The sequence below is a fragment of the Pungitius pungitius genome, chromosome 6 (genome assembly GCF_949316345.1).
Source record: "Pungitius pungitius chromosome 6, fPunPun2.1, whole genome shotgun sequence".
Lineage (NCBI taxonomy): Eukaryota > Metazoa > Chordata > Actinopteri > Perciformes > Gasterosteidae > Pungitius > Pungitius pungitius.
In genome coordinates, this window is record NC_084905.1 from 2,756,043 (window position 1) to 2,828,131 (window position 72,089).

General features: G+C 46.8%; 2 protein-coding genes across 2 annotated transcripts in view; one reads left to right on the forward strand and one right to left on the reverse strand.

Moving 5' to 3' along the window:
- Window positions 1-6,639, forward strand: part of LOC119196729 (zinc finger protein 516-like) — a gene marked incomplete at its 5' end in the record, with an annotated part of 14,020 nt that extends 7,381 nt beyond the window's left edge. Inside the window, 2 exons of the mRNA XM_037452685.2 lie at window positions 1-465; window positions 6,166-6,639. The exon at window positions 1-465 is cut by the window's left edge and continues 483 nt beyond it. Coding sequence (XP_037308582.2) covers window positions 1-465; window positions 6,166-6,404 — 704 coding nt within the window. The remainder of the gene's footprint in view (window positions 466-6,165) is intronic.
- Window positions 6,640-26,980: 20,341 nt separating this feature from the next.
- tshz3a (teashirt zinc finger homeobox 3a) lies at window positions 26,981-43,250 on the reverse strand. Its single transcript, XM_037452154.2, has 2 exons — window positions 42,942-43,250; window positions 26,981-30,824 (listed from the first exon to the last, which is right to left on the reverse strand). Exons 1-2 carry the CDS (start codon window positions 42,979-42,981, stop codon window positions 27,508-27,510), a joined length of 3,357 nt encoding a protein of 1,118 aa, XP_037308051.2. The 5' UTR covers window positions 42,982-43,250; the 3' UTR covers window positions 26,981-27,507.
- Between the last annotated feature and the right edge of the window lie 28,839 nt (window positions 43,251-72,089).

Here is a 72,089-nt window from a genome sequence, read left to right on the forward strand (position 1 = left end):
AGAGTTACTCCAACGCTGCCGCTGAACCCGGCGTGAAACCCGCGCGTCAGTGTGACCTTTTGGCGCAGGGGACAAGGGAAGAGGTGAACGCGCACGACGCCGGCTCCACCGGTCACGGCGGTGAGGGTGAGTTGGAGAAGGCGGAGCTAGCGAGGGCCGACGAAAGTGACGCCAAGCGGAAGGTGCTGAAAAACGACACCCTGGGGCCAGTGGAGCCGAGGCAGGCCGAGTTCCAGAGTCCCGGCGAGAAGAAGCACGACAGGCCCAGGCTTTGGGGGAGAGCCGCGGGCGAATCTCCCATCGCCTCTCTGGAGAACTTGACCCCGGGACAGGCGGATCGGGTCCAATACCAGGGCGGCCTGCTCTCCTTCTTCAGATCCCAGGGGAACCTGAGCGGCACGCCCACGAGCGCTCTCGCGGCCGGTCCGACCGACGGTGGCGACGTGGACAAAGACGTCGCATCAGGTGAGCATCTCCGTCGTGCGTGTTAAATGCGGCTGTCACCGTTTATCGGACGAGGCCCCGGGTCGGCCTTGGGTTTGAAGGTATCTACTGCCACCTAGTGGACACAAGCTAGTCCTTGCTCTCGTTATCTCCTTCCAGATGCTTTGTACAAAACCCACATGAATGTGATGGGCGGCTGCAGATGGCCACACAACAATGTGACAGTTTGCTTAAATAATTCTAAATATAAGTAGCCCACCAGCATACATGGCATCGTCGAACCCTGGGGGATACTGCCACAGAAATAAAAAAAGATGTTTTTGACACTATCGCCCTCATCATCACCTGACAGAGGAAGTGTAGAGAGTGTTTGTGAGTGTGTGAATAATTCAAGCCAATTACTAACAACACACCTCCTCCATGCTTATAGCACTTCGGCTTTTTTTATATTCTTTTTTTTTATTTAAAAAAAAATCTCTGATCTGAAATGAGGGCTAAAGAAGACACAGGTGTGTGGCACTGATTACCCTACACTTTAAAGGATGATATAATCTCCTCATGTGATAGGTTACAAATCACCCAAACCAATGGAAGCCCACTGATGGAGAGGCTTAAACTCTTGTGTGCTAGTGTGATATGCTCACTGAGTGCAGATTTAATAATGCTGTCTCTCAAGAGAGGGAATCCAACAGCTGGGGTCTTTGATATGCATGTATTATGAGTGCAACACGATACACCTTCCCTCTGATCCCCCTCTTATTCAGAAATTCAATATGTTCCTGTGAAAGACAGGAAAGTGCCTGTCTACTCCATTTGGGATTAACATCTGTTCCTTTTCTTTTTGAATCTAACAGCAAGATGTGGTTTTCTATTTGATTGTACAGATGGTTATAATAACATGCCGAAATTGTCCCCTCTCCTTCAACTCCTGTCATGGCCATCGCAGCGCTCATGTGTCTTTCTGGCTTTTATCACGTATAAAGTTGCTTGAATTACAAAAGAAAGATGGGGATTTAGAAAAGCTGGCCGCGTGGAGCCGTCGTTTTTTACACGTTTTTCATTTTTTCCTTCCTTCCTTGAAAAATCTAGCAGCGATTGACATTTTTAAACCATGTTTATGTTATTCCAAGCATCCTTTGCCTTTTTCCGTGCTACAGATGTATCCTCCATATTTTTCTTTCTCTCCGAGGAGGAGGATGTCATAGACACAATAAACACCTGTCAGTCAACCAGGACACTGAGATGAGTAACTGACATTGAGAGCCTATCGAGTGTCCTCTAAAACTGAACTAAGCAGGTGGCCCGGCAGGCTGTCCTGTCTGCAGTGTTGACCAGGTGGCTCTGTCACGGGGCTGTCTCCTGTTGCCCCCATCCTCTCCATACTGTATACCACGTCGAGTGGCATGGTGACATATTGCCGGGCAGTTTGGACATGGAGTGATGTGTTTGTGATGACAGTTCGGGTCGGCTCCAATGTGCCAGCAGTGGTAATTGGCCAGATGGTGACCTCTGGTTGAACCTGTCTGCATGCTCATTAGTCTCACTGAGCCCCTCCCTCGCGTGTTAAACGGAAACTCTCTTCGATGCACCGCTTTGATCGAACCACTAGATGGCGACATTTACCACTCTAACAGTGGAGCTGTGGTGAAACGTCTAAATGTTTTGGAGCAGGTATTACGGCATGCTTTAATTTTTCACAGGCATAATTTTTGACAACACAGTCATGTTGCCCCCGAACGGTGCCTAAAGGCTCTCCAACTTCAAACCAGTTAACCAGTAAACTAAAGCAGCCGTGTCTTTTGCGACACAGGCCTCTCAGACGCATGAGAACAAGTGAATATGAGAAGATCGATAAAGAAAGGATTAAAAATGAACACACAACAGAGGACAGGGGGGGAAGAAAAGGCCCTGATTTGAAAGGTTGAAAGGGGTGAGTCATTATCTCATTGTCTGACCTCTGCATACCCTCCGCGGAGAGGGCGACAGAGAGCGAGAGAAGAAGGAGAGAGAAAAAGGAGCGAGAAAGATCACCATAGATGGAGATAGATGGAGCGACAGCGAGGTGAAAGAGGAGCGGCAGTGCGGCTGTCTCCATGAGCAGATGTCGTTTGAGGGCAGCGAGAGGGCAGCGCGGCCTGCCTTTGTGCCGCGCTTCTCCCCATAGAGATAATGAAGGGTGGAGCACTGGGAAGGATGTGCAGTCATCACTCACTGTCTGTGCGCCATCAGAGCTCAGGCCTGTGTCATCCGTCACCATTCAGCTCCTCTGGCCCCCGTCGGCCCCACCACTGTCATCATGGTCATTATCTCAGCCTGTGACACACAACCCACTCTCACCGCACGCACGCACACACACTCACAAACACAAACACACACGCAAACACGCAGGAATTCATGTGTACAGGTGCGAACAAATACATGTTTACAAACTGACGCTAATATGCACCAAAGTAAGGCGTGGTATGGTATTACATTTTTTACATAGTGACTATAGAATATTTACCAAACTAGAGAAGTCTAACATTTGCAATCAGTAAATATCTTTAAAGCAAAGGTTCAAAGGCTTTAGAAGTTGAGCCAGTATTGCTCAACTTCCGGATGCCAATGGGATCATAATTATGTTATTTGATCACATAAAAACTCAACAATGGAGTAAAGATACTGCTGAAGAACATTGCATTTATTTCTCAGATAAATTCCCTAAAACCACTGGATACCGAAACTATATCTTTGACCAAATCACAAACTTTCTATGTGATCCTATGACAACTAATGTAATAGCTAATGTGATTTATTTTTTCTCCCTTCAATTTACTAAAATTGAACATCTGATTTTTTTTGATAATGCAACTGCCACCGCGCTACCGATATATATTCGTTTAGTTCCACGGTATTTTGAGTTCAGTCACGGCCCGATGAATCACAACAGAAGGCTGCGAACTTGTATACGAAGGAAAAGTTAAACATTTTTAGCTCTCTCGCTTCGTTCAATAGAAAGACACCGCCATGACATTTGCATATCAAATATAAAGCTACAGAAGCTACCACGAAGGCTTCCATAGCTGGCATAAATGCTGAAAACAGGACACATGGCTCAGTTAAACAAATCTGCCTGAGCACCTATTAGGCCCGGTAAAAACAAAAAGAGGTCTGAGGAGGCAAGAAACACAAGTGGTCAAATGGTTATACGTTCTCCGAAGGTTAGCCTCTGTTTTTGACGGAATAAGGAAAACGATAGAATTACAAAGCAAACTGTCTGTTGTAAACATTTGTCCCAGTTAATGACTTCCTGGTTAATCTTTGACTTTGCATACGTGCTACAGTTGTGCAAGTTTCCTGTGATTTTCCTCAGGTAATCTGGCTGTACTGTTAGCTTGTCTACCATCTGTAATCTGACTGTCTGACTGCTCGTGTTTCTTGTCTGACTTCGTTATAGTGATGTTGCCGTGTTCCCAGATCTCAGCAAAAACTCTGGTGAGTATAATGTTATCATAACAGATACAAGTGATGGCCAAAGTTACATAAGACCCAAGTTGTAATAAACCAGAAAGTGTCATTTAATACGGTCCAATGTCAGTGTTACACAGTCAAAGTCAGTAATCACTCATTCTGCTCCTCTTACTTCACTATTTCTGTCAATACCAAACAATTCCACCCTCTCATTTCCTGTCCAGTACACTTTGTGCATCTGTGTGTGTGTGTGTGCGTGTGTGTGTGTGTGTGTGGCTGGGCTGGAGCCGTGGCTTCGAGCAGTGTATGAATGGAGGATCATGTGGTGAAGAGATGGATGGCTCCGAGCCCACTGCTGTCTCCTCTAATTGTAAAATATTAGTTACATTAGACTGTGGCCTGTGATTAATGGAACTTATTTGGAGGTTGCCCTCTCCTGGACCTCCCCTCTCCTCTGGTTGGGAGGGAAGAAGGAACAGCAGACCCAGGGAGACGATGGGGGAGAGAAAGAAAGGCGAGAGAGTGGGTGGTGGGGGGGGGGGGGGGGGGGGGGGACAGGCGACTGATGCAAACGCGAGACCTTTTGGCTCATTATTAACTGACGTTAGGAAAGTGTAACGAGCTACACGGACTGTTCACAGGGTCTCTGTGAATTTACAATATTTGAACAAGATTGGCGTGAATCTGTTCTTGGTTGCGAAAGTGGGATTTTGGTTTTCCCTCCTTTTCATGACGGCAATTTAATAAATACGATTAAAAAGATGCACAGAATCAAAAATGTTCATTTCTGCTCTTTACTCCCGTTTCGTGTTCTTCCCTCAAGCCGACAGTTGAGTTTAACGCCACAAACTGTTTTCTACCTGAGTTTGACAAAGCTTTCCTTTTACAATTGTTCCTCTCAGACAGCCTCCCCCCCCCCCCCCCCCCCTTCCTGCATCTAAAAGACTACGCCTCCCTACACACACACACACACACACACACAGTGTGTGTCATCCTAATGATATGCAGATGTGTCAGGCCTTATCCTCTCTCTGAGTGGTGTGTAAATGCTTGTGTGTGTGTGTGTGTGTGTGTCCTTTTACGGCCATCAGGTTATTATACACCAACAGATGGAGCATTACCTTTCATTGCTCTCACCGTCTGTGAGCTTCCCCACTTTTCTGCACAGAAACACCTTTTTTTATGTAGATGTAGAGAGCGAGTTTTCAGCTGCGTGCAGCTGTCTCTGCTCCGATGAGGACCGTGATGGAGCGGGGAAGAGGCGAAGGCGGGGTGAAAAGGCTGAGACAGCCCTCAGCTTTTGGGAAGTGATGTTAAATGACATCAGCACATAATGGTTTACTGTAACCATGAATCACGGAGGAACGCGTTAAAGCGTTAGACAGAGGGGAAGAGAGAAAGTCGTTAAAACGAAGTAACATCTCAGGAATAGCAGGACACGTGGAGGCAGAGAGGTAAATGTTTTTTTTGTTTTGATCTCAGCTACACCTCGGGGGGGGGGGGGGGGGCTTAGGTGTCACACTGGTGTTTTTTATCGAGGTCACGTAAACGCCTGGGACCTATTAGCCCGCGCGCTGCGTCGTCTGTACGTGGAAGGTACACTCTGTGCCTTTGTCACGCAGATTCACGTTTTCTTTTTGTAGCCGAGCGACGTTGCGGGCGCTAAAGAGGGGGGGGGGGGGGGGGGGGGCAGGCAGGAAGTTCTGGCACGCCTTGCCTCCCAGCTGCAGACGTCTGTCATTCCTCAACTCAACACTTGTGTGTGTTTATTTGTCTGTGTGTGTGTGTGTGTGTGTGTGTGTGTGTGTGTGAGTGTGTGTTGTGAGCAGGAAATATGTTACAATGACTTAGAACTCGCTGGCCCTTTTATGAAAACACGTCAGCCCATGAAGTGTCACAGTGTTAGAAAGAGCAAGTTTTTATTATGAGTACAAGTGTGTTATTTTGTTTTCTCCCAAACCAAAGTGACTCTTTTAACTAATAGGGGGACTTGTTTGAGTCCCGTTGAACATTCAATGTGCGTATATGGCTTTCTTTTCTTCCCTGATGTTTCAGAGGCTCAGTCAAAAACACCTGCCAACATCTGGTTTGGAATACTGGAAACATGACTTTACGATTTAACGTCCGGAATCGTAAACGCACATTTCTTAGCCACAAAACTCTCTTTTCCTCGATCCGCGCCCCGGTGTTAAAGCAAAGCTGTTTCTATTCGAACCCGGCTAGGACAAAGCACTGGTCTCAAGTCTTGTTCTTTTCCATGATTTCTTCCAGCTCGGAAGCCGTTCCAGTGCAGGTACTGCCCCTACAGCGCCACCCAGAAGGGCAACCTGAAGACCCACGTCCTCTGCGTCCACCGCAAGCCCTTTGACAACAGCCTCTACCCCGACCGCCGCCTGCGGCGCTCGCACGCCCCCCAGAGGCCCCCCGGATTGCCCCAGAGCCTCGCGGCAGACGACCTCGCGCCGGGGCGGGACCGCGTCGGCGTCGAGACGTCGCTCTGCGGGACCTAATGTTGTCACGACGACCCCGCGGCCACAGACAGCCATGGTTATTGTTTTAGCTTCACCCGAAAGGAGGTTAGGATGATTGAAATTGTAAAAAGAAAAAAAAAAAAAAGAACGTAACAGTCAACAGCCGACCTTGATGTACATTCCGGTGTTTACTTGAAGAGCCACAGTACGTATTTATCTGTAGCAAATGAGCTGCCTGTAATAATAATAAAGTCCGTTGTGATGTGAAAGTGTAGCGAGGCTATTTAGCGCCGTTCATTTTTGTCAGAATTGTGCGAGTGATTTACTTGTGTTTACACGCATCTATCAGCTCAACACTTGTCCAATAGGGAGAATGTACCATGCCGGCCCAAAGCACTTGTTCTTTCATCCGGTAAATATCCTGTGTTACATTTTTGTAAATATCGCTCGATTTCCCTTCCAGTCCTAACGGCTCGTCTATCTGTCAGGATGCGGGGCCAGATGTTCGGGCTTTAATCGCGGCAGATGTAATGAAGTAGAATGTTGCACATCGGAGCTTCCATTTGTTCTGGATTCCTCTCCAGGGAGAAAGCCTCTCTCACATATAATTATTGCCCATTAACTCCTATGCTTCATGCCCCCGTGCTGGAACAATGCTCAATTAAGGGGAACCAAGGAAATGGAAAAAGTGCAGAGATGCATCGACAGTACACTCAAATCCCGTTTTTTTTGTATATTGAGTGGAACCAGCCGTGTGCGTATGCACCCCGATCTGCCCACTAGTATGAAACGGGCCCAATCCACACGGCCTCTGTGTGTCTGCCACCGCCATGTATGGTAATTTTAGCATGATCTGAGCTGCCTCAGCCTGCCTCCTGTGCCAAAAGCCCGCCTGTACACCCAGAGATCACCTTGGGCAGCTGTGTGCCTGTTCAGCCGAGGCCTTGTAGCCACAGCGATGTGACTTTGACTGACAGTCGGCCTGACAACTCCATTCATGCGCCACCTGCTAGCTGTCAATCAGGGTGGCCATCCCGGGGCTATTGACGGAGCTGTCAGCCCGCGTGAGATGTGTCTGTCAAAGCCCACCCACTCTGCCACTCTGTCTCCCTGCACTGACATTCGTTTACTGTCCCCTTTTCCATCCTGTCCATCTCTCTTCCCTCGTCCCAGTCCGTTCGTCTCTTCCCCCGATGCCAGCCCCCTAATCCCCAAACCCAATCACAGGTTCTTTGGGTACACTTTGTCCTTTGTTTTCTAATGGACTGCTTCACAAACACTTCAGCAGGTGACTCAGGCCCGTGACTCAGGCCCGGTGCACATGCCGTTTTGTTGTTGCCTCCTCTATTTGTGTGCACCCCGTCACACGCCACTACCGCCAAACAATCCTTTTCTCTGCTCTCTTTTTCCCCTCAACTTCTCCCCCCCCCCCCCCCTCCCCCGCCGCCTTCATCCTCCTCCTCCTCCTCCTCACCTGCTCACTCGACCCCTTCATCTCTCTGGCTGACAGGTGACACGGTCCGGGCCTCCAGCTGACTGGCTAATCGGAGACCTGTCATACCTGTCAATAGTTTTTCAGAGCCATGCCAAGCCAGATCAGGCCGGGCCAGGCCAGCTTGTGATCTGACCAAGGGCACACAGAGTTTTAAGGCGAATTGCAAGAAATGCCCCAGAAACTGGCAGCGATGTGGAATTTCTGTCACTTGTACCCCTCCAGCAGGCCTCCGGATATGGATCATCCCCAAGGCCTCATCCTGTCAAACCTCCTAATTAAGCGCAGTTTCCCTTAAAGCGGGAGCGTTAATTAATGCAGGGGAAGTTTGTTAATTACTCCTAACGCTGATGAATGTTTCAGTTAACGCCTCACAACCGTAGTCAATGTCATACTCTGCGAGGGCTCATCTTCCAAGCGCACGGCCTGTTCCTGTTTTATTTTTATCGCTCCCAGTGTTGGTTTACCTTTGAACTCAAGGACTCATTGTGTCATCGGTTTATCTAAAAAAGTCCGTTTGCATGTTATCAGGTCCTGTCAGGCCCCCCCAGAAGCCTGATTGGCTTGACAGACAAGTGAAGTACACAGATGCCAAATTCCTGTGTTATATCCACCGGAGCTTTGGCTAACCTTGACCTTTTGCGGGGGAATGACATCCTGTTTACCTGCAGTAAATCAATCCTCATTCTCAGACACCTATAAATAACCCTTCTCTAGAGAGAAGGCAGACGTGCCATCTCAAAGTGTTTCTGATGGTGCGGGTTTAAGTCTTTTCTGTTCATTCTTGCCTTTTTTTTCCGTTGTGAAAAATATGACCATAATCCTTTGTTTTCTTTTTGTGTCCCTGATCTTCATGCCGCTGATCGTTATCCCTCTCACCGTTGTTCCGTTTTTAAATTTGCTTTTGTGAAGACCGTGTTTGAGGTCTCTTTCCCAACCTCAATGAGAGAGGCAGGCCATGTACAGCTAATCAGCCTGAATAAGTAAAGGAAACACTTTGACAGGCCAGGTAATGAGAAGTAATGAATCACTAATCACAGTCTCTTACAACCCTCGGAGCACAGATGAAAAATTAAAGGTAATTAGCTTGCACAGTTGTGAAAACAATATTTAAGACTGTTGGCATCACATGGCACAGACTTAACAGATTTTCAAACGCCGACAACATACATCAACGCAGCGTTGAAGTCTTAATATCAAGCTGTTATTGGAAAAGCTTTCTCGGTGTAATTTTAGTGACTGATCTAATGAGGGTATACAAGTCCCCGTTTTTTTTTTTCTCCCTCTCTCACAGGCAATCTGGCCAAAACGTGAACGTGACAAATGTTTCACTTAGTTTTTCTCCCGTGCAATTTTCTCCACTAAAGAAAAGAGGGATTCGTGCCAGCGACATGCTTCTGAGACTCAGCTTTGGTTAAAGTAACACTTGGGAAGAGAGCGGGAGTGTGTGATGATATTCGTTCTTTATACTGCACACACACACACACATGGAGGGTATCAGGCAATCCAGAGACATATGGTCGGAGCCGTGAACCCTTGCAGCTCTCTGCGTGGTGCCCGTGCCTGACAGCAGAGTGAGGGATGCTTCGACAGGGTCCGTGTTCGACAGGTCTGCGCCAGACTCAAAGTACAGGATCCGGACGCGGGCTGTCAGTCAAAGCCTGTCCCGGCTGAGATGTGCCAGTTTAGTCACAGTTACAAAGGAACTAATATGCGTCAACTGGAGCAAGGCACACGTACGGGCCTGATAGAGCCCCGTGTCCCCGGGGGCCCGGGATTGAATGTATGCCAAAGAGCGTAGGCCCGAGATATAAAAAGAATTACAAGGGGACAAATAAAACACGGGGATTATGTCAGTGTGAGAAATGGAGGCGTCGTAATTCTGCATGTGTGCCGGCTCGCCTCTCCCGTTTCAGCATCCAGGGCCTGCAGCCTGTCGCCCCGCGGTCCTGCACCTGTGCTCCGCAGATCCAGGAGCTTTAGAGACAGAATGGAGAGGAGGTTGTTAAACTGTACCTGTCGGGGGGGGGGGAGGGAGAGAGAGAGAGAGAGAGAGGGCTCAGGCCCTGGAAATGCTGTATCGGCCACATCCGATGCCGGCGACCATGTTTTGAGTATTAGGCATCCATGGAGGGGAGTAATGGGCCCTCGTAGCGTACAATACACACGTTGAGTTCAATGCTCACAGGAAGTGAGTAGATCTGAGGCCACAAAGTTCATTTGAGTTTCAAGCCTCCTCTCTCTCTCTCTCTCTCTCTGTTTCCGTAGTCTCGCTCCATCTGCTCAAACGAGCCGTCTCACACTGCAAACAATTTCACCAAACTCCATTAAAATCACTTCATGGGGATGTGATAGTGCCTCAAGTTAAAAGCTGTAATTGAAAAGCGTTTGACAAACCACGCACCGCAAGGTGACAATAGACAAGCCGTGATTCTGTTGAGTTATTCAGTGGAAATGATTATCATCGTTTCAATTCGGTGCCCCGCGCAACTTGCTTGAACGGTACGTCTCTAAAACAGCGATTCTTGGATTTGTTCACGCTAACGATCTTCAGATGGATGGACACCCCGATAATCATTTTCTTTTTCATCACACGAGTCAACACACAACGGCCTGTGGAATCCAAACTTCTAATGAATTGAAAGCTAAAATGAACTACTGTCTGAGATTATTTTTTTTTTTCTTCTCTGATGACACATAAGCGGGGCTTGAGTGAGTGCCGCTTTGATGGCTTACTGTTCTCCGACCTGCAGTCAGGCGCAGCGTAACCAGTCAAACTAAGAAGTGGAAAGTCGCCCTGGGAAGATGCTCCCGTCCATTGATTTGAAGTGACAGCCACATCCTTGACAAACACACCTGTCAGTGTTCAAGTCACATCACATTTTCAGTTTCATAGACAGAAGACAGCATAGGTGTGCACGTGTGTGTGTGTCCGTGTGCGTGTGCACATGGGAGCTTGAGTCCCCGTAAAAAAAGTTTCTTTATCCCGTTTTTTTTTTTGGTGGATATATACCTCCACTCTGCTCCAGCGGTTGTTCATGAACACAGACAGATTATTTCATTGGCTTCTTCAGCCGATGTTTACGAAACAAGACGTCTGGTGCATTTATTTTCAAACAGGCGTCAGAAGTGGATTTAATGTGCCCCCAACCTGCCGACCAGCGCTCTGCGTGTGCACGTCAGTGTCTCTGAGCTGGTCAGACAATCCGTGTGTCTCTGCAGTGGCGTGGCCAGTTTTTGTCAGGGGAGGGGCTTGTTATGGGGACTGAGGGAGAGGAGGGTGGGGGGGGGGGGGGGGGGGGGGAGTGGCATGGCAATGAGCTGCTGCAATAATAAGCAGATTTTAATGATTTACTATAAATCAGCAGCCGAGGCCTCTGCTTGGGGAGACTGAGGGGGATGACAGCTCCTGACTCACACACCTCGCAAATGCCTTGCTGATGATGTGTGTGCGCTTCAGATCATCAATCACCGAGCACACAAACACACACACACACACACACACACAGAGAAAGGCACACGCAGACATCCCACTTTCACAAAAAACATGCTTTTCAACACATGTAGACAGACGCACACACACCCACACACACATGTTCAGCCACACACACATGTTCCTTGTCTCTAATGTCTCCTCTGCTGTGGCAGGGGACAAATCAATCACGGGTACAGAAGTTCAAGGGGGTAAGAGATTGTCTGGTCCGTTTTTTCCCCTAACGCTATTGATCCCATTTTACTGGCATCCTCGCCGAGCTGTCTCGCAAACCCCGGGACGGCGATGGATTGGAAGTGGATGATTGAGAGAGGAGGTAGGGTGACATTCACTGTAATCTCAGCGCCGCAACCCCCGCACACCCTGCCCCCCAAACGCCGCCCTTCTGCTCAGCCGCAGACAAATGCGATGACATCGAAATTTAGCATCACACCGGGGTGTTGTTAGGTGGCAGATATAATCGGGGCCTGCTTGAATCGCCCAGTGAAGGAAAACACACTTTGCAAAGATGAACAGTTTTTTTTTTTGTCTTCGCATTTGTGAGTCTGAGGTGTTGGGCCGTGTCCCGTTCCGTGAATTCCCTTGAGACACCTCATGACCTCACGGGCGCAGACCTGGCGTGTGGGAGACGCAAAAAGGGTGACAGAAGACGCCTCCAAAATTTCAAAATGAGGCTCATGTGGAAAATACACGCTCCATTTCTTCACAAGTACCGGCACTGTATTCGTATCACTTCTGTATGAACAAATGAGGGGTATTTTTCCCAGTAAATGGTGGAGATTTTGCAGTGAAAGCAACACTGTTGAATGTGTACAAAGGATCACAAGACAAACACGTTGCAAACGGATTTTCAAAGATATGATTTCTGCAGAATCCCGGCGAGACATTATGACACTGTTTCATGACACAGTCAGATGACTGGAAACATTAAAAAAAATACCCAAGACCTGATGACCAGATATTTGACTTCATGTAAGATACTGTACCTTCCAAAGAATTGAGAACATGTTTACTGTATTAAATATTCATAGGAGCTGTTTCCATGGGTTTCCTCTAGAATGCTCATAACATGTTGATAATCACAATCATCCAATCTGACACTCTAATTTATGTACCAATTTGTATCCATCAGCGCAAAGTTTCACAATGTAAACCCATGATGCCAATATAGCTCAAACTATTTTCTTTCAGTATTACGATGTAATTCTCAGGCGAGGATGAAGCTCAGATAATTCACTGCACTATTAGTATCAGTATATCACCGTCAGGCTGTTTATCACATTATATCTACATTATGATGATGCACAGGTTTAATTACAGATAGATGGATGCTTCATTCGTCTTTCCTGTTGCCGACGTCTTGATTAAAAATGTTTAAAGGATTATCTACGGGACTCTTATTTGTGTCCTTGTGTTTGTCTTTTCAACTTTCATCCACTCGCCTGATTTATTCCCCTTGTCTATAAATAAGTAGACAGGGTGCATGTGATGGATTAGTCTGTTGACATTGTACCGACTGCAGGTAAACAATTACTATTCATGCTTCATCGTCGTGGAATCTATACCAGGATACTGCCACTTAGTAAGGGACAAAAGGTTAGGTTTGCGAGCTATTGTTCCGCTTTTGGTCAAATGTCATTCATTTTTAATCTTCTGCAAATAACGGAAAATATGAAATTTCAGGAGGTGTGAAGAATCGCGCTGATGCATTCTGGGACTGAAAGGCCTTCATAGGAAAACACTAAACAGCCCGTCTTTTTTTGGAATCAGAGAAGGCCTGGTATTAAATCAGTGCAGCACGGTCACTGTCTGTGGACTATGAGTATCCTTTTACATTGTGAAACGCACACTAGTGTACGGCCACATCCAGCCCCTCCTCGCACGTCATTCATTGTTTATTCAAAGCGCAGTGTTGCTCCAACCCTCAGCCCCTGTGGGCCGGATCAGTCTGCGGTCGTTATGCTGATATGAGCACTGAGTCACTGGGAAAAGAAAGAGGTTAAATCTGTGCGCGTGTGTGCGTGTGTGTGCGTGTGTGTGTGTGTGTGTGATTGCATGTAGTAGGCCTACATCTGTCAGAGTGTGATTACAGTGTTAGGAGTTTATGAAACAGCATCTGTATCAACAATTATTTACGTCCCTTAGGCCACAGAGTGAAAGGCCTTTTTCAGACTAGACTGTGGAAAAGAGGATTAAGCGGAATACCACGACGATGTGTGGCAGAGGAAAACAGGGTGTACAATGCCGGCATTCAAATGCTATTCAGCGGATATTTTCTCTCCAACATGATTTGTTTGCTCAATCGGATTCAACAAGATTGCTTTTGTTTGCTCATGTTTTAGCTGCGAAAATCAATAGAATTGGTTGTAGTTCATGGTGAAGCGAAAGCCAATGACAAAGTCAAAAGTCTGTTAAAGATGGGCTATATTTGTTTGTATTCTTACACTGGCTGTGTGTGTGTGCGTGTGATTTTTTTCCACAACAACGTAGCAAATTCTCCGTAACACTCACCAACACCCAATTTCTTTAGAAACCGAAGCAAGCAGAAACAAACCTGGGCCTGTAACGGCGCAGAAGAAGCAGAGGCAGTGGCGCGGGAACGGCAGGTGTTTTATGCGGAGACGCGTTTAACCGGCAGTGACAGCGGCAGGCTGCTGTTTGGACTCAGCTGCGATGGAGGGACGAAAGCTGCGGCCCCGTGGTTCATCGGCGGAGACGTTACTGGGCCATTTCTGTCTGAGGTGGCATGAGGTGCACTCGTCACCTGACGCTGGGCTGCTTTGACAAGCTGCTGCACCTCGGCTGAAGTGTTCCGAGGAGGTCGGGCACGCACCACGCCATTGGTTTCATGGTTTCTCACCGACCCCGGCCTCACGTGCAGCGCGTCGCTGCGTCTTCCATTTTCTTTGACTTATTGAGTCTTGATAAATTACACTAATGACGCTTGAGAAAAACAAAACAATTGATAAACTTAAATCGACATCTTAATAAAACAACACAAGATTTAGTTTAACTTTATTGTTCTACAGAAACCTCTGACTAACTACCTTTAGGAAAATTAGAACCATATTATTACCTCAACTCGACAACACAACATTTGCATTGGTACAGTATCAGTGTTGCTCAGTTAATGGATCGGATGTTAACAGCCAGACTTGTGAAAGGTGAAAAAGAAATTCCACTCACCAGCTCCTCTGAATACATCACATGTTTGGTTCATTTGCACTGAAGCCGAGATACCAGGAAGTCGCTGTTCAAGTCAGGCAATCTGCCAGTTCACAGTCGCTAGTCGCTATGCTATGCTAACTCTTGAGAGATCAGATATTAAGACTATACGGCAGAGCATGGATCAGATCCTTTGAACTGTTTAAAACAGTGTTCACCGTTGTAAAACCTCAACGTGACTCTTTGGATTCCCAAAACAAGTCAGGGATCAGTTGGTGAGAATCTCTTCTTCACTGTACAGAAGGACAAGAAACACGAAAGGTCAGAAAAAGCATTTGGGAGACAGCTGCTTGTGTTGTAACTATTGATTGAACTGTAGTAGGCCATAGGGAAAACACGCCAAAAGTGAGCTGTAGACCCCTTTAAACATTAACCTGTGACTGCCTGCAGCAGGCATGCAGCTTGGTGCTTCCAGGTATTGTGCCTCTGTTTCCTTTCTTGACAAAAGATGAATTGCAAGACTTACTATGAATCCTTTGTGGCATTCTGTGAGCAAATGAATTCTCAGAATCACTCCGATTGCGTGTGTGTGTGTGTGTTTGTGCGTATTGACACTTATCTATCCTGTCTATAAAAACAATACATTGTCTGGTAAATCTCAGGGGGGGGGGGGATCGTTTTCATGTCCCCTCCTCTTCCTCCTCCTCTAGCCCTGAGGAATGGAAGACATTTCTTGTGAGAACAAACCTTTAATTGTCTTCCCTTTCGAGATGTAAGGGAAGTGATGCGTTATATTATATCATCACTCTCCCAGACGCCCCCTGAATGAACCCAGGAATCAACGATTCAGCTAAATGGACCTATTGTTGCTCATTTTAATCTTAACCTTTCAGCCATCTGATGAAATGTGTATGTGACTTAAAAGGAACTCCTCCACTCCTAAGGGCCCGTGGTCGATGGAGAACATCCACCACCCTGTTAGAGCCTTAAACTCTGTTCTTGTTCCCTCTTTGCGGGCAGCACCGGAGGGGAAGAGCCGAAGAGGGACCGGCAACGCTGACTGAATTACCCTCCCCCCCCCCCCCCCCGTGAGGGTGCAAGTTTGGGTCAGTTGCTATCGACGAGCTTCTGCCCGAGCTCCGGAGTTGGTGGAGGAGAAGGAGGGAGGCATTGTTGCGGTGCTGTCACTAGAGTAGATGTTTCCGCAGTTAAGCAAAACGTGCACAACTACAACTCAGAGCCAAGGAAAGTAAAGTCAGCTTACAAATCTCCCCAAACACAATGTCTACGTTGGGCTATTCTCTGGTGGCGGTGGGGGGGTGCACACATTCCTTCCAGTGACTGACAACTAAATAAGCCGTGGAATTACAATGCTATTCCTCCCTTTGTACACGTTGCCTTAAACAAGCAGGGCCCGTATTGGATAACTAATTAGGCAAAGAAAAGTAAAGTGTGAAATCCTGTATCGCTGAAAGGTCTGAGAGGGGGAAAGCGGCAATGCATTCTCAGACAAGCGACTGTTTGGTGGACCTTATTGATTCCGAGGCAGAGGCAGAGATCAATGAAAAGAAACAGACTGAGACAAAGAGTGGCATTTAAGGGTGGAAAGAGCTGACATTTTCTCCATCACTGTCACGGCCGCGGCCATAAAGCAGCGGAAAATATTAAAACATTTATCATCTGCGCGGGAGTATTGGCAGCAGAAATTGTTTTCTCCGCGGTGTGTGATACTCGGGCTGAACTCCCGGTACAATCCCCGGGGACTGCAGATTGGTGCCGGTGACATATCGGCACCAGCATTTACACACACCTGCCACTCACTCCCAAACAGCCCAGCAGCGGGGCTGCGGAGGGCAGATAGCGGCACGAAGGAAGCTGCCGCTTGGACTGCTGTCAAGGTGGGTAGGTGTGGTGGAATTCATCACCGATAACGCTCTTATGTTTGCGGGCCGCAGAGAGGGCTCCTATTAGTCAGCAAGGCCCGCCGCGCATGTGTAATGAACACACGCGTGTGTGTGTGTGTGTGTGTGTGTGTGCGTGAATGGCGTCTCTTATCTGCATCTGTGTGCACACGCTGATGCAGAACCATTTGTGCGCAGCACAGGCACGTGTGTAAGACCCAGTGCTCATTAATGCGTGTGCTGTAACCACATGGTGTGCAATTATGAGTGTGTCTCCCATCCTTCAGGTGCACTTCCAGAATCCTGAACCCCGAGTGACAGGGCACTCCAGGGTCAAACGTCTATTTGTGGGATAAATTATATTATGCTACACTAAGGGAATTACAAAGAGGATGTCCCTTGGAGTCCCTGGGTTTTGTGATCAGTCAGAGTTACTTTGCGTGTCTCTTGAGCCCCTCCATCTGTACTCATCCGCTGGTCTGGAACGGGTGTTTAATGGATGCAAGACCACATCCCGTCATTATGAGCTTAGGATTTGAGACTTATGACTGAGAGAGAGGGAGAGAGGGAACAACGCTGAGTAAAAGATTGCCGACTGAACACAGCACGTATTTTTCTGCGACTTTCTTTTTCAACCCCTCAATTTGCAGGATCACACATCCCTTCCTCGTCCTGACCCGTCATCTGTTTGTGTCATCTCGTTCCCTCCCTTTCCCTTTCTCTAATCAACCTGCTCTCCCTCCCTGTCTGGATCGCAACTTTGGCTCCGCCTCCCTCTCTCCCTTGCTCCTTCCTCCCCTTCTTTGCTCTCCCTTGGTGGTATTTGATAGCAGTAAAGCAGGAAGCAGGAGCGCAAACAGCAGGTGAACCCACTCTAATACTCTGCCGTGCCATCTGCTGCGGTCACATGACTGAGCTGCAGACCCGCTCTAACACCATGATGCCCCATCATACCTGACACGCCGATCAATCACTACCAAAGAGCAAAAGAGAGACAGAGCGCGCGAGGGTGCGAGAGAGGAAGAGTCACAGTGAAACAGAAACCATGGGAACATTAGCCGCTGTGTGAATGAAACCCAGCGAGTTATGACCCAATCATTTTGCATCTGGACTACAGAGTATGATTAAAAAAGATTGTATCTGCAGAGTTAAATTGCATAATCGCAAAATGCTGTGAAAAGCATCATCCGTCTTTTCTGAAAAGAAGGAAACAATACATTTTCCATCCTGTACATCAACTGTACACATCACATAATATAAAAAATAAATCAAAAATCGATCACTAAATTCAGTACATGCAACAAACTGAAAACAATCAGACATAAACAACGACAATCAAAACCTTAAGAAGGAGAAAACCCACAGGGTTCGATTGGTTGTCAACAACACATTCAATTACAGCAACGGTGGCCACAGGAAGTGATTTCAGTCCAAACTGTTCCTACCACAATTAAGATGTGTTAATTATGTATTTCATTAAGTAAGTGGATTAGAAGCAGTGCTGATGAAATCGTCACGTGGGCTCGCTGGAGGCCAGGCTGATATCTCTCCCTCTTACTTACACTGTTATACTCTGAAATAACCCCATAAATACTTTATACACCGGCCTATCTGGGCTGCCTTCATTCGCAGACAATCACCTGGTCTCTGTATCTGCATACCTTCTTTGTGGAGGATCATACCGTGTAATTGTGCCATAGATACTGTTGACATCCACTTGCTGTTTGCAAGTCCTTCCGGAAACCATGAAGTCTTTCCATTTCGTCTGAGCCGTTTCATTACCATTCAGGTGCAAAAAGGAGATAAAGCGAAATGCAGATCGCTCTTCCTGTCTCCCCCTCTTTTCACAGCCGCACTCTCTCACTCACTCTCGTGCACTCTTTCATTCTATCTCTCTCTCCCGTTCTCTGTGTTCTCTGATGTTTTATTTGATATCCCACAATAAAGCCTCTCTTTGAACTGCCATCAATTCTGTATGGATTTTTCCTCTGAGGAGAAACAGAGAGCTGTCTGAAAGGGCTCCAGTCCCGCAGGCTGCCTTCATATTGATGCAGAGGAGTATTGCCATCTTCATTGCTGGATCAATCACTCACGTCACTGTTGTTTTATGGCCGGGGCCACTTCACAGAAAGAATCCTGACAACATCACCGCAGAGGTTTGCAAAACGATACAGCTCTGATGTGAGATGGGAGGAAAGGGGTGGAGGTGCTGCAGGAGGCTTTCGAAGGCGTGAAGGGCTGAATTTTGATTCTGCTACTGTCGCAGACGTGCACCAGCATGTATCTCTCTCCTCTACAGCTGTGGGAGCCTCTGCTTTACCACCTGGTGTGGATGAGTAAAACAGAAAGCATTAAGATGACCGCAAGGACGTCGTCAAAGGCTGCTGCTGGGGATCTAAGTCACTATTTGGATTCAAATCTTTGCGATGTCCCTCCACTTCCGCTTCCTGTTTTCTACGTTTGATTTAAAAGTGTTTATAACTACCGGAATTCAAAGATTCCTCTTGTTCTTTTTTAACATATTCAAATAAAAATCAAATACAGACTACAAAGAAATTTGCAGCATCATGAAAAACGCCATTCTATTATGCCTGATTATTGCAAAGCCTGATTGGAGGTCAATACATAAAGCGATCCCTTGCGGTTCTAGCAAACTGCACTTCATACACTACCTGCTGCACTTTGTCTCCCGGCTCCCAGCAGTAGATTTTGGATTGAGGCGTCTTGGTTAATTTCTAGTGACTAACCACAAGCGGAGTCTCACTTTAGACTTGCATTGGATCGTTACAGCATCATGGGGTACATTACCTGCCTTGTTTGTCATTTTAAAACTAGCAGGCACAATCCATCCTTCAAGGATTTCTTGTTCAAGGATGCACACGAGTAAAATGGAAAGAGATTAACAGCCCAACGCTCATATAAACAGACGGCCGTCCGCACATGAAGAGCAGGCAAGTGAGATGGCATGTTGCCCAGGAAAGATATCCTGGCAGGAGTTCATGCAAAGCACAGTATGCTGTAAGTCTTTATAATAAAAGTAAAAATCAGCTGGGTTAGCTCCGTCATGCATCTTCTGTTTGGCTACCAGCTGACTAGTTACATCCAATCCGATTGCTTGACTGAGGTTCAGGCCCGGCTGTCCTTGCTCTGGTTCCCGGCCCGGCTCGGCCTGTTCGCAGTCAGCTGGTCTTTGAGGTGCAGCAGCAGACACCAGAGTCCATCAAAGGCCGTCAGTCACCACTCTGACTCTGAACTCGAAGTGACCTTCCCCTCTGCTATGGAAGGCGAGTTGGCTGTGTGCACTCTGGCATCTCCGTGCTCAACTTAAAGAGACAGAACATGCTTCCCTTTTTCCTGAATGAACCCTGATGGGACGTTTCCTCTTTCAGCACCTATTAGGTATCACGGCTGACCTAAAATCAGTAATAGTAGCGAGAGAGGGAATGGACAAGACCTGGGTGGATAGAAGTGGAAGTCTTCATGTCTGGTGAATGGCCCTTTAATTCCCTCTCCTGACAGAAGGGAATGGCAGCCTGGAGGAGGGTCAGGACACCAGTTGGCATGAATAGACACATTTTTGTCTCGTCTCCAACTTTCTCTGCTCCATGACTCCACTGACTGTAACATCTCATTTTTCCCCCCAAAGCTGTAAGCCTCAACAGCCATTCTCTTGTCACTGGAAGGCGGGCGGGCAGCTCTCTGTCTCCTCACTCACAGATGAATAGAAAACATTGTGCCAAAAGCTCTGGAGTCACCAAGCTGTATTTGATTGCATATAAAACACAGAATTTGAGAACATGTTTGAAAATGACAGGCTGATTGGCTGTAGTCATTTCAGGCTGTGTGGCCTTCATTTTTTCCTGTGTTTCATCAGTGGGTTCATTCATCCATTCAGGATAGATTGAAGCAGTAGCCTTTAATAAAGTCACTAGGCTTGAAAATATATATGAATAAAATGACAGCCACTGCCTTGGATGGATCAAATTGACTTATCCTGGTAATAGCCCGAGGATAATGTGTGCGTGTGAATGAGCGTGTGCCTGTGCGGAGCGAAATCGAAAAAAAAAAAAAAAAAAAGAAGCTGTACGGAGAAAAGAGCAGAAACAAAGATGGATATGCTGGTAAGACAAAGGCAAGAAAGACAAGAATATCAGAGAAATAAAACACACTTGACCTAAGGGGACAAAATTCAATGAAAACCTGGAGCTGGACACTTGACTTTGAATCTTATTTGTGCCGGTGAAAGTGACCCGTCTGAGGCAAAAGCATTATTAGTGGTGCTGGGAAGGAGGAAAACAAAGCCATTAATGGTGAGAGAAGAAGAGGGAGAGTGACAAACTTGATCCTAACAAAGTTAAAAGGTTATTCAGCACAAAACATCAGAATTATGAGTCCAATTTCTCCAATTCCACGGCAATTTGATCGTGCCGAGCCACTGAGGACTACCAAATTGAATGATACTCCAGAGGGGGCATGAAGAGTTGATAAAAAAGAACCAATGATGACAAGAAAAGTTTTATATTTCAGTCAATTACAAGAAAAGAACACACACAAACTCACGTCTTGACCCATTACGCCGCTTTCCTTTCACTTCCACCCCCTTTTTGTACCGTCTTTGTTTTGCAGAGGGGTGTTGGACCGGGACGTTGATGGAGTGGTCGTGAACCACAATAATGACAGTCAGAAGCGATGCGGTACAAGGAGACACATGTCTGTTCTCTGTTCTTCAAACGTCCAGCTTAAAACTCCTGCTATGTGTGAATAAAGAGGACAGGAAGTGGCAGTTTGGCAGCTCCAACCAGGAGTGTCACTCTCAATTGCGTCCCCTGCCAGCTCTAGACACGTCGCACGGCCCGAAGAGGTCACGGCTCTGACTCCTCTATTTTCCCCCCCCCTCTCTCTCTCTCTCTCTCTCCCCCTCTCTCTCTCTCTTTCGCCCTCTTTGTCCTTCTCTTTCCTTCTCTCCCTCTTTCGTCGGTTTTTACAGGACATTCAATGCCACCTACGCAATGCATAACAGTCAAGGAGAAGACAGAATGATGTACGGAAGACACGAACCAGAGCGACGGCGGCACATTTTTTGAAAGCTCTGATAAAACATGAGGCTTGTCTTGTCAGATTACCCTGACACCCTGTGTCAAAATCCCTGCCACGTCTCCGTGAAGCAGAGAAGCAGATGTCCTGAGTTTGCCTTCCTCCCCTGGACGGAGCTGTCAAGATTTGCTGTTGAAGGACACTGAGAGAAAGAATGAGTTGTCTGAGATTTTGCTTGTTTCTCTGTCAGGAAAGAGTTTTATGATCAGAAACGGAGAGTTCTGTGTTGAAAATAGAGAGATATTTTCTATTACAGGATTATGGATAAACAGCAGTGCTTAATTTCAAGGCACTTGTACTCGTATCCAATGTAATGTAACTTCATACTTCCCTTGTACCTTTCATTTCAGCACGTTCTGCTCCATTAATACCTGGAGATCATTGCAGATCAAAACTGTATCTAAAAATGTCAAAACTTTTGAGAGAATTAAGTCTATAGTGTATTCATATATATATATCTATATATAGATATATATATGTACACTTATATAGTGTACATATACACATTATTGAAATGTTTTTACTGTTGTACATATATATATACGTATATGTATATATAGAGAGAGAGAGAGAGAGAGGGAGACGGTAGGCTAGTTATTTCAAAATATAAAATACAGGACTGAACGGAGGACTTTTGTTCATAATATATTATAGTGTGTTATTATTTGCATTAGTATGTAAGTAATTTCCTACACAACAGATATAGTATAATTTGTTCAGTAACCTAGATTAAAATGCACTCATAAATGTCCTTTGTGTCTGACAATGAATGGTTCTTCATGATAATACGCCTTTGGCAAATAGAAAGGAAGTCAAATGGATTTAGACTCCTCTCCAAATCATCAGTTGCTTTCCACTAATGTAACTTGATCAGAGCACTCTCAAACTGGAGCTCTATGAAATGACAGCAGCGATTAATTTTGTCAGCCTTGTAATCGCGCCTTATCGATGTGTTTCCTGTGAAATGGCACATCGGAAAGAGCAGCATCAGCCGAGGGGCATCAGCGTTTCATACTGTAGTCATGGACGGACATTTGATGTTGACCTCCTGATTGCACACCTTCAGACCGCCGGGCAGGCAGTCACACACACACACACACACACACACACACACACACACACACACACACACACACACACACACACACACACACACACACACACACACACACACACACACACACACACACACACACACAGGTAATGCTCTATTATGCTGATTTATTGAAGGTTAATTTAATCACTCTTGTAATACCTGACCAGAGGGTGTTCTTACCCGTGAAAAACCCAAGAAGCGGGCGGAAAAAAAGGGAGAAAAACATGACAACAAATCAAAAAGTGATTTCACGAAGGTGGCACCGGAGACAGGCCAATCCATCAGAACCGATGCAGAGTGTGGACGTGTTGCCACGCGTGGTGCCAGGCGAGGTGCCAGGCGGTCCGAGGCACGTCGTCCATGCCAGCGCCCTGAGGCTGTGTGTCCTCGTCACAAGGACAGGGAGGTCGTTAGGACCAACTGCACTAAATCACACACCTCCTCGCACCCACTGTCATGGCCTGGCGGAGCAGGTCGACGCAGGAATACTGGGAAAGGCAGAACGGTTACTGGTCGAACGAACTGGCTTGTTTCCTGTTATTGCACACCCTCTTATTCCGATTGATACCGGGATTTATGACGTTGTTTTGACACTTCCCCGGTTTTTGAGAGCACCCCAATGTCAACAAGACTTTACACAAAGTGAGTGATTCCTCCTAAATGCATTTTAGAGTTTTGCACAAATACATTTTCACAGCTAAGTAAACAATGCGGGCCATTATCTAGATGTATTGTTTATGCCCCCCCCCCCCCCCCACACCCCTCTGCACCCCCCCCACTCAGCAACTGGGATAAGAGAGGCAGCAAGACAAAGAAGCAGGGAAGAGAGAGAGAGGCAGCCTCCTTCTCCAAAAGACATCAACTCGTGAACAGCACCTGCAGATTTTTCCATCCCGTCAGCGTTTTCCTTTACGTGCCGAACAGATAGCTAAAGGTACCACTTAATGTGATGGGAGACAGGAATCTAATGGATTGATACACAGGTTTTGACATGCTATTTGAGCATGGAGCTCGCTATAATTGGTCATGTCATTGTGCATTAAACTAACGATATATAGAGTAGTGCCCTGAGACGAATGTCTTTAGCAAATCTGTCAGATATCACACCAAAATGCCTCTGACAGCTATCTCAGGGAGCGGCTGCACGCGGCAACACAGCAGTGCGAGAACGAGAAGCCGCACTCAGGAGTGAGAGCAGTTTTCGGGAATTCAGAGCACCATAAACTCCCATCTCTGTCTCTTTGGCTCAGCGTCTCTGTCTGCATCTCCTGCCCCTTTTACCCACTCACACATCTTTGCATGTCATTGGCGGCTTTCAATTTTTGTGCCAATTACATTAAATTACATTACTGTCGATTTCTTTGATGCTGCAGAAATTGAAGGCGATGTTTTTCTCCCAGCGCAAATGGAAAAGAGCCAACGACCTTATTGGCTTTCGATGGATCCGCGTGACTCCTCCTATACGTTAGATAGCGGGGTCGGGGGTCCGAGGTCAAGCTAACTCGGCTCTACCCATGTCGCCTTTGCGGCTGTCAGAAGACATCATGTCACCTCCGCTACGGAGGCTGTGCGACTGGACAACACGCCTCACATTGTCTGCCGTCTCGGCACGCAGCGGCTTGGTGAGGCTTGAGGTTTATTTGTGGCCAGCGACACGGTTGTTTATCAAAATACGATGTCAGGCCTGAGACACTTGGACGAACGCTTGATTCGCTCGGGCCTTTTTGATCTGCTGATTTCCTCCTCTTGACCTGTCGACGTAATGATGTGTTGAGTCTCTCTGATTAACGTGAAATATGAAAACGCACAGCAGAGCGGACGTGGAAGGATCGCACTGAAAGAACAATTCATTCATTTCCGTTTTCACAACCACATGTCTTTCTGCATGTGACACAGCGCGTCCGAACAAGTTCTCACAACAGCACAATCCACCACTATTTTGGCTGCCATTTTGTTTTTCCTAAATACGCGGCTGTCCGTCTGTCGCGGCTGTCAGCCACCCCCGTGTGATCGGTCTGATGGGCCTGATGCTCATCACTCTGTCAGGCTAGGCTCGCCTTTCATTAGTCTGGGCCCCTCCATCCGCCACACTCACACAAATCACATTGACATCCAAACTCCTCAGATCCACAGAGCAATTTAACTGATATTCATTAGAGGGATGACAAGAGCTGATGGGAGATCTGTGGAGTGGAGGAGTGGGGGGGGGACTCATTCTCCTCCTATCCTATCCCCATCCTGTCCGCCTCCTTTCTTCCCCCTCCGCTGCTGACTTTGTTTTTAGGAGCATTCAGGCGCATCGGTGTCTGTAACTACCCAGCACTCAATGATAGTCAAGACAAAGGAACCAAGGATAACACATCTAATCCCCCCTTTATTGTCGCATAAAAATACAACCGAGAGGAGTTGGTGTCTTTCATATTAAATAATTGGCAACAGCAGATCTCCTTTAGCAGCAACTATAATGCTCATTCAAGCAGAAGTCCAATCATTTAGCCCTTTCCCTCCAGCCCCTCATTAACCCCCAAAGTGTCAACTATCTCATTAGCTCCCCCAGCCATCCTCACCCCGAGTCCACCACCACGCCTGAAGCATTCATCGAAACACACAATTTTATATCTGGAAGGATTCGACCAGCTTTGAGAACTGACAAAATATTCAATAAGGCAGCTCAGGCTTTTTCATTTGCATTATCAATGGCTACCGGTCTGAATCCCATCTTTCAATTATCATCCTTTGTTAAGGGCTTTATTCTGCTTGTCAGATGTGAGTCATCACCGGGTTCTCCCACAACGTTAGACCAATGTATCCTAAACGTCGGAGGGCCGGGAGCAAGTCTGAGGCGGTAATGAGTTTGTGTGAGAAGACGGGGTCAGGACACAGTGTGTGTGTGTGTGTGTGTGTGTGTGTGTGTCTTAATTAATCTGTTCCCGGGTGGGAGGAACTGAAGCGAGATGATGAGATTTAAGAGAGTAAATGGGTGTGTTGCACTCGAGCTGTCCTCTGTCGAGTGAGCGAGCAGGGTTAGAGGCTGGGCAAATGGCCGTCACCATAGTAACCAGATAACTTCCCCGGCCCCCGAGTCACTCAGTCAGTCAGTCATGACAGAAAAGCCTGGGAAGATCAAACAGAAAGAACATGGTGTCCTCAGACATTCGCAAACAAGACAAAGGGTGGAATGGTAGAAAACCTGAGAAGTGTGTGTGTGTGTCGGTGTATCATTAGTTTCTAAAAACATTAAAAAATGTTTAACTTTCTCATTACATGGCACTGAGCCTGAATTCTGACGACTCTGATAGCATCAACACCTGCCAGTAAGATTGTTAGATCCAAAAAGCCCGCTTTGAGGGAATAGCACCTGTCTGTGCATTCTGCACCACTGTCAGCTCGTCTCAGCGCGCGTATATACAACCCGCTTTATTTTTTCCAAGGGACATTCTCGGAGTCCAGGTGTGTGCCAGATCTGCTGTCTGTGCCCAGGGCTCCTGATGGCATCCAAGCCCCCGTGGTAATCAGCCCACTCTGCCTGCTGTTGCAGCCCGCCTGCCTCCTCCTCCTCCTCCTCCTCCTCCTCCTCCTCCAGTGGCTCGTTTCAGAAACATCTGGTGGTTTACATGCAGCGCACACCACCTGCCAGACGCCTTGCAGGCAGTGGCACCGCTCACACCTCTCCAGTGCGCCTCACAACAACGGTGCGACGCAGAAATTACTGGGAATATGTCGAAAATGGTGGTGGCGAAGATTACTGCAGATACAACGCTGAGGATTCTTTAAGGTCTTCTTAGTGGTTCTACCTTGTGGGCAATCTGTCAGCTGATTTGCAAAGGCTTAGTCATCACAAGATGGCACCAACATTGGGAGGGATGTGGGTTTTTTTTTCTTGAAGATGTATGGCTTGCAAGAAAAGCATTGAGAATAACGTTTCAGACAAATACTGGCTGTAGTCATGGACTCGTTGAAATATTGTATTTTAAATTCAAGCTTTATAAAAGGCCCTTGAATCTACAAATGGTTGCGAGTGCTAAATAACAAAGAAAACAAATGTTTAATGCAGCAGTTAATTCAATTTAATCATAGAAGCACAAGGCATTAACATATTTGTATTGGTTTCTTTTTTTTTTATCAAATAACATTTATAAAACTATTGTGCAAAACAATGTCCTTTTCATCTTCTTCAACGGCTCTGCACCAGTGGATAGTCATAGTCCTCTTAAATTAGGAAATATAACAAGTATGCATAATTTAACAGCAAGTTTTAAGCTTATACACTATATATACATTTTTACACAGACCTGGATTTTAAGTGCCCCTTACTCAATGATAAAGAACAAGGCAGCTTTACAATCAGCAAGAAAATCAACAGGCTGTACAGAGAAAAAAAAAAAAAAAAAACAAGCAATGAACCGTTGCTGTATGGCAGATATATATTTTTTAAAAGGGGCGTTCCCAGGCATTTGGCTGTTTTAAGGAGTTAGAACAATGACCAGCTTGAAGGGGCATTTCAAAATGTAGACAGGAAAGGACAGGATTGTACAAATGTTAACAGTAAAACTTGTTGAACATGCAGTCTACCAGCAAATCAGAACCAAACTCACAAAGTACAAAATAAATACAATAAAGTTAATACACTTCAGGTTATTAGCTGACCTAGTCAAGAGATTCACCAAGATCATGAAATGATCCGTCCTCCGCTCATCCGGCTGAAGGTCTGCAACCTACGCTATATTTTGGTGAAATACAGGGAAACGTTTTTTTTTAAGGTCGAATAGATGTAAACACCATGTGCTGACTATTTTAACAGTAGTTAATTCCATCTTTGTGCATTACCACACTTTCAAATATATACGGTTTTAGTTTAGTTTCTACATCTGTTTTCCAGTAAGTCTGCTGCTGAGAGTAATTTAGTGTTTCTCTACTTCGCTCACATACAGCAGATGGTCCTCCGGAGACTTCCCGTGGCTCTTGCTGAGGTGAAGCTTGATGGCGTGCTTAGTGGCAAATTTACGGACGCATAGCTGGCAACGGAACACGGCCCCATTGCCGCTGCAGTCGTCTTGTGATTGTGGAGAAAGGAAGGACTCCAGGGGCACCAGTTTCTCAGAGAGAGTGTGGGTGTCCCTGCCAGTCTGCTTAGGGGACAGCTTGGCCAGGTCCCTGATTCTGAACCCTAGGTGGGCTTCCAGGTGGCACACATACGCTGCCGGGGTGCGGATCTGCGAGGCACAGTCACTGCAGAAGAATATAGGTTGACCCGAGTCCAGGTTCTTGAGGAACTTGGTCCTGCCGGTTCTCCTTAGCTGGTACTTGACGTTGGCCAGCCAGTGGCTGATGGTGGTCATGGAGAGGCCCGTGAACCGAGACACGTGCATTCTCTCCTGCGGGCTCAGGTCGTTGATGATGTACTTGCCCTCTGACGTCTGCCTCAGGCTTGAGGCAAAGTGGGCCTGCAGGAGGAGGAGGTGCTGGGGGTTCCAGTTGGAGTGACGGCCTTTGCGTTTGTGGCCGTGCAGGGACGCCTCGTCGTCCTCATGAGCGGAGCCCGAGATCTCGGCTTTGTCCGTGACCCGGGACCGCGAGGTCGGCTTTGGGACGTGGTGTGACTGGGTGAGGTTCCTCAGCATGTCTGAGATATCTGACAAAGCGTTTTCATGCAGAGGGCTGCTGGATGTGTAGGGAGAGACAACCGTCAGCTTTGCAGGAGTGTAAATGGACGTGGGGGAGATGGAGGACGCGGTGGACGAAGGGGTTAGGGGGGCTGAGCCTACAGAGCCGCCTCGATCACTTTTCCCTTTAGTAAGGTCCATAGGCTGATCATCACTGGGCTGGCAAAAGCTATTATCAACTAGGCTTTCCGGCTTTTTGGTTTGTGAGGGAGGAGCGGCCACGGCGGCCCTCTCAGCCATGCTCTGGTTGAGCCTGGAGAGCAGGCTCAGGGGATCCTGGTTTGGCAAGGAGGGCTTGGCTGCTTTCCCCAAATGAATGTTCATTACTGACTGAAGAGCACTTAGAGGGTTGACAAAGGGCTGCTCTGGAGGAGTGTGGCCAGTGATAATGGCTGTACTGCATCTCAGCGTAGAGGCAAGTGGAGATTGGACTGCTCGCTCTCTCTTGGGTTCGGTTGCCGGGGACGCTCGGTCGCTATGGCTTCCCCTGTCGCTATTGGCTGGGGTGACTGCCCTCCATTCCCGAGGCGAGTCGGCCTCTCCGTCCCGATGCGACCCTCCGGCCTCACTGCTGCAGGGAGAGGGGTGGCTCTCCATCTTTGGAGACAACAGCTTCACCCTTTGCTCTACTTTCGCTACTTTCTCAGTCACTTTTTTAACTAGATCCTCCATCGCCTGGAAGTTGTTGCTGGGGAACGGGGAGGACTGACTGAGAGGTGGGGAAACGAGGGGCTGGTTCTTTGCGAGGGAGGACAGCGCTCCATCTCCTCCGTTGAACAAGAACTTCAGCGGGGAATTCTTTTCCATCATGCCCTGCTGGAGGTTGAGGGCGTTGGGGAACTGGTAGGCTGCGTGGATGCTAGGATAGCCCCCCCAGCTCGGGTTCCCACTCTGTGCCTTGTTGATGGCTGATGTCACAGTGTTTTCCAGTGATTTGAGAATGTCAAAGCCGCCTTTAGGGCTCTCCTTCAGATCCTCTTCCGTAAGATAGCTATACTTGGAGATGTCATATTTTTCCTCCTTCTCAGCATCCTCCTCCTTCCCAACTGACGGCGTAACTCGCTTCTCATTTCTCACAGCCTCTTGCTTAGAGCACTCCTCCTCCACCTCCTCCTTTTTAATATCCTTGAGAGGAGGGGAGGTAGCGGGGGGACTTGTCGTAGTTTGAAGAGGTGGAGGAGAGAAGGTGGAGGGTGCGAGTGGCACGGATTGGACCCTCTGTTCAGTAGGTGTGGTAACCCTGCCAGGGTTGGGGGAGGTGGCCTCAGGAAGTGTTTTGATTCTCTTCCCCACAGAGCTGGTCACCCTCAGGAAGTGTCCAGTCACCATCATGTGGGTTCTCAGCTCTTGCAGTGTATTGTGGGAACTCCCACACTCCATACACTTGAGGATCTGAAATTTGTTGGATTCAAACTGCCACGTGTAGCTGGCACCGTTCTGGTGGCCGTAGCGGTTGTTAGGGGTTGTGTAGGGGCTGGAGGAAGGTTTCTGCGGGGGTTCACCCTGGTCTGCCTGTTGGTGCTTAGCTCTGGGGGTTCCTTCTCGAGAACGTGGCGCTGCCGTGAGGTCCAACCCCACAAGTCCCCTTTTCTTAGAAGATATTATCTTGGCCGCCAAAGGGGCCATGGGCTCCTTCAGAGGCACTTTCTGGTAGTGTTTGGTCTTGATCATGTGGACGCTGAGGTCCTGGAGCGATTCAAAGGAGTGTCCACAGTACATGCACTTCAGGACTTTCTGGGCATCCTCCTTCCCCTCCATCTCCATCAGGGATCGCTTACGTGGCTTCGACCAGCGCTTGGAGCCGCCGCCAGCCTTGTCGTGGTTGTCGTCGCGGTAGTGGCCTGTGTCATTCATGTGAACGGTCAGCTCCACCAGGGTGTCGTAAGCGGCACTGCAGCCCTTGCACCGGAACTTACTGGCCCCAGTGAAGATTGAGCCGAAGAGCTTGGGGTTTTGCCTGTGGAGCTGCACTGTACTGAAGAGGCTGGGCTCAGATTGCGCGGGGTGGCGGCTCTGGGGAGTCTGCTGCTGTAGCGTCTTCGCCACCGCGGACTGGTGCCAGTCATAGTTACCGCTGCTGCAGCTACTGTTGCTGCTGGTGCTGTTGCTGCGAGCTGGCTTCTCCGCAGAGGCCGACGTCTGCGCCTGTGGCGACGTGGAATTGAAGCTCAGCGGGGACCACAGGGGCCCAGTGAGGAAGCTGGAGTATATGACCTTCATTTGTTCCAAGGTGTCCATGCCCGCGGGAGGCGTTTTGGCGTCGCCGTTCAGGGGTGCCGGGACCAAGTTGCCCTCGGCTTTTCTTGAGGGACTCTCAAAGTCTGAGAGACAGTCACTGGTCTCACTGACTTGTGACTCCACGTCCACCTCTTGTCCCGAGAGCTCGGCGGCCCCAGCTGATTCCTGGTCACTCGCCTGCTCCCTGGCGGGCCCTCCGCTCTCCTCCACAAACTCGTCCCTCACGGGAAGGTCATCCTCAGGGGCCGCGGGCAGGTCATCTGCTTCCGCCTCCTCGTCCTCCACAGTGTGCTCTGTTGTGTCCTCGGGGGAATAGGCTGCGAGGAGAACGGAGACAAAGAGAGGAAGAAAGAGATGAGTTAAATTGCGGGGAGTGAACAAGCAATGTTAGAATAACTGGAGAAAAAGTTTCCCCGCTATGTGTGCCCGAGGACTCCCAGGGATAAATGAGCCATCTGTGTGGGAGCCTTTAAAGCTGAGCTGAGAAATTACAGTCATCCCATTTCACCTCATCAACCGTTGAGGTGTTATTTTCCTCTAGGCGAGCCTGTATTTATATACTACCCCAGCCACACGAAACTCACGCCCCCCCCCCCCCGCCACCCCCCCCCTTTTCGCTCCTATTGGAGGAAAACAAAAAAGAAATATCTTGGCAAAAACATAATGCGCCATTTTATTTATCTCAGGGCGCAACAGCTTGAAATGAAAACTAAATCTGAAATTAATGAAGCCCAATCTCACTGTGGCATTCTCCTCTGGGGTAATAAATGAGTTGGATCAACCTCCATCTGTCAGTTAATATGTCTGACGCCTCTTCATCTGCCTCTTCTCTGATTACACACACGTACAGTACATACAGACACACAATCACACACACACACAGTCAAAGAGCATATCATGAAGCATTTTAAGAAAAGGATGTCAAACTTTTATTGATGAAATGTTGACATCGTAGAGACATCATCTGGAATTAAGTTCGTTAACTGTCTTAATATTAATGCGATAGTAAATACTCTTCTGTTAAAGCTGTATTCTGAAAAGATAATCACAACCAGATGAAACGGGTGTTCGATGTCAGGCAAACGTAATACAAATGCAATTCTCTGATTGGAAAAGAACAACACAATAGAGGGACAGAGAAAATGAGACAACGGGACGGTAAGGCGCACAAGGCGAGATCCTGCGTGAGCGACCTGTCACTTTGCATGTTGACGGCCACTGCTTGCATGGACAAAGACGATACGGTGTGTGTCCCCGCGCACACAGAGACACACACACACAAACACACACACACACACACACAAACTCCTGTAACCAGCCGCGCAACGCCGACTCTCCCATCACTCCGCCCCCCTTCTTCGCAGTCTCGCTATGCCCCCCCCCCCTTGCTCATTTCCTGTCCACCTCACTCATGAAACCGCTCATCTTAAGGAAAAACAAATAATCCCTGAAAGTGGCGGTTGGCCTGTGGACAGGTCCGCGGCCACGTTTACAATATTATAAACGAAGACAAATGCCACGGAAAGAAGCCGTAGGTATGAGCTTTTATAGTTTGGGCACTCCTACAATGGAGCTTGGGCACGTGGACACAAACAGGCCCCCACAAACACACACACACACGTGGCGGGGGGGGACTGAACCCTTCATTCCCCCCCCCCCCCCCCCCCCCCGCCGCCCCACGCACTCACATCCAGTCTAAACAAAAATGTCATAGCTGAAATAACTCTCATTTCCAGTGCTAACAGCCAATCTCTAGGCAGCCATGCGGCTGGCGCTGGTCTGATTTGGGCCCTGGGGGCAGAGTCAGCAGGCAGCCCCCACTGAGGGGGCCAGCCTAATGGAGACCTGGCAGGTGCAGACCACTCTCCGTCCTCCCGGAGATTTGGTTTGTCACTGGGTATCCATTACCTGCCATTCTGCGCTGATCGGCCCCGACAGCCCTGATCAAAAGATGTCGTCGGGCCCCGGTCCGCTTGGCAGTCGGTGGCATGTCGTTTGTAAAAAAAAAAAAAAAAAAAAAAGGCCAAGCCGAGTGTAAATAAAATGACATGATCACTTCCCCGGCCCCTCATGTTCTGGACGCAATTATGATAATGTGGAATGGGAGGGAGGGGCCGAGGAGGTAAATTGCTCGGTAGATATCTCACCGCTACCGGCGCTCAGGCCCCCGCCCACACCCTCTTTCCTTTACTTTCCCCTCGTGCTTTTTCCTGTGGAAGGTGTTCGTGCCAGACTCTCGTTTGAGAAAGGAAATCCAGCCAGGATGAGGCAGTTAATGTGTTTGCGTCCTCACTGGCTGTTCACGGATGTCAGCTCGGATCAGGCGAGCCCGGCGCACCGCTTGACCAAGTTGTCAGGTCACTTTTCTCTTATTCCACATATTTCTTCACATCGTCTTGCCATTTCATCAAACCGTATCCCCGCGTTCGGTTTCTTGTCATGCTATTCACATTCGGGACACGGCTTTCTTTGAACCTCGTTCTAAATGTTTGACATTTCTCACTAATAGAGCTGCGGCCCTTTTCGGGTTATTGTTCATTTGTCATTGAGCCTGGGTAGCACATAGCGAGCGATAGGAGTCCAAAAGGAGCTATAAAGCCTACAGAGCCTAGCCATGCTCCCAGGCAATTTAAAATGCAAAACAAAAACCATTATGTCTGAGCACTATCTGTTAATTTAATCCCCAATGAATGATAATCCATCACACAGGGCGACAACCACATCCAATTATTCTCCCTGGCTTGACTGACAACAGAGGTGATTTATCAAGCTAATAAAAGGTGATGGGAGTATGGAGGCCCCCTTAGAATAGAAAAAAAAAAAAAACAGAGGATTTTTAATACAACAATATTCTCGGATGGCGATGTACACGAAGATCTAAACATGTGGTTTAGGGGCAAACGTATGCGTTTTACAAATGTGTGAGTATGAATGCAAGAGAGAGAGAGAGAGAGAGAGAGAGAGAGAGGTGGTGTGTTCATGCTATGATAAAGTGAGCTGATGCCATGTGGGAGAAAGACAAGAATCATTAGGTTCCATGATTGATTCCTTAGGGTGGGGGGAGTGGTGTGGGTAAGAAGGGAAGGAGGTGCACTTTCACACAATCAACATCTCAGTCACGGCTCGCACTGAAATAGCAATAACAACAACAACATGCGCGCAAACACAAAAGCTGCAGAAAATAAGTGTCTCCCATGAAGAAACTCACACTCCACCATAAGATTCACAACTTCACAATGCACACCCGCCCGTAATTATAAATACAGCCAGTCAGTTATGACACCAGCTCAAACCCCCCCCCCCCCCCCCCCCCCGCCCCTTTTTTCTCAGACAACCTCGTACATGCACGTCGATGCGAGCGATGAGGAAAGACAGTGACATCTTGGCATGCACGAGGCATTCCTGCGGAGTATCATTTTCATAAACATAAGGGCCGCAGACGAGGAGGGAAGAGAGATCATCTGATAGAAATACTGCAGTGCTGCTCCGACGATCAGGAACAACAGACAGGGCAGGGACGGGGGGGGACGGGGGGGGGGGGAGGGGGGGGGGTGATTAAGCAGGAAGGTGCTGTGGTTGCCTCTCTCTTGTGTCTCCTCCGCTCCGTCCCGTGGGCTGTTTCTCCTCAAGCACTGCTGATCACCCGGCCTGTTTTTGACGCTACGTTTTAAATAAAGCTTCGTATGGAGAGGGGGGGGGGGGGGGGGGGGTGAGATCATAAAACAAAAACTCAATCATGTGTTCCTCGAGTACAAATCTATATGTTCCTTTCTGTGAGAGTGTTTCGCTCAGCTCAATTCGTTCATTTATTTATTCAAATTTGCAAAAGGGGCGCAAACCCATTCCTTTTCATCGAGCTCCTGTTTTCTGTCCTGATAAACACAGGCAAAATCCTGCTCTGCCCCCCACAGCTGGGAAAAGAGTCTGGGAGTAAGATCCCACCCAACAGCAGCGGGGTAAACAGGATGTGTCATTAAAACTCTACCTGGGTCTGACCCTGGCATTGAGATGAATGCTTGGTTAAAAAAAAAAAAAAAGAAAATGGACAACCTTGCCACAGAAACCGTGATATGAAAAAAAAAAAAGGCGGGTCCTTTGTGCGAAAAAGTGGCTGTTTAGTACAGTAAAAAGTACCTTTCCTCTGTTGCTTTTTCTGGAAAGTTGGTGAAAAAATATAATTGGAAACCGGATCAGTTTTAAATCTCCCGGTGTTACGGTAAAATGATGTGCAGCCTGATGTTCAATAAAAATGAAATGTGTACATTTCTGTGCATTAGGATACATGGATAGAAAAGAATGAGGATGCTTCATTAACAACCAATAGGGATTTTTAAGAAAATAAAACAGAAACTAAGGCTATTGCAAAGGCGTTGTTTATATTATTATTACTATTTAGACTCATAATCACTGTACGCATAGAGATCTGTACGTGCACAAAGACACAACTGGGATAAAGGGAGGGGAGAGGAAATGGTCTACATGGGTGGTCCCTTATAGCTGAATGTTAAAAAAAGGTTTTATGGGTTGTTCAAAGACAACAACAACAACAACAACAATCGGCCAACAGTAACAAAGAAAGCGCGGCGGTTGCAGTTGATTGTTTATGGTTTTAATAAATTCTTCAACAATGCGTTTCAATGGGATTTTGTTCTTGTAAAAAATGATAACATTTAACTATTATAACAATCCAGTAGAGGAACCGAGGAAAGGTGGATAGTTGCTAGGACCTTTGATCACATTTAGTTGAGATGTCTGAAGTCAGTCGGGGTTCGGATTGTGAGGAAAGAGTTACACTCTCTCACAACGTGACGAGCCTTTCTTGACATGTGTACAGTGTTTGAACCGGACCTTGACGCCCTTAAACCAACACAGCCCCTCAGCGAGGGTCCTCCCACTGACAGGAAACCGCTCCAGAACACGTTACGGGACAGGAAGTCACCTCAGTCTCAATAAAAAAAAATTTAAAAAAAAGATTTAAAAAACACAAACCACTGACTTCCACTCGCTCTCTCAGGTTTCCCAGCAGCCTAAAACTCTTTAAATAGATTAGAATAATTTAGTCCAAAACAGCCCCATTCTGTCAAAGCATAGCAGCAGATCAGTAACATACCTAAAATGCCAAAGCAACACACTCAAACTTAGCTCTCTCCCTCCTTTCCTTTTGATCCTGTCAGCCCGCTGAAAGTCCCACGAGAAAATATGTAACAGGTGATCTGTGGCCATTTCCAGATATGAACAGAGAAAACCATGTCGTGCACTTCTTCTTTTTGATGTTTTTTATGTTTCTTATACTCCAGGACACTGTGCTTGTAAAAGGCGCTCGTGTTACAGGCAATCAAGGATGTCAGTTTTTCATTTGTGTGTGTTCTCTACCCCCTGATGGCATTGTGAATACATTGTGTCCGCCGATTGTAGTGCCGGATGTGTGATATGGGAGATGGGAAAAACAGAGATCATTCTGGCCCCAGGCAAAGCTCAGGGCTGAACCTTGTCAATGCACATAGTCAGAGGAGAGAGAGAGAGAGAGAGAGAGACTGAATATATTCAACCCCTCGGCTGATAGTTGTGTTATGAGTGGACATCTAAGCTGCCGGCTGCACGTACGGACCTTCAAGACCTGAAAATTCATCTTGTTTATCTGACGCGAGACGAGCCACAAACACATAAAGGCCTCCCGTTACCGACTCCTAACAGAGAGGAGAGCGAGGTGACTCATAGTTCCAGGCCCAGTTTTTTTTTTAAACTCGACGCAGCCACAATAAGCGATAAAAAAGAAAGGAAACAAACAAAAGGTCTAAACAAACTGCTTCCACAGGTGCAGGACCAAGGCCACTAATAAAGATGGGAAGGCGATGTTCCAGTCCGGCATGCGTTTAATGTTATGTAGTCAGGCGGACTTCCTGAGATTTTCCATCACTCTTTTTCTAGGCCTTACTCAAGCAGATCTTAAGCAGAGCTCCATTTAACGGAAAAGCGCTGCTGTTTATTTGCACATTCCTCAAACTGTTTGGGCCCCGTTTAAAAATGTTGTTGAAAAGGTCACAAGGCTGTGTAAATATGTTACTGTAGCTTTTCTGTAGAGACACACAGAAGCTGGAATTTCACAAGAAAAAATATATATATATATACAGTGGTTTTCAACATTATGGGGGTCACGACCCCCACAATAATCAGCTTGGTGTTGGCGACCTGTGGTCGTTGTCCAATGTGCTCCGTGGGCAACGTGGCTTCTGATTGGTTCAGTGACGCTTTCTCGCTCACCGACCGGCCGGAAATCCCGACATCAGAGACTCGTGTGAACGCACACATTGGCTCTCACGGACATGGCAAACTACATCGCTTTTAACACCGTCAATAGGTAGGATATGAACAACTCTGATCAGCTCATATTATTATTGTTTGTCAAATGAATTTACTTTGTAAAACTGTCTTGGTTCATAACGCCTGGGTCAAGGCAGAGTCGACAGGTGTTTTGATGTTGCAGTGTCACTGCATCTCAAAAAGAGGTTTGAAAAGGCAAGTAAAAATGTGTAACGCTCTATTTAAAACGTTGGTAAAACTAAACAAAAAACCCCCCCTTAATTTATGGTTTTGTTGTTGGTTCAGATGTGGAACTGGGATTGAGCTTGCGGCTTGTAGCTGGAAGTTAAACAGAGACTGGGCTTAAAGTCGAACCAGGGGGGTGAAAGGGAATAAAAGTCGAGGCTTGGGAGCGGGACGACCGAACCCCTCTCACGACGCGCAGCTGCCGCCATGATCGCCTAGCAACGAGGAGGTGATGGACGCAGCCCGAAGATGGATGGCCACCATAAATCACAGCGGTGAGTAGGAGGGGGAGGAAAGAGAGAGAGAGAGAGAGAGAGAGAGAGAGAGAGAGAGAGAGAGAGAGAGATAGGGAACAAGAAGTGGACGATAAACAAAACAACAGTTTTTTTCCCCTCTTGGCTTTCCGTAGCGGGCGGCGGAGCCGGCCTCGCCTTGACCTCCCGCTGTACTCTTTTATTCATGATTGTTGGGGAATTACAGAGGGCAGGGGAGTCTTCTGGGCAAAGCTTAATGGAAACGTCTAGGTAATCATTACAGTCACTTAGAAGGGATCAGATGGATCATTTCATAACGTACAATTGCAACAATCCCCAATGAGGCGTCTACGTGCACTTCAGTGTCTCCAGTTTTTTTTTTCATGTTGCCAGTAACTTTTCAAAGATGATAATAAAAAAAATAAAAAAATAAAAACTTTTCAAAACAAAACCCTCCAGGCAAGGCAATCTGGGTAGTGTAGTTGCGGGATAAACATCCCTGGGCTATCTGATTATGGCCTGCTGCTGCGGCACTGGTGTCTAGTAACACTCGGAGAGCGCGCTCAGCCATCCATCACACAGTGAGTGTCTGTCTGAGGCTTTCCACCCGGCCTCTCCTCGCCCTGGCTCTCCAGTTACAGCCATACACGGCCCGGCCTAAATAATATTCTTTGTGATAAATGGCACTATAAGCCTGGTATCCATCATTAATCTGATTTTTAAAGAAGCATCCGTCTTGGAGAGAGAGCCTGTTAGGGCCACGGGGGGGGGGGGGGAGGAGGAGAGCAGCTCGGGTTCATTTAAAGGCCAGGCTGCTGCATGAGTGATACCTGTCAGCCCTGTTCATCAGGCAGCGCACGCACACACACACACACATACACTGACACACAGTATTAGACACTGACGCCATATGGCCAAATGTACACACACACACACACACTGACGACATATGGCCAAATGTGCGCACGCACACACACACACACACACACCCCTGTGCGTGTATCATATGAGTGAACAACACTGACGCACACTTTGTCGGACTTTGTGTACTCACAAAGCATATTTCTCCCCTTCGTCCAGACGTCGTGAGGCGGCTCGTGGAAGAACATTCTGTCACTCATCAAAACACAACTCAGTGTAACTCAATCCTCCCTGTCATCTCGAAAAAATCTCCCCTCCCAAACGTTTCTCCTCAAGGGTTTCAGGAAAGCTCTTCCCTGGAAAAACTCTCAGACACACACACACACACACACACACACACACACACACACACACACAGACGACAGTCTCTTTCCCCAGCTCTACATTGACTGCACTTCATTCCCCATTCCTCTCCTTCCCTTTGTTTCTCTCGCTCTAGTTTTTTCCCCCCCCCTTCTTTCACTCTCTCTTTCTCCTCCTTTCTGCCCCCCTTTCCACCTCCCTTCTCTGTGTGTCTGGTAAAGCCGGTTTGATAAATGACACACGTCACCGTGTCACAAGCGAAGGCTGGGTCAGTGATAAATGACTCTGTTGAAAAGGAAATCGGCTCTCTGGCATGGGCCCGGGCTATTCTCCTTCTGGATTGGGTTTCAGGACCCCTGAAGACCGGAGCAGCTCAGTTTCCCCCCCCCCCCCCCGAAACAAAAAAAGAGCACACATCCCACCGGGCTCTGACGCTCGCTACCTCTAGGAGAGGGAGGCTTGGAGGTGGCACGGAGGGACCCAGCCTGTCCCAATTGTCGCTGCGGCGCAGCTGCATCTATCACAACGGCGGCGGGACTATTTTTACAAAGCCTCCGACTCGGCAGCCCTCCCCCCCCCCCCCCCCCGGCTGAAAGCGCACTGAAAGCTGAAAGGGAAGAGTGGAAGGCTAACGGTTTTCTATTTGTGACACTACTACAGCACTTACACCCCTCTTTCCCTCCCGAAGCCCAACCCTATGGCTTGACATCTGCCAAGTGCGTGTTAAATAGGAGCGAAGGCCCATTTCACCGCCCCCCGCTCTGCTTCTCCTCATCGGCGTCGTCGTCGTCGTCCCCGCCGCCGGCACGTCCTCCCTTTTCCTCCCCCTCTGCCCTCTTTTCTCTCCACACTGTCTCTTTCACTCTTTTGCTGGCAGGGTGGCACTGTTATCGTTACACAGGCAGGATTTATGGAGTGCGGGCGCACGGCAAAAACAAAAAGACATCTGTCAATACCTGTGGGAAACACTCCGTCAGCCTTCCTCCTCCTCTTCCTCCTCCTCCTCCTCCTCCTCCTCCTCCTCCTCCTCCTCCTCCTCCCACTGGTGCTCACAGCCTCATTAGGTATGCACTTATCAGACACATAGATCACAGACGTGACTCAACCCCCCCCCCACCACCCGGAATCCAGCCACAGGACTTTCATTAGCAACGGGGCCCCGCCAGGCCTAAACATTTGCCGCACTCGCACCTGCAAAACAAATCGGCAGCGGAGGCGTGTTGTTGTTGTTAAAAGCTCGCCGACGCCGTCGTCAGCCCTTACTGTCGGACGGCCAATTAAGTCCCAGCTCCCCCCCCCCCCCCCGCTGCTTGCGTTAAGGGCATGCTTTTCACACACGAACAACAGGCGAGGCGGGCCGATAGGAAAACAGCTTCATTTCACTCGGCGCCTCCGGCGACCCGGTCACAACATGCACGGCGTGTGCTGTGAATGCCGGGATCTTAGCCGGCGTCGGCGGCGCACGTTTGTGCGCCGTGGCGTGCGTTTTTCTGCGTCGGGGGTCCTTCGTGGCGTGAAAATGCGCAGTGTATTCGGGCCTAAAGAGAACTGTGGCCTGACCCCAGCAGGCGGTCTACAGTTACCATTCCTTTCATCACTATCACAAGCCAAACTACGCGCGCGCAATCACACAAACCAGACTAATCAGAAAGTTCATGCCCTCTGGTGTGTGGTGCACAAACACAAACACCAAAAAAAACACACACACACACACACACTCGAGGATGGACGTGAGTGATGGCTGCCAGTCTGGCAGCAATAACCCCGACCCTGCAGAAACAAGAGACTGTTGCTGTGGAGCCTGCTCCAAAACAGACCCCCCCCCCCACCCCCCACCCCTCCCCGGTACCTCCTTTACTGTGTCGCACTCTCTCTCTCTCTTATACACACACGACCAGATTGTGACAAGGCCTGACAGTGCACCGACACACGGGGCACACGCGACGCTGTCGTCACACAGCAAAAATCCTTCCAGGGCGTCTTTTTTTCTCGCCACGTTGTTAAACCCGATGTCAACTTCCCGTTAAGTCCGCGAGTATATATTTTTTTTTTTTACATTCGGCGGCCTTTTTTAGCAGCTTCGAGCCTCCTGCTTGCAGCGAAGCTAAAACCAGCGGCAGCCGTGAAAGGCAGCAGGTCCGTGTTTCGGCAGCCGGCAGTGTCTTCCCGGTGTTTTCGCCCGGCGGTTTACGCGGCGAGCCGCCCTCGGTTGTTAAGAGCACTCAGACCTGACCCAGGTAGGCAGGCCCATTTGTCACCTGCAGCGGAAAATTGAGTTACGGCACGACCAAAGGCGAGCGGCTCTGTGTAATATCAAGTTGATTACATCAAAGTGGTGGCAAACCTCATTGGGCCGGGCACCCCCGAGCTTGTCATCTCCGATCACGGGGCCTGTCAGGACTCCATCAGCCTCGCGGCTAATTGGACCAACGCTAATGAAGCAGGCAAAACAAGTTTTGTGGAGGGAGAAAAAGCCTCTCAGACGGAGAGGTCTGAGCTCCGAGAGACAATGAGAGAGCAAGGCAGTGTGTCTGTGTGTGTGTGTGTGTGTGTGTCTGTTAATGTGCGTGGATGGGGAGGGGGGATAGATTTTTCATGCAACTCTCAAGGTTGCAGTGGGCCGACTCTCCCCCTAAGTCCCTAATCAAGGCCCATCATCTGTCATCCTTTTCTTTGCTCTCTCTATCACCATGCTCTGTGCTGCAATCAATTCATCATCACCCTTTGTGTGCCACTGAACAGTTGACAACTTTATAACTTGCAGCTGCACGGGCTGACTGACAGGGGTGGGAGGGGAGCATGAAAAAAAATAAAATGAAGAAGTGAATAGATGAATGAATGAACAAAGAAGCGCGGTTTCAGGGAGAAAAAGTTGTTTTCTAAAAACACAAAACGATCCATATTACAGCCCTTTATTCCCTTTCGTCAACAGAGAAACAGCAGTGTAGCAGGGAGGCGAGAGGAGGCGAGAGGAGGCGGGAGGAGGCGAGGAGAAGAAGAAGAAGAAAAAAAAAAACATCCTTCTCACTGATCTGAAATCAGAAAGCTTTCAGTCATTCTTTATGTGCTCCCCGCGGCCACTCTGAGCCAGTGAGCATGTACATTAGGCTGGGGCATTTTGATGAAATAAAAGCCCAGGCCAGCTTATGGCTAAACAGAATGAGAGCACTCACTCAGCCTGTCTCTGATTGACCATTAAAGCCATTGATGAATGGGCCTGTCAGGGGAGAGACAATTAAATCAAACATGAAACAAAGCCGTTGTGACGGCCGGTCTGACAGAGCAAACCCATTCCTCCCCTCCATTACATAGCACACGGCTCCTTTTACAACCTCTAACCCACTCCCTCCGCCTCCTCTACCCACTGTGTGTGTGTGTGTGTGTGTGTGTGTGCATTCAAAGTGAGCACGTGCACATGCTCTCTGCTGGACGTGTGTTTTTCTGTTTGTGTGTGTGTGTGTGTGTGTGTGTGTGTGTGATGTCTCACTGTGAAACAACTTTGTCCCCCCCTTCTTTCACTCTTTCGTGAGTCAGTTGACCATCAGAGAGAGAGAGAGAGAGAGAGAGAGAGAGGCTCATTGAGTGTGTGTGTATGTGAGATGGTAAAAAAAAAAAAAGTACACAGGACCTTTCAAAGTGGTTCAAACGTGACGTCAGGGGCCCGCAGCACATGGTCGGAAGTGATTTTCTGATGCAAATCGGGAGGGATCAGATCAAAGCCGCATGACAGCCAATCAATCAACCGTCAAATCAGACATGGCAACTGTCGATTATGGCTCTTTCCAGCCCACGAAACCCCATTGTCTCTCTCAAATTGTTTATCTTATCCCATGAAAAGGAAATAGAGAGAAAAATCCGGAGGTAAGGCTTGTTCCCCCCCCCCCCGGCTTGAGCAAAGAAGTTGTGCGCTCGGAACAAATGCGCACAAAGCCCCCGTGGCCCCCTCATGGCACGCCTCGGGCTCTCCCCGTCAACAAAACACCGCTCACCTCCTCGGGACGGGGGGGACGGGGACGAGGGGGGGGGGGGGTTTGCCGATCGTTACGGTGAGCTGACGCGGATTCAAGTTGGGAACAATAGGAAGCGAAAGTTCACGGCGGGCGGCTCGCTCCGTCGGGACCACAGTCGCCGAGAAACTGTACATCCGCTTCCACAAAAAGGGACACTTTCTACGGGTGTCTCGATAGAACGGAGTGACCAAGCGGATCGTTACGTATCTCCCTCATTACAACCCCCCCCCCCCTCTCCTCCTCCTCCTCCTCCTCCTCCTCCTTCCACCTTCTCCAACGCGAAAAAACAGAGACGACAAAGTGGAAACGGAAATGCAGTGACTGTAAAGTGAGCGCTACAAAACAAAAGGGAACATCCGCAGTTTTCGGAGAGTAAACCATCGCAAGTGGACACACGTACCTGCCGCGCGCTTCGGCGCTTCTTGTTTCCTCCGCGGCATTGTGGGATTTTGGAAGGTGGGGTGGGTGGGTAGGGGGGTTCCGTCAAACTCTTCCTTTTTTTTTTTTTTAAAGAAAGAAAATGTTGGTATTTAATATACCTCCTCGACGTATCCGGGAAGATCCACCTCTACTCGACAAGGATTCACGCCTCCGCGCAGCAGGCTGCACAACATCGGGGAGTCCGATGGAGAAGGAAACTAAAAATCATCGTGACGGAATGGCAGGCTGCAGGAAAAGTCGGCGGAAAAAAAATAAATAAATGAACGAGGGGGGGGGGGGTTGGTTATATGTATATTTCTCTCTTTTTTTCCGCGTTGGGGGGGGGTGGTGTCAGCGGGGATAGCCAGCGTCCACCTCGGCTGCCCGGCTCTGGCAACAGGCAAAGTTGAGGGATAAGAGAGATGAACGCGTCATTCACACAGCAGGAGAATGGGCAAACCCACCGCACCGTTTACTCTTTGCTTGTCAGAGGAGGGGCGGACACCGCGGAGCCCTCCCACCGCTGCGTCTCGTGTGTGCGCCACGGCGCGCGCGCGCGCGCACGAGACGCTGAGCTGGTTTTGGTCGCCCGCACCAAAAAAACAAAACAACAAAAAAAACCCGCAAACAATGCGAGCGGCGTTCCAATTAAGTCCCCGGATATGTGCCATCGTGGCTGGATTCAAACGTTTGGCGCATGTTTTTGTGTTTCGATCTGTCACAGATAGTGTTTGTTCTATATTCTATAGATATTCATGTTTGTGTCGGTGTGCTATTGTGTTTGTAGGACTTTGCAGTCACGGCTTCTAATTATCTTTATTGGTAAACGTATCCCAAGTGATTATAATTGAATTCTGACAAAACACATTTGTTGTAAGCTTCGCATTAATATGCAAAACACACTCATCCACTTGTCATATTTCATTAAACGTCACACATTTCCAAAGCTTTTGTTTAGTGAGATGATAATAATTATATTTGAAATGTGCAACAAATAAATAGCACATTAAGGCACATTTATGACAGATGTTAATAGTTTGATGTTATAAATGTTTATTAGCAGGTTTTTTTTAGTGTTTTGTTTTAAGCCAGAAATTACAAATAGTAACAAACGTACAGACAAGAATTAACCAGAAGGATGGTATTGGAAATAGGGACGTATTTTTCTGTATAACGTAAACACCATAATAAAAAAGTGTGTCAGCTATGTTACTACTACATTATGGACAGAAACCAAAAAAACAGAATATAGCCTGCAATGAAATTAGTTCAATGATGATCCTAATTTGTACAGTGTAAAAATAAAAAGGATAAATATGGAGTCAAAGAAGAAGTGGAAAACAATTGCTTTTAATAGCCTACAGTAGATACAAGGAAGTGCTAATACAGAAGGCAATGATCCCTATAGTGGAATGGCCTTCATGTACATGGGTTGCTTCAGTCATCTTTTGTAATTGTATTTATTTTAAATGAAAACACGCTCCCACAGTCTATAAATCTTATAGCTAGTGTAAAAACCTGTTAAGCAACCCCCTCACTACCCCAAAATGTAAACACGCCCGAGGCCCTGTCCTGGCTAATTTAATGTGAGCAGTTAAATGTTAGCTTTCATCACCGTAAAAGCACCCCTTCTCCCATATATCCACATTAGGTAGAGATCAAAGCCAGTTCAAGGAAGCAGCGTTAAGTCTTAGTGCCAAGGTAATGAGTTTCTTTTTATCCAACACCCGTCTTGCTTTCCCCCCCCCCCCACCCCGAGCCAGCAGTATCTCTGCTGAGTGGGATGGTCCCGGGTCACCCCATGTGCCTCTGATGTGTTCTGACCCCTGCCAGCAGAGAGACGCATACAAATACCAAAACATGCCCGCGTTCGGGTGCTCAATGTTGCGCACGTATCATACACACACTGACAAAACAAACACACACACACACACACACACACACACAGTTTGAGTCGAGGATCTGCTCGTTCTTTCGGATGCAAATCTAAAACCGTATGCTCACACAAATGGAAACATATGCACTCCCTCTTTCTCTTTTTCTCTCTCTCTCTCTCACACACACACACACACACACACACACAAACACACACACGCGCATCCTCGCTCCGTGTACAAGAATTAAAGACCTCTCTGATCAGGACTCACCCCGCCTCCCCGTCTCTAAGAGCACAGAGCCTCGGTCCCTGTCACTTTAACAACATGAAATTACAACCCAAATGGGATGTCAGGGGTTAGCAGTGTCTCTAAGAGAAATATGCGAATATATTTCCTCCTATGGACTTGCCCCGATCGTGACCTCCCCCAGGAACAAGAAGTGGCCCCGTGATTGACGTTTTTACAGCCAAATTAAACCGTCTTGCAGGCTGCTGAAGGCAGGGGGAGAAAGCAGCCGTTCCAAAATTAGTGAGCCATCATCATGACAGAAAGTAGCGGGGACATGGTGTCATCCAGCTACTGTATCGATTAACCCATAAACAGTATATGGCCTCCACACCGTGGCTCTCCCGGGCTTACACTGTGAATGGAAGTTATCTCAGCTGTGCATCTGTCTTGTGCTGCTCTGTGCATTCAAACGTTGATAAGGGAAAGCAACCTGGCCAGATGTTGAGCACATTATGAAAAAAAAAGGCTATAATGCATATATGTTTGTGCTCTACCCTCATTGATTTATTGTCAAACTTTAATTCTTGTACTCAATTTGTTTTCGGAAATGGAATTGGATCAAATAAGTGTGGATGCTTTGAAAAATATTCTGAAGCTTTTTTGAAAGCCTGTGTGTGAGTTTCTCCCTCATACCAGGTAGAGCCATGTTGCATTATTCCCTTCTTCTTGCTCCTGGCACCAGGATAATCATAAAAGAGGAGCGTCTGTCACGCTGGCTCTGATTTGCACACCAGGTCTCCCAATCAATCTCAAAGTTGCGATTAAAAAGCACAAGCTCCCTCTATTTTTTCCTTTGACATCCTTTGGCAAAAAAAAAAAAAACGGGAGAGGCCTTTCAATTTCATAGCTTCCAGAACACTCAAGTATTCATTGCGCTCTACTTTTTCGCTTTCAGCCGCTCCGTGGGAGGCAGGACTCGTGACATCTATGTGTGCTGCTTCTATTCACAACGCTATTCAGCCTTCGGATGTGTGCCGTGAGCGATCCCTCAACACCATCAGATCGCTCCCAGTGGCGTCATGGGCCCGTTAGGAAAAGGCACCACAGTGCAAACTGACGCTTCGCTCCCCGGGACGATCTTCTCGTCCGACCCGAAAGATGCTCTTCTAAAACTTAAAGGCGGGAAACAAACCGTTTTCTTGTGTGTGTGTGTGCTTTTTTTGCCTCATCTGCGTATCCATGTGGGTACGTCCACACGTGTGTGTGTGTGTGTGCGTATAAAGCATGGCCCTGTTGAGAAGAGTGATTGCTTTATTCCTGCCATGTAGGTGCTGTGGGGGCCGGGGCTGTGTCTTTGGGCAGCTGTATGGATGGCTTGAGGAGGTCTCCATCATTCATAAAGCACACTCCTACATGTAGAATTGATCTTGCAAAGAAACAGGGTGGCAATAGCAGTTCATCAGTCTTCCCCGACCACAAATCACTCGGAGGTGTCTCCCCCGGGGGGAGGTGACACCATTGTCAGTGTGGCGGTCCCCTCGGACAAACAGAAGGGGCAGGGCAGGAACTCTCGCTCATTCGGTGGCCCCAAAGTGTCCAGTGAAATGTGAACAGCATTTGAGTAAAATGTGCTGCATTCGTAGCGAAGCTCAAACAACGTCTGCACTATAAATAATTTGAAGGAAAAGACTATTACGAGTACTTTGGCTGACAATGCAGCTAAAGCAAGCCATAAAAATAAATAACAGTCTTGTTCTATTATGTGTTTGAATGCGGGTTTTTTAAGGATTTATCGTCACTGTTTAGCGCGTGGAATAGATGTATTAGAGCAAACATATGATTCAAAAGAAGAAATAGGAACAGTTGCTTTATTAACTCTCATTTTTCACAAATCTGATTAATTTTTGAACATGCACCTAGCGCCAGGCACCGAAGTCAAACAGGTTTTATAAAGGATGCATAATTAAAGCTACCTTTACTCATAGTGTTTAATATATGCATCTCTCCCTATTAATATCCCAGGTCATTAATTTGTATAAATCAGCCATGTATGGCACCGAGTAATTTCCACTCCTGTAAAGAGAATTGGTGGATGAAGCTCTTGCCTTTGGCCTCGGTTTGCACATTACACTCGTCTTACATTAGGGCACATGCTTCTCCTGTTCCTCCTCCTCCTCCTGCTCCTCCTCATACCAATTGGACTTTGTCATTGATCTTCATTCTAAAATAATCTCTTATCATTTCTCATGGTGAGCCTGCAGAAAAAAAACCTTTTCCAGATCCTAATTCATTACTTTCACACTGAAAATAGAAAAGGCTCATGGAAAGGTGGACATGTGATGAAGGCTCAGAGTAAGCACCTTTAAAATATGTCCGCCAATCCTCCTTAAACACTCATGATCTTTCTTTACGCTTTTGACATGCTACATATTTCACTTCAGGGCCATTTGTGCCCTTGAGCACGAACTAACCACAATAAAAAAATCACTTTCCTACTACACGGTTGTCACTCGTCTCGCGGATTTTAAAATCCTTTCCCTCTCTTATCCAACTGCATAGTTCACATATCGGTTCACGTCTTCATTAAAAACATTAACATTCACAAACTAGACGTGTCGGGCGTTGAAAAGGTCTCCTTACCATTTCTCCCTGCTTCTCCCCCAGACAGCCCACAAGCAACACTTTCTCAATCATTGTCCAGACGGGAGGGGGAGAGGAAATGTGGGAGACAAAAGATGGGTTTTTCTTTTATTATATATATATATATATATATATATAATTCTGCAGTAAATTATTATGAAAAATCTGATTCGTCCTTGCGGGGAGGTGGATGAGTCCACGCCGTTTCAATTAGCGCCCCTTCTGATTGTAGAGGCAGAACTCAGACGATTGATCAAGTCTGTCTCTCTTCCTCTCGTTCTCTGCCTCATTGCCCAAAAGACCCTTTAAAATATTCAGGTAGATTATGAATGTCTACACCCATATCTATTTATATCTCCTTTATTGACAGTATTACATTTATACAGAGTCAAGGTGAGGGATTTAATTTAAGACTTTTTGCCCCGAACTGCTGAGCATATTTAGAAGACTGATTAAGGATTCATATGATTAACACGTTTCAGTGTGGAAAAGTTGAATTCCTCAGCAAATCCAGGAATGCTTCAATCATTTTTCCAGGAGCTATGGTCTCACTGAGCGACTACCCATTGTGGTGTTACCTTGTTTTGGAAAATTCAGAGCTACCTCGCTGGCACATCGCTCGCCCCGCGTCACGTCAGTCTGCGTATAGCGCTGTCAGCTTGTGTTTGAGAGAGGGCTGATTTCTCTCTTTCCCCCCCCCCCTCCCTCTCAGGCGGGGAACATAAAAGGGAGGATGTTTATGATGGACGGGCAGCTTTTTTTTTTTTAAAGAGGAGCATCACAGGGTGTTGGATGGGAGGGATCCGAATCAGGACGGCTGTGACGTGACGAGACGGACAGGAACATCCTTCTCCTCGTGTCGACGTGTCAAGCGGCGAGAGTCTCAGCAGAGTCGACAGTATCATCACTCTCCCAAGTGAGGCGAGGGGAGGAGAGAAGTAAAGGGACGCTGGTGCGGAGCGAGCGTCGCTCCCGGCGCGTTGGCCTCCTCCTTTGAAATCTTTCGGGTTTTTTTGCTTATTCTTTGTTGCCTCGTTCACCTCATAGTTCTGGAGGTTTAGGTTTTTGCCGTGTGACCGTCGCATGTAATCGTGCTGTTTCATCTGTAAAAAATGAAGAAAGTGTTTAATCTTACGGAGAGTGGAGTAGGTTTATTAGTTTTTCTCGCAGACAATTAGATGAGAGGATTGATACCGGTGCCTGTGCGTTTTTTTTGCCAAATGCCAAACTATTGGTTTAGAGGAAATGGCAACAAGTGAGGTGACAAGAAAAGGTAACGCTTTGCACATGAATCGGGCTTGTTTTATTCATCCCTCACATGAAAGGTTCAAAACAGACACACTGTTAAACTTTACACCCTTATCTGCGGACACGTTTTATCTCGAATTATGGTTTAAAGACATTCCAATCTCAGAAATAATCTGCATAAATTGACACTTTTAAAAATGTGCAGGTTGTTTTTTTTTCGTTCTCCTCCTCTTCCTCTTATCTTGTTTGCTAATTAGCCTTTGACCCCCCCCCCCCCTTCCCTCCCTCCCTCCCCGGGCTCTCGCAGGCGTGGAGATTGAAGGACAGAGATAGTTTCAGCGATGAATTTGTCATCGAAATTTGCCTTAAGCATGAGATCTTGAGGGCAAGGCTCCCAATGTCTTACATCATAGAGCACATCTTGTAACACTATCACTTATGAAGGAAGTGTCAAGTAGAATTTGGATTCTAAAACTCCATTTACCTGCATTTTTACAGCGTGCCCTTTGACTTTGCCACGTGTGGAGATTCACCAGACGCTGGTGATGGGCAGTGACTCCCTCGCCTGTATGAGTGAGTGATCAGAATTCATATGAGCATCTTTACACGCGGATGGCAGCCTGTCACTCCAGGTGCCGGCTGGTCTCTGCAGTCAGTCACTCGGGGAGGAAGCGCTGCAGCGTCCCGTCACTGTCGGGAGAAACATGACTCCTTTTTTAAATTTTCATCTTGAATACAGACAAATAATTAGTTTTTTTTGAGATGCATAGATTTTAGGAGCTTTTTTTTCACGATGCTATGCCTCTCTTCCTGTGATGTGTACGTTGGTGCTGTGAAGGATCCCTTTTGTATTTGTCACAGGATTTTAGTGCAGCGAGGGAAAAAAAATCATATTCTCCACTGATTCTGTTGTATTGGTTTCTCTGTCTGTAATTCCATGAGATTAATGACACCGTCACACCCTCGTGAAGCGTCCTTAACTAAGATTCAGCAACATAATGTCCACTCTTTATTTGTTTCATTTTTCCCATTCAAAAGGCATTCCAATCAGCATCAGGCCATCTTGAATCCCTCCTCGTTCTGGCCACTGCACAGCGATGGTGCCAGTGTTGGAGGGGGAATGTTTTTGCCAAACAGATGGAAAAGCATCACTGTGTTGCACACACACACACACACACACACACACACACAGACACTTTGCTCTCGGTGATTTCACGGCCTGCATCGACATTCATTACAAAGTGAATTAATGTGCCAGAGTTGCAGTTTCCCCTTAAAATCAGATGTTGCCGAAACATCTAATTAAGCGACACACCAAATCATCGCCTCTAGGTCATCGCCAGCCATTTTGGTTGTGTGTGACATACCTCCCTTCCGCAGAGGTGTGTCAGCCCTCGGAACAGGAAAGCTGTATCTCACCTGCATCAGGCCAGGTAGGTGTTGTGGCTGCGACCCGGGTGCCCAATAACCTAAATCACTCGTTTCAATTATTCACACAATAACGACACCGGAGCACTCCATTATGAACATTATTGCTGAGAAATGGGCTCGGCCCGGGGTGAAGGATGAGTCTTATCTTTCGCTGTCAGTCGGGGGCATTAGTCATGGTAACGGGTCCCTCAGACCTGTGTTGGGTATTTTCATAGAGCTTTACAGAGCAGATTTATCACAGATCACCGGCGGATGTCGGCGTCCTAACAATGAGATCGGATGACCGTCTTAAGCTGTTCGTAATTTAAGGTCTGGATGATGCAGCGAGGGGATACGGGCTTGTTATCTGTGAGATGGTGTCACTTTAATCCAAACTACATGCTGTCGCACGCGTGTTGAATTCACCACTGGGACGTTAACGTCTACATTTGCTCCGGCTCGGGAGGAAACGCAACTTCGCTGACAGAAAAAAAAACTTTCCATTTGAACCAAACAAGACGGAAGAAGGGAAAGTGTTTCTCTGTCATTGCTCTTTTTTCTCTCTCCGTCAAGAAGCCAAACTCAATTTATGTCAAACAAGGTTTAAAGGACCTTGGGATTAAAGCCATAAACTGGCTGCTGTCAGACCTGAAGCCCTGCTAACAATTTAGTGCCAAACGGGCGTTGTTCAATATAATTTCATATTATATCATGTCACGGCATAGTGACAGCTACACATCAGCCCAGTCACAGCTGGTTTGCCCTGAAGAACTCCTCGGATGTCGGCTCCAATCGAAGCCGACTCCACTTTGCTCTCATCTGAAATGGGAAATCTATCTGAAGTACTCTGCGGGGAGCGGCTACAGCTTTTGGTAACGAATGCTAACAGGTCGATCAGGTAATGAGAAGAGATATTTGGGTGGGAGGGTGGGTAGTGAGCGGGGGGGGGGGGGGGGGGGGGGGACTGGTGCTGTAATGGGCCTGCCAAAAGCCTTCACTGGCTCCATTATAACGGGCTAGAGACTGTGCTAATGGAGTACTCACCTATACGGAGATGCAAAACAGCTACAGTGGAATCAACAGCATACGACTGGAATTCCTTCTTTTTTTTTCTCGCGGGGAATGTGTTTGTGATGCCAATTAAGACCCAGACGCATTCCTGAATCCTGAATCCTGATCATGTGTCAAAACTTTTCAGTTACAACACCTACACTTTTCAAATCGCTACCTTGAATCTTGGCGTCCACGTGAAAATGCCAACGCATCAGACGAATGCTTGAATCTCCATTATCGGGCACATTCTTGGCAACTTGAATAAAAACAAAAGAGCGACAGGCGATTTCTGCCGAGCAGCTTCCCACCTTTTGAATGTGTTGTGTAACCAGCAGTGTGCCAGCAACAACAGATCTATGGCAACCATGCCGAAGCCTTTTCAGGACAGGAGGGGTGTTTATTGATTGTGACTAGAAAATCTCCAATGTCTATATGTGTATAATGCATATCTATATCTATCTACATCTGTACATCTCTCTCCTTTAACAATGTGTATGTATATGTGTGTATCCTCTCTCTCTGGAATTGTCTTACAAACTTGTTTAATTTTAAATACATCACAATATCTGACAAAAAAACTTAAATGGCAGCCACGTTCCCAAAAAAAAAAAGTAAGAGACGTCATCCGGCACTTATAAATTGATCCGGCACGGACCCATATTGTTGCTTACTCAGTTTTATGCCAGTCGGCATCCACATGTGTCTCACTACATCTCAATCCTTATTATAGTGCATGTGTAAAAATGGAGAATCACGCATGGTGCCTGAAAGTTCTTCCCATTAATTGAAAAGGCTTTCGCCCCCATTTTAAACTTATTCCTTAGACTGCATGTCACCACTGCTATCTATGGCGCCTTTCAAATCGGACCTTTTGAGCAGAAAGCATTGGAGGGGATATGAGGCCGCGGGAGCAGAAGGACGATGGGACAATTTGTCCAATCGGTGGAGAAGGCAGAGAGGGAGAGTGACGGAGGGGGGGGGGGGGGGTGAAACCTCCACGTCTTTGATGGTGATTGGAGACACCACTTACACAAACAATGAGGCGGCGGATGACAACATCTTCTGCACGATGAGTGCGTTTGTGAAGGCTGTCCTCACGCGACGAAACGGCACTTTGAATCAATCTCACGGACCCCGGACGCGCACCTTTAACGACGCGCACAAACAACGTCTGAAAGTACACATGCTTGGCACAGATAGATTTCACTTCACATTTTCCATCCAGATGTCAGATAAAATATGCAGCTAAAAGACGTTGGGGAGACACAGGGTCGCTTTTTAGGAGGGGGAACATGGCTCGTTCGTCAATTGATGTTCCAGCGCTGGTAGGAGGAACATAAATGCAGGTGTCGGGGTCTTAGAATCAGAAAGATGAGCACGTGTGTGACGGACTGTTTTGCCGCCTCCTTTCTCCAGCTTCTCTCGCTCACCCTCCCTTGTCTTTCTTGTGCAGACGTAAATGGCTTCGACAAAAAGCACCATCCTTTCATCCACCGTCCACTTTAGGGTTAATGTGATTTTACACAGTGGAGGTGGTGGCTCTCGCACATCCAGGAGCAGTGGATCAGTCAGCGTGAGCAGACATGTTTGCTGTCTCGGTGGGACGCGAGTTGGCTCAAAGGTTTCTACAAATGTCTCAGGGACTGAGCTATTTCTTCAGCAGTATTTACTAAGGTGGGTGTGAGACCAAAGCAACAATCACAATTGCATAATACACAAGTTAAAGAAAAGAAAAACAGTTGACATCAGGACTGTTAAGGTGTGGTTTGAACACTTAATTGACAGGATTTGTGTTAAATGCAATACACTATAAACCAGAAAGTTATCAAAAATGTTAATTCAACTACTACAAATGTTGTCATTATTAGTTGCTCATTGCTCATAGTAAGAGGGTGATTGACAATGTTGATTTGCAGGGCCTGTGTCTTATATCTGTCCAGATTGTATTAAAAAAAATAAAACACTGACATAACAGGGAGAGCCACACGTTTGGTCTGCACTACGATTGAAACTAAAATAATAATAATAAGTCATCTGTATTTCTGTATTCTGATTTGTTTTCACCTTACTATTTCCTATTACTTTTACTTTCTCACGGGTTATTTGTGATTAATTCTCGTTCACACGTGACGAAAGAGCAGTCAAACGTGTTTGATCACTGTAGAAAAAGGTCAGCTACTTTTTTTCTTGCCCTTTCTCCGGGGGGGTCAAAGTGCACGGCCTCACACACAACAGCACCACTGGAGGTGATCATTTTTCAGCGCTCAGTGGAGCAGATGATGCAAACGTGGGGCTTGAACTCTGCAGACTACAGTGCACTGTGGGGCCGGGTTAAATGGACTAGGTTGTAGTTTGTTATTTTATATACTCCATATTGCTCTCTTTTAGTTATTGCCCCACAGTACAAGCTGTCTTCTACCCCACGTCTCCTCCCCAGGTTGTGGTCCTCCCAGACACAGACCATCAACTGTGCAATCCGCCATGATTCAGCTTCCAGGCTAATAAAACGTCTTGTGTCAGAGGCAGTGTCAGTCTATCGGTTGCTCATTTTGAGTTTGTCCGCGGGGTCGGAGCGGAGCTTTTGCATTCCCGGGCCGCTCTGCGCGGTGACTGGCAAAGTCCTGGCTTTATTGATTTCTCTCTTCGCTGCTCTTTTGTCAAAGCATCCAACTGCGGACCTTAAAGACCTCCGCCATCGCTCGACATCTGGAGCCACACGCGGCTCCTCTCCTAATGGTTGACTCCTGCACTTTGTTTCTTGGAGTGGGGAGTAAGGGATGATGGGCAGTGTGAGCGGGAGATGATTGGAGAACACAATCCGAAGCCTCGGCCCCCCCCCTCTCTCTCTACCGCCCTGTTTGTTTCTGTATCTCACTCTCTCTCTCTCTCTTTCCATTCTGACACAGAGAAAATATTGTACACTGACTGGCTCCCATTGAATCCACGTCGTGATTCATCGCCCAATTTCAAACTGCCAAGCGGCTAAATTGCACCAGGTCTGCCAAAATTCATCCCAGGAACACGCAGGAGATGTGAAAAATTAAATGTCATCGTGGCACAGTGGAAAACTTTCACCTCTCATCGAGCAGAATACGCTTGCTTCATTCTCTTCTGATGGATGATGGCCCGGGGCTATACTTAACCTACTTAGTAATGTCATGTACCGCAGAATGTGTTTACTTTTGAAAAATAGTGAGAAAACATAAACTCTATCAGAGCTTGACATCTATGCATTCTTCCTCCAAATAAAGTGGCTTTTTATGTTGATGCGGGAATGAATTTTCCCCCTCATCAGACTTGTTTGCTGTATATCATGTACTGAATGCTGGAGGTGTAAAATAATGATGAAGGCGAGGTGAAAAGACAGATAGTGTTTCAAAATATTAAGGGGTATCTGTTTGACTTCAATGCTAAAATATTCAGATAAACTGGGGTTGATTTAATTCATTCCTCACATGATTACTCTTAAGGTGCAAATTTGAAGTTTTATTAAGTAAAATTATGCTGTCCGGACATTTTGAAGGGATAAAGGTACATTATTGAGCGTGAAAGAGAGGGAGTGAGAGACAATGGGCTGAAAAGCAGAGAAAGGATGAGGTTGGGAGGCTAGGAGAGGGTAGGAGGGCTGAGCGATGACTGGCTACTTTAGCAATTAAAATGTGGGGCAAAGACACAGAGGCTTGGTTTGACCGAGAGACTGCACCATTCATCATCCCAGCTGCCATAAAGCAGCAGTAGATGGAATCTTTGATTTGAGCTTCACAGGAACATAAATCAAAATCCAAACCATGGCCTGTCAGGGCCATCGCCAGAATAACCCATTTGAGAGAGAGAGAGAGAGAGAGAGAGAGAGAGAGAGAGAGAGAGAGGAAGAGAGGGTAGGTGAGGTTGGAGAGAGTAAAGGTAGTTACTTTCTAGGCTTTCCACTCACATGTACACACAAACACACACCAAAAGACAGACACGGTTTAAAGACTATCGCACCTTTGTCCCTCAGTATGTATTTGAAGTTCAGACGCAGCTGCCTCACACCCCGGCACAATATCGAATCCAGGGATCATTGATCAAGTGGCTGGGTCCTGTCAGTGGCCGGTGGTGTGCCTGACCCGCCCCGCCCCGCCAACATCTCCCCCCCCCCCCCCCCCCCCCCCTCCCCACCCCCGTCCACCCCCCCTCCCTTCTTCATACTCTGGAATACAAGGCAGAGAACAAGGAAGTGAGGTCATGCCGCGTGTACACCAATCCATCTAAATAGCATGACAACGACAGCTAATAAATCATTCATTCATTGTTTAATCTATTGTCTGCCCGGGCAAAAGTCAGGTGGCTGATATGAAGACAGATTTACCCCATGCAAGTGGGGCCCATTGGGGAAGGATTTTTACTGTTACTGGTTTCCTTATCAATTAGTAATGTGTTCATTATACCTTGGAGCAATTAAATCCACTAATGATTGAAATAACATCAAGGGTCTTTTATCAAGTCCGTGCCAAAGTAATTTAAGGCAGTTTAGTCATACATTTTATTTTCGCTGGAGGCTTCGGGGGTTTCAGATATTGTGATTTACTGGTGCATCTTGGATGTTGACTGAAAGACGAATGTTCGCTGCTCTACAAGTTATTTCAACATTGCAATCACCTGCACATGGTATCTGATAATACATTCATTTGGGAGGGCAGAGAGGATCGGGGGATGTGGGTAAGGCTCTCGGCTCACTCGCAAGGTCAGGGAAGGTTCACTTTAAATGCAACGCACAATCCCAGGGGGATGAATGTTTAGGTTCATCTTCTCCACTGTGAGCCGCGTCTAATTCGTTATAATTACAGAAAGTGTAAGTGAAGGCAGTGTGTTATGAGCAGAGGTAACAACCCCAACGTAACCCTATTACTGAGGGGTTACGTTCCCCCAGTGCGGAATCAATGTACAACATGTGACCTGAAACCGCTCAGGACAGGTTAATGAGGCTACGTTCGGGATATGCATCTCATTATGACCGCGAGAGGGAAGGTCACCAACCACCACCCTTCACTTTAGCCCTTTACTCCAGGGCAAAATGTACCAAAGCACCAGCCATGCATGATGTTGTTATGGTATAAAAAGCACTAAAGCTCATATTCCATTTGAGAGAGAGAGGCCCTGTGCGTTTGCCCCAAAGCCATCACGACCGCCAGGTTTGACCTGTTGTTAAAGCGACGATAGCAATTGTTTTACGCCAGATGAGTCTGATACACAATATGATTTAGAAGCCATAAAAAAAAGCGATGAGGTAGTGTTGATCTCTCCGGAAGCTGATGAATGATGGAGCTCGGGACGATCTTGAAGCCGACGATGGGAGGCCGCGAGAGGGTGCGTGTTCGTTTACGTGGCACCGTGTAGCAGCCAAAAAAAGCGGTGTGTGGCACTCCTGTCTGTGCCCGCATGCGGAGCGTGGCATTAGTTAGAGTGTGTAAAGCCCTGCCAGTCGGACGGGAGATGGGTTGAGGGAGATGAATGGGAGGCGGGTTCACTTTATTACTGTCACTCTGCTCTCTCCCAGTCCGCCTCAACCTCCCCACTACCACCCATCCATTAATCACATGTTACTGCCTCCTCCCTCCCTCTCTCACTGTCTATTTCTCCTCCCTCCACCTCTATACTCCTCCTTCATCACTCCAGCTATCCATCTAACCTTCTATCATTCACAATTGCATCACTTTTTTCCTAACTCTCACTTACTTCTATCCTCACACCCCCTTTCTGTCATCCTATCAAGTGCTAAATGTCTCTAGTTTGAGACTCCCTCCTTAATATTGAGGCCATCCCAGTCATTAACATCAAATTATGGTATTATGTTAGAAACATATCAATAATAAAAAGATAAAATCCCCCTCAACTTGACTGGGTTGCACCAGTCACTTCTAGCCACTCTAAAATGCAGCTAGAAACATATTTTCACAGATTTAAGCAATGTCTTAGTTCTAGTAAAGGAAACATTAGCAGGTTCATTCGATGAACAGCCTCGAGCCGAATAAACAGGAAGCGCTTCCTCTTAGAAAACACCTCATGGTCTGCTACGCGGTGTCCCACCCTGACTCCCTTCCCTCCAGCGGGCCCAGCAATATGGCCGGGTCCACCAGGAGTTTGGGCCCCCCGGCAGGCACTGGTAGAGCAGCTGGGTGGAGCAGCTGGATGAAGCTTCGCTTCTGGCCAGAGGAGCTGAGCCAGATACGGGTTCAGCCGCAGTAGTCTGAGCCAAAGCAGATTCATCAACTGGGTTTGATGGGATGCTCTTTCAGATGTCAGCTCTGTCTAGTTCTGCTAGCGTTAGCTACTTAGCTTGTTTAGCTTGTGACGCTAATCATCGTCGTTGCGTTACGCATGATACTGAGTGTTTACGTTTAATAAAAAGCTAATCTTAACCTTAAAATGTCATTGTAACAACCCGCATCATCATCAAGCTCAGTTTGAACCTGCAAAGATCTGGTGCGAGTGGCTCTCGGCGTGTTGAGACACTACGCATTGGGCCGCAGCAGCAGCATTACCCCTGCAGTGATGCCACCAGCTCTCACTCTGTCCCAGCAGCTATCAGCCTCTCTGCAGCTCCCGAGGGCCACACTTCAGACAGTACTGCTGTGTTGATGCTTTTGCTACATACTGTATATATATATATATATAGATAGCCAGCTAGCTCGCCTCTCTGGGGTACTGAGATGTGTGCTACTTGGATACCAGGACTGAGGGGGAGGATAGAGGGAGGGAGAAGAGGCCCCCATAGGCCGGCCGTGCCGCCGCTCCCCCGGATCCTGGCGGCTAATGGGTCGGGAGGGATTTGGGGAGGGGGGGTGGAGGTGGACAGAGACGGATGGCTCCTGACAAACTCACACCGACAGCCAGTGAATACAGGGCAGCCTAGCAGAAAGGTCAGAGCAGGGATGGATAAAGGGCCGCTTGACTTTCAAAGTTTCCCCCCCTGCTCGGTGCCACCGTACTGTCAGTGCGGAGACAAAACTGTTTACGGCCCGTTTGCTCTTTACTGTTTACTTTGGCCTCAAGTCTTCCTCTGCTTCAAAAACTAAACAGTTTGAGATTCCTCCAAACATTTACATCCAATGCAGCACACAAACCGATTTGTAGTTAAAGGTGAACAATGAAAAAAAAAAAATCCCAAATGGCTTTGCCTTTAAAATAATCAGATTCCAGGTGCAGCACATAAAGGCAATAGCGCTGACATTCTCATTAAGTCTTTAGTAAGCTGTGTAGCTTCAGGGAGAAAGATCCAAACCCACTCTAAATGAACTAATCTGGTGTTCACCCTAGAGGCTCAGTTACCGTGTGTATGTGTTTGTGCGTAGGTGATGTGTTTATTGACTCCAGCAGAGGAGTGGATAAGACGAGTGCTTCTGACTGAAGAACACTGATCCAGTCAGATGTCAAAGGCCCTCAGAAGTGCCTCTAATGGGGCCCCAGGGACTCTCTTTCTCTCGTTCACCCTCTTCCTCTTTTTCTCCCTGCCTCACTGGCTCTCCATAGTCTCTCTCTGTGTCATCTGCCCCTGGCACTCGGGCTCCTATTACACTTTTATTTTACATGAGTAAATTATGAAACTGATGAATATACTATGCCAGGTCCACCATCAAGGGTGTTACAGAGACAACACCGATTTTCCCACATGATTCTAGAAAGTTAATTTTTTTGCACAAAATCTTAAGAAATGGGAAACAACTAGATACCTGTATTGCCTTACTAATTTGTTAATACATGGTTGATAATAACTTTGACTTAAACTTTCATATACTTTGAATGGCCTTTGCAGGAACTTGTTTGTATATAAATATATATATATATACTTAATCCATATACTTTGCATCCTGTGATTGTTTGCTTAGCTTTGTTAAAGGCAATTGAGATTGTTTAAAGGAATGCAAAAAATGCATTATGGTGACAATATTAGACACAAATAAGTATTTGAGTTGTAGAATACATACATACATTTCAGTTTATGCTTAAAAACCCCAAACAATGTAATGTCGGCTGCGTTGCTATTAAGGCAACTTAATCATATCTTAATAACACATCATCTAGCATTTAGAAATAAATCCCACATATTTCTAATCACTTCTGTTGAGGTTGAATACCAGGCCTATCTAGTAAACTTTTACAAGCACCGACAACAGTTATGCCTCCTCTGATTACATGTGAAGCTGTCCACGCTTAACCACATTTGATTTGCCTTCTTAGCGTGAGCCTCATCGCGTAAGATCAGCGAGGACACCACTCATCAGCGGGCCGGAGGAACCGAAAGGGACAGTTCCCGGCAGGATGTCCACTCCTCCCACCGCTCCCAGAAGGCCATGCTTCAGCCATGTGTCCATCATCACCGTCGGGAGGCGTCCGTTTTTGAGTCCTCTCATCCTCCATCTGAGGCACCCCTGTCTCTTTGACGAGTCGCGTGACCTTTTCCCAACGTCAGGTGTCGCGCTCGGTTACGTCAGGGCGGCGGCAGAGTGTCAAGATGCGGTCCTGTTTGTGTCCGTTGTTTCTGGTAATGGTTTTACCCAAAGAGCACCGCTTCGGAGTGAAACAGGACCTGATGTTAGATGACAGGGGGGTGACACAGACGGGGCCGGCACTGGCTGTGTTCAACGAGGTGGCCCCGGCTTAGCGAGCGGCGCCCTATCAAGACGGGGCACTCACTGTTTATTATCAACGCGGCGGAGCACATCAGCCAGGATGAGTGCCTAAGAAAGGATGGGTCTGTAGGTGTGTGCGTGCGCTGCTGACTCCTCACGATGCGTAGAGGCCCCAAGGAGGCCGAAGGTACAGGCATTTTAACACAGATCCATCAGATGGATCACAAAATCACCCTGCAGAAGAGTCTTTTTTAAACTGGTTGAATTAAGTTTAACTTTTAATGTGTGTTTTTTCATGTGTCTATTAATGGGAATCTCTAAATGCACAATTAGAATGTGAAACTGACTTTGCACCCCGACAAGAGGCTTCGACCAATGCAGGACAGACAGTGTATGTCCCTCCACTGTGTCGTAACCCCTTTTCTTCTCCCTCATTACATTTCTTAGGGTGGACAAAACACATTGTGCTCACACATCATTGCCTAATCATGTTAGAGTTGACCGGGACACCAGAGCTGGCGTACCCCCCCCCTCCCCTCCCCCCCCCCCCCCCCACCCCCCTGAGGCTTCTTTCTTGCCCCCTACTGTTCCTGTACAATAACTAGAACAGGGTCAACCAACAGACCGCTTGGATTAAGGAAAAAACTCCACATTTTCTTTCAAAATAGCAGCGCACAACGGCACTTATGTCCAAACGCGTGTTCTACAGACCCAGAGTGCCACGCGTTGTTACCAAATGTCCTTTGGCTTTCCCAGGGACCACATATAAAAAGGGCTTGACAAATCTGTATTTGTTTCAGCGGGCAGCCACTGTTTTCTATCGTTTAGCCTCACGTTTGCTCTGGCAAAACACGAGTTAACTGATGTTTTTGTTTGAGCGCTTAAGCTGCGTAAAAGACCCGTTTGAAGCCCGGAACATTCGGCGTTAATAGGGCAGAACGGTGGGGTGTATTTGATAACCACAGCGGCTACAGTATGACATCCACAGCCAAACGATGGCTACCAGCTCTGCAAACAACCACCACACCCTCGATCCATTTTTATTGTATTTGAGCAGCAGTGTTATATTTCCTGGCCTCCCCTTAGCACCACACACACAGGGCACTCCAAACAAAAAATCCATACTATCGACCCGCCAATGTCACCACAATTACTCTTCCCAAACAGCCATTGAGGACAAATTACATCTGCACTGCCTTTTCACCCGGTCACTATGGCTGAGCAGTAGCCCCCTCACACCACTGCATCCCCCTCCTCCTCCTCCTCCTCCTCCTCCTCCTCTCGTTCTCCCGTCTCCCTCCCTCCATTTGCCCCCTAACTGAAGTCTGGATGGAGGTATGGAGGGACGCGTCATAACAGGGGAAGCGACAGCAAAAGAGCTTCGACCAAGCATGCAACAGAGACACGTCATGAAATATTGCCTGAGCTTATCACTGATCACACATTTTTTCAAGCCCTGCAGGCAGCTGTCGCTAAATGTGCAACAGTTATTCTGCTCAAACACTCACTTATCAAAGCAGGGAGGTTTCTTCCCCGCCGCACTGACTGTGTAGTGTGGGCAACCAGAAAAAAAAAGAAAAAAAAGCTTGATATTTGCATTTTGGAATAGATGATGCTCAAATATCATCTTCCTATCGATGGCAGAATCAAGCTGAGAGCTGCATCTTCCTCTGCAGCCGGGCAAGCCTCCAGTGGTGAGAGGTAATCTCGCTCTGAGGTGTGAAGAAAACCACTTCCCATGTTTACATGAATACAGAAGCCCAACGCCACGGAAAACCCTCTGGTATTGATTTCCCTGTCTGTACACACTGCCAAAATCATTTATTCGCTATTGGCAGCAGTGCTAGCAACAACCAGCATTTAATGCTCTTAGCTATTAAGTTTCTTTGCAAGTAATCTCAGAGAACGCTGTCCTCGCTCCAGCAGCCGACAGGGTGATTGAATTTTCTTGATGCCACGATGGCCCAGGAGGACATTTAAATTACTTGTGTTGCAGGTGGTGTATACCTGTGAGTCGGAGTGTGATTCCGTTCTAGGCGGCGTGTAGGTCCCCTCTCTGAATCAGGATCATCAGTCACCACCCACACACACAGATGCACACGTACAGCCTTTCACCTTCATCTTAAACAATGGAAGGGTCTACAGTCTTTTAGCCATAATAGACTGGTAAACAATAAACATCTACTCAGTATTTCTTCTCCTAGGAGCACTCTTGTAGAACTATTTCTCTCGGAGGCGCGATGGTGGCTCAAGGGATATTTTTCTGCAATTGTAAGGCTGGAATCACAAGCAGGTTTTTTTTTCTTATTGTTCCTAATCTAGAACAACATGCAGTCACACCAAAGAGAGAATCTGGGTTGCTATAGTATATTTGAAAACCAGAATCAGGAACTGATTGTTTTATTAATTAGATTGCATATAAATGATATTCACCAACAAACATTTTCACCCAGAATAATATATTAAAGATGAGTGTTTGAATGACGGATGGTATTTTACTGAGATTTTCAGAGAAATACAGAGTCTTATTTCAGTGGAGAAAAATAGAAAAGTTGAAATACTCGTGCAAACTTAACATTTGTATTCACAGTTCTGCCAAGATTGAGGCTTGAGATTCTACAAGTAAAGTAGCATCAAACACACATGGCAAGCTGTAACGCTTACTCTCAAGATCCTGCATTAATGCACCAATCTGCATTATAGCGCTAAAGCTCCACCTATCAAAAGCCTATGTGTGTGTGTGTGTGTGTGTGTGTGTGTTTGAGGGAATCATTCATGCATCTGTAAGTGTGCATGTGTATGATGTATGGTGATAAGTCACAGGAGGGTTTTTTACAGCGTGATTATTTCTGCTGTGACACTAACGAGCTTCGGCTGCAGATCCACTGCAGACCAATTACACCGGAGAAGAGGCATGCTTGCTTATTACACTCAGATAATCAGCAGGTTTTAGCCTCCATGTTGCAGCTCCTCTTACACACGTCAACATTTTGTTTTTGCAGGACATGCATAGCTGAGCGCTGCCTTTATACATATGTACAAGCAGGTGTGTGTGTGTGTGTGTGTGTGTGTGTGTTACAGACTATTGTCTGTGATACTGTGCTGTCCATATTGGGGAGCTGGAGCTTGTGGATTTATCGCTCCTGCATTGTGTGCCAGAGCTCTCGACTCGATTGTGTCTTTGGTGCACCAATATGCCACCTCTGCATATGTCGGATTGTGGCCAGGCCAGGTATGAGGGATTTGTGACTGGAGGGGAACCTTGCAAACAGGAGATCAGCGAGGCAGGCGGAGATGAGAGGAGGAATAGGTATCAAAATCTCAGTGATTGGGTTATTCAAGACAGCACTGTCAGCAATTTCCATAAAGTGTTGCAGAAAAGCAGGGAGGGGCAGTAGGGGAGATCTTTTGATGTATACTGTACAAGCCGGTGTTGAAATGTGTGTATATATATATGTGCCTGCGACACACTCTAATCACCTTAATTATTTCCTCTAATTACCTGAAAGACAGCTAATGAATTCCTTAGGAATCCTATCATGTTGTGTATGTGCTCACATCATCATCCGTTTTGCACGGCTGCCATTAATTTGCTCATAAACAAATACAATTAGCATAAAATGTTTCATTACAGGCTCATATATCTGGTTTAGTCTGCGGTGCGGATTTGAAACAGCTGAACAACAGATTTAAAAAAAAAGCATCATTCTGTTGCATTTCCTTTCCCGCTTTATAAAGGGTTTTATCCAATGAATGTGGTTTAGTAAAACATTTCATGGTGTGTATGTTTTGTTGCCCTTGGGGATGTCGGTGTGTGCACAAGTATCCATGTTTGCGCCGTGTGCGTCTCTGCTTGTATTGGTGTGTGTTTGTTGGTTTTTTTTTTGCTTTATAAATTTTCCATTCAAGGTCGTCCAGAGAGGAGGGACAATGGACTCGGTCCTGGGTGGACTGATGATGAATGTGTACATTTCACGACAACAAAAGCATAATGACCTTATTCTATAATGAATGGATTCATCATTAAAAATCTCTGGCCTGCGGCAAAGTCTTTTTTGCATATTCTGATGTCACCTCCTCTCTGAACATCACACGCATTTGTGGTCTACGCCTCTGGTGTGTGTGTGTGTTTGTGTGTGTGTGTGTTTGTGTGTTTGCATTGGCTTTTTTGGTGCAACTCTACATGTGTGTAACCTCTGTGGTGCAGAAATAGCTCACAACACCATTAACACGGACAAACATCATAGCTGGAACAGATGCAGTGTTCAATCACTCTTGTCACAGACATGTTTATGGAAATACTCCTGTTTATGTAACTGATGCCTCCATGATTGCAGAGTGTATATGCAACATCTTTTCTCACATAATTAGGGACAAAAGCCCTCGACTAAGGTTGTGTCCTACACAATGTCACCGACCCGACAGTGAGAATCTACATTTATGAAAGAGATTTTCAGATAGAGACATATATTGAAACATGATAACATTGTTATGTATCTAACCCCTAACAGTGATGACAATAAACTCCACATTCTTCATTTGCAACAATAAAATGCTGCTTGCTAATGATTTTTCTTTAACTGTACAATGTTGGACAATGTTATCTGATATTTTACTCATGCCAAAGTAGAAATTTCACTGTGAATGAAATACTTAGGTTTAAAATGCATGCACTAAAAAATGTTAAGAGTTAATGTACAAAGGTATTACTGGTGAACTCGTTAATGGACAACAATTTATTTTATTTTTTTCTGGCAAAAGTGGGATTGATTTTTTTTAGGGTTTTGGGAGAGAGGATGTTGCACCTTAACAGACTGTAAAGCCATTTGAGACATATTTGTATTTTGCGATTCTGGCTGCACAAAATAAAATTAAAATTGAATTGTTCTTAACTACTGTGTGTACTGCTGGGCAGTTATATGTGTAGAAATGCATCATAAACAATTTACATGTCGTGTTGATGATTGTAGCAGGTTGACTGGTCGCAGGTGGTTTCAATCACTTCATTCTCTTTGGACCAATCAGGAAGTTACTGCATGCTATATAGGCGGGGGGGGGGGTTTGGCATCTTGACCCCGTTACTCTTTGTTGCTGGAGGTACATTTCCGCTCTGGGTCCTCTCGCGTTCGCGGCGCGTTCACGGTTGTGCAACAGGTAATGTAGTGTGCTTAATTGTTGTTGTTTTTTACTTAAAGGCCTTGGTTGCGTTGGGGTGACCATTACAGAGTGTGTTGTGTTCACAAACCCAAGCTTTCCTTTAACGGAATCGGGTTGAGCGGTGCCGCTGGTATAGGTTCTCCTTTCATGTATTTTAGTAATCGGCCGTTTTATTGTAGGCTGTGTGTAGCTGTATGAGGGCGGCAGGTGTTACGGGTGCGACGCTCCCTGACGGGGTCGTAAAATTGCTCCGCCGTGCGCTGGTATCTGCACCAAACCCTCCCCGTCCTTTCCCTTCCCTTCCCTTCCCTTCCCTTCCTTTCCCTTCCCGTCCCTTCCCGTCCCTTCCCTTCCCTTTCCGTCCCTTCCCGTCCCTGCCACGCTGCTGTTTTGTCTCCGTTTTATTTGGATTCCAACTACAACTCGTAGTTGAAGCGGCCGGACTTGTCGTCTAACTGCGACCCGAATGATAGTTTGCTTCTTTTTGGGTTGCCCTTGTTTTGCTACTATGTGTAATGGAGTTTGGGATTTATCTTTATGGGTTTATTTGTTAAACTATGATGTAAGTGATTTTGGTTTATATTTCTTTTAAGTTCTGATGAAAAGACTAATTTTGTTGATTATATTGTCTATTTTTGTCATTTTGGGTTGGTAGGCTCTAGGCAGCCATTAAGACACCTTTGCTGCCTAGATTTGCCTTGAAGTAGTTTTCATTTATTTTTTTGGTTTATTGATTTACTTTCCCTCCCAATAACTGTATGTTCTCCTTCCATAGTTGCTGAGTGCCGATGGTGGTGGTGTCGGTGTCCCAGGTGGTGGTGTCTCCCTCCCGTGTGCTGTGTTTTCCCCCGTTTGGTTTAATTTGAGTTTTGCTCGCCGCAGTGTGTGTTTGTGTGTTCACGTGTGATTGGGGTGATGCGTCCCTGAGACCCCACACCCCGTTGGCCCTGTCCCTCCACCTGCAAGGCCTCAGTACCTACTTTCCATATTTAGTAGTTCTGGTATTTTAAATGGTATTTTTTAGTAATTGTATTCTTGTATTGCAATATTCCTATTTAACGGTAGGATCTTAAAACTTGTATCACCACGGTAGATTCTAACATGAGTTTTGAGAAGCTTTAATTCTTTTTCTTCCCTGTGCCTATTGCGTTTCCTCCTCTCTCTCAAAGAGAGGTTTAATGGCTGCACAAACATGGCCCTGATTGATTGACAGCGGTCAATTATCAGCCCCTCTCTGTGCCGTATTGATTCCCCCGAGCAAGATTAGTATCTTTTCTCTATCTCTGTGTCCTGCAGGTCATGTAACATGCTCTGACCCTGCCATGGACACAAATGGCACATACATCTCCTGAACTGCTCCAAATGTCACCTGTCAAGACTGGGACACGGAGAATAGGGGCAGAGAGTGGTTTTGAGTAAATACACTCTCACGCACACACTCAAGCAAACACTCCCATCAGGCTAAAGAATCACCAGCGGTAGAGACAGGCCTTGTTAGAAAATGGCAATTATGGCATTTGACAGGTTGGCATCTCCTCCTCTTGTAGGACTTGTCTGCTTCAATATGTTTGCCCCGAGGTTATACGCGTTCAAGTGGTGAAGCAGGTAAAGCATTCGAACTGAATCCCCTTTAAAGAACATTCAGATTGAACTGAATCCAACACGGGGCGCCGCGCCGGGCGCCACGCCCGCAGATCGAGAGAAGCCTGCCGAATATCGGATGCCACAATGGACCGCACTGTACAGCAGGGCGGGAGGGGGGAGAGAGGCGGGAGGGCCGGGGGGTCTGGGTGCGGGGGGGGGGTCTGGGTGCCAAGTTGAGGATTCAGAGCGTCCCTTCAGTCTGCAGTCAGGTGGGATGACAGGGGGGCCAGCGCCGGTTGGTGGCTCTGACACAGCCTGTCACGGGGGAGATCACTGCCACATGCCTGTCTGTCCGCCACGCTGACGGCTGACCCGTCCAACACGGCCCGGGCCCGATGGTCATGCCATCCCTGTCTGCCGTCGGACGTCTCCGACAGCTGACAAGACACCTGGGACACGGCAGGCAGGGGCCACCGCAGTGCTACCTGTACAGACATCAGGATTTACTGCTGCCTCGGAGAAGGGAGGAAAGCAGCACGGAGAGAGAGAGAGAGAGAGCACGAAATGTTAAAAATAATCACATACCGTGGTGGCCCAATTCTAATATTATATTATATTAAGGGGTATTTGACTCTGATTAGTGGGTCTTCACGTCCGAAACACGGACAAAGCAGTTAACGCAGCGCATTCCGGCTTTTGAGGTGAGAAGCCCAACTGCGTGCGGGTTTTTTTTTTTTTCTTTTTCTAAATGTTCTTTGTGTGTTACATTTTTCACGGCCTAACTCCCTTTAGATTGTGGAGACAAAGGAGGCTGGCGGCTGGAGTCTAGGCTGCTGAAACATATGTGACCTGTCGTTTATCACGTCGGCGGTGAAGGAACGAGAGCCCATCAGTGGCCTGGCATTGATCCCCGTGTGGGCCAGCCTTTGCTTCCAGCAGCACCTGGTGGAGTTCAGGCTGCAGCAAAGGGGAGGAGACACTTTGGAAGGTTAGGGAGGGGGCTTTGACAGCAACGCTTGAATTTCAGAAATGTTTTTTTTTTTTTTTTTGTGTGGTTTAGACACATTTTTTTTCAGATTTAGTCAGTCCCGATATGTCCGTGGTTACTGGTCAACCCGCTTTAATATACATTCTGCAGACTAATAAACACTCCATGAGCGGCTGCTTTGTTAGAAGTGAAACTAAAGAACAAGTGATGAATCTTTAAATATGCAGGCATTTTGAATCCAGGGGAGAATGAAGGAAGATGGAAAATATTATTTAGAGAGGTTATTACAGCAAAAAATCATTGGGTATCCTGTAAAAGTACAGCGACCGTGAATAAAAAAAACGTTTTTAAACATGGTTTGATTTTAGTCAAATCTTACTTACTTATTGTTATTTTAGGGTCTCTGTAAAAAGTAGGTTAAATTAATATCTTAACACGATTTGAATCCGTTATTTATGAAAAAGGCAGAAGTGGCATACTTTTGAAGAAATTAACAAATAAATTTAGTCGACCCATTTCAAAGAATCCAAGTAAAATACATACATAATTTAAATTTGAAGAGAAGCTTTGCTGTTTTCTGTCATGAACCCAAACGACTAAAGCACACGTGTGTATATAGCTCCTGCTATAATATAGCAATAATATTTTCACCGGTCTTTGTTAAAAACACATTTGCTTACTCAGCATTGTTTGTCTGCAGTAATTCATCATGCAGGCTTTGAGCTATTGATGGAGCCGGCATCCGTTAGCAGGACCCTGTCAATGATTCACTCACTAAGCCCATCTGTCAGGCGCCCTCTGCTTCTCCCCTCTTCTTCCCCACCACTGCTGTTCTGCTTAACCCTCCTCTTCCTCAACGATGTATACATAAAGCCCTTGACAGCTTCAAATGGCCACATTCAACGCAGGAACCTCTCACAGTTTTAGTTGTTGTCGTCCATCAATTGTTGTCTCAAAGTCACCTGTGGCGCCAAACGCAAAACCATTTACAACTTTAGAGAAGGAGGTGATTTCTGGAGGTTATTGGTAACTATTTGAGTATTCACAGCTTAGCCGAGGACAGTGATCAATAAATCAACTGCTCACAGAATCCATCACGATTGTGCCATTACATGCTCCCACAGAGTCAATGATAAACTGCGCCCCGGCGCATTTCTGGGAGGCGGTGTGGTGCATCCTTGCAGAGCAGAGTGCCGGAGCACTCAACCACACAGGGAGGGGGATAAAGCATCCGTGAGAGTCTGAAAAGAAACCTGAGGCTCTTGATGTGAGCACAGATCAGTAGAGTGAGTCAAAGCTCAGGTGTGGCAAACAGTGCCATCTGCTGGCGGGAGACGAGAACCGCGTGATGGATCCATGTCTTTCTTTGAGGTTCACTTGGTCATTGTTGAGATGTTAAAAAGCTGATTTATGTAAAGAAATGACTTGGTTGGGGAAAGTCAATTATTTACAGGATTATTACAATATTGGAATTTTATTGTGGATCCCATCCAGCGCCCTGTGAAAACAACTGACTCACCCAGTGTAATATAATCAATAAAAATAGTAAAAATGGTTACTGAATTAACACCTAAATGTATTTATGGAACAAATATTTCCATAACACCTATTCATAAATGAGGAGGATGAAGGAGGAGCATGTAGGTCAAGTCTGACCAGGGAAATCAATTGAAGGTAAGTGTATATGTCAGCACCTGTATGAAACCCTCTGCACATTGGAACCATCAACAGTGACTTTTCAAATTCTTAACAACACAAAGGATAAAATAAAATGATTTTCAAAAACTTGTATCTATTCTGAAAAAATAAGTTTGACTCAACAGGCCCTTAGTAATGACCTTTTCCTTTACAATTAGGCAGATCGAAGTGAAAATGTGGATTTTGTGTAATGTTTGATCTCTGTTATCGTCTCTCTTCAGTTTTCAGAAAGGTTTCCCTTTACCTCTGGACCTGTGTTGTGTACCTGCCTTCTATCTCAAACCAGTGAGTGCTCGTCTCTGAAAATGACATACCCAGTTAACAGGCTGCCAATGGTGGTTGTCTGGTTTGTTAACAACGTCCCAGAATGAGACATCAGGGCACATTTGAGGACCACGTCAGCGCACCTCTGACACAAAACACATCCATTTAAAAACAAAAGACTGCAAGTGAGATGCCGCATCTCCAGCTGTGCAGGGATCACCGCGGCGTTCACTCCCCCCTCGGAGGAGCCCGGGCCCTCCGAGGTGACCCCCCCCCTCCCCCCCACCCTCCTCTCGGATCAAACTTGACTGCTCGCGTCCTGTCCGCGCGCCGAGTTGTCTTGTAGGCTGTGTCGCTCTGTCACCAGACGTGTCCCACATTTGCAGCCGCCGTGGTCGGCCAGCAGGATGAGAGCGTCTGTCACGGGGAGCTGACACGCTCGCCACTTTGCTGGCCGAGTGACAGAGGGCCACGCCACACTGTCACTTCCCCCCAGATCCACGGCCCGAGGATAAACACGGACACACACACACACACACACACGCGCGTTAATAACACCAGAGTAAACAGAGCTGGAATTTCAGATTGACTGACTGACAGTCGGACTGGAGGACCGGCCGGGGCCGAGGAAGCCGGAGCTCTGTGTCACCCCCCTCATTCCTACAATCTGCAGCTGTCACATCAAACACTCTGTTCCTGTGTGGCTCCGCCTCCAGACTCAGCACCACCACCTTCCCCCACCCCGGGCTTTCTGTACCGGGACCTCGTCGGAAATGCATCCTGAAGTGCAAGTGGGCAAGAGGCACCCTGAAATAAGGCCTCCTGCTGCTGTCATTCTTTCACAGTTATTATCTAAGCCCTGCCTTGATATGAAGACTTTGCTCATATCAGGGTTTAAATCAACATATAAGAAGATTAAATTAAATGAACCAAGTACTACTTTTTGAGTTCACTGCTGTTTATGGTTCACGGTCACTTCTTCTTTTTACGCCATGACATTCATCTGAAAACTGTAACTACTTCGTTTTAGTTAATATGAACGACATGGAGACTGATTCATGGTTCATGTGAATAACTGTTTGAGACCCAGAAGTAAAAATTAGTAAATTTAGTAAAAATTAGGGCCGGGACTCGATTAAAAATATTAATCTAATTAATTAGAGGCTTTGTAATTAATTAATCGAAATTAATCGCATATATTATACATACAAATATTTGACCTGAGAACAGTGAGAAGTCATTTTTTTCACATGGATTTTTATTTTTGTTCAACCAATTCCAGTGTAGCAATAGCATATTTAGAAATATATTACTTTCAGAAATTCAGGTAGCCTATAGGCAAGTAGACCTTGTGTAAACTATGTTTTTTTAAGTAGACCAATACTTTCAAGTACATTCAGAACATTGGTTATTTTTTCGGACGTGGACTTAGTTACCCTGGTCCTTAGACCAGTCATCTGGTGCAGTGTGGGTTGGGTGTGGGTCCTTGTACTCGGGTCGGGCTAACGTCCACGCTAGCTGCTAATTGTTTTGCGTTGAGGTGATACTTGAGGCTCGATGTGTGAATTCCTTGTTGCACAGCTTGCACACAACCACGCTCTTATCGACGCTTCCATCCGTGTGTTTATTATAATAAGATTTCCCATTCACGGGGCCACCCGACACGGCCTCGTCAGCTTCTTCGTTCATGTTCACTGTGGTTTGTTGTTGTCTGAAGTCATGAACGCTAGTTGGTGCTCCAGTATAATCGGTCCTCCGAAACTCATCCAGTGAGAAACGTTCCGCGGTGCAAAAAATAAGTGTAAAAATGTTTAATGTGTTATTTTTTGTGTAATTAATTAATCTTAATTCACATTGTAATTAATTAATCATAAATAACGTCCCGGCCCTAGTAAAAATACAAAAACTATAAATTATAAATAATCAGTAATAAAACATAACAATAAATACAAATAGAATGTATACACAGATAAACAACTATTAAAAGTGTATTTAATTGAATCTTGTCCTGCATGAGATGTGCTGAATGTGAAAGCTACAACATATGTATCAAGTGCATGTTGCACCAATGCTACTTTACTTATACATATAATATGTATGTACTAGGGCCGGGACTTTAGCGCGTTAATTACGATTAATTAATTACACAAAAAATAACACATTAAACATTTTTTATGCATTTTTACACTTATTTTTTGCACCACGGAACGTTTCTCACTGGATGAGTTTCGGAGGACCGATTATACCGGAGCACCAACTAGCGTCCATGACTTGAGACAACAACAAACCACAGTGAACATGAACGAAGAAGCTGACGAGACCGTGTCGGGTGGCCCCGTGAATGGGAAATCTTATTATAATAAACACACGGA

Bases quoted from the DNA above. Each gene is read 5' to 3' on its own strand.
- tshz3a (XM_037452154.2), bottom strand. From the start codon at position 42,981: ATGCCGCGGAGGAAACAAGAAGCGCCGAAGCGCGCGGCAG. The intron at 30,825-42,941 runs GTACGTGTGTCC...TTCTCCTCGCAG, and splicing joins AGCGCCGAAGCGCGCGGCAG to CCTATTCCCCCGAGGACACA.